Here is a 72,089-nt window from a genome sequence, read left to right on the forward strand (position 1 = left end):
TTTGGGCGCACGCCGTGACAGGCTGAAAAAAAACTATTGTACTCAAAAATGTAACAGATGTAACTCTGATTAATGTGCAAAAACTATATAATAAAACTATATAAGACTACATGCCTTTATAAGACTCAACTTTTATTTAAGCGCACTCACAATAACGAAAAAACGTGATTTTATAAATGTTTGAAAGCAAATAAGTTGCACTGTTCTGTATTGTTTTTGGTGAACTTAAGCGCGTCAGAAAATGAACGCAAACGTTTTTATAAATGGTCAGAGTCAGTCTGCTTGCTGTTTTTCCAACGCGTTAATAATCATTAGTCTACGTCTGCTGGTGCGCTCTGGAAAACTTTATGCATGCGGCTGAGCGCTGATTAAAACTATGGAGTAAATTAAAGAGGAGAATCACGATGCCGAATCGAAGTCCTGAGCCCAAACCTCATTTTAATTAAATTAACAAATACTATAAGTAAAAAAAAACAATAGCCCACGTTTAGAAACCGTTTATAAATTCTTTTCGACATGAGTTGGTCCGGTGTTATGCGCAGAGCGCCGGGAGATTTCCTGAAGCTCTAAAATCACTGGGGCATTTTTTCTAAATAGATGCTATTGTTAATAACTGATGGAGGTTTGGGGCTGTATACACACACACATTTTTGAGGGGTTTAAAACGATTTAGTCCGAGCAGACCTACATGAAAGGTGAGAAGTGAGTAACTGCGCGCGCTGTCGCGGTGTATATACTGTACAACACGCGTTTATCAACCTTTTGAAAAAACGCTGCCTTTTGTAAAGTGAAAGTACTTTACAAAAGATAAACTGCTTTATTTCAGTCATGAATTCACAATCACATCACATTCCAGCTATTATTTCCAGCCTTGGTTAAATAATGTATGAAATAATTATTAAATGCTGGACACAAACAGCAAATATGATGATTATTATAAAAAGCCTGAAGAAGTGCGTGGTCATAAAATAATATTTACTTAATAATATAATATATATAGTTCATTCATGTCTTCTGATGATGTCGACACATTTTTTACGTTTTAAATAAGATATGTTGGCATATTCACGAATCAGGACATTCGCATAGTTCAGATAGCCTACTATCAGGAAATTAAATTAATTTCAACACCATGTAAACCGAGACATTGCCATGTCTTTCACTGTTTTGTCCCTGTTAAAACATTACAAAAAATATATAAGAAACTTATTAAGAATTTTAAAGCACGAATTTGGGCATCTCATTTCATCATTATGAAAAAAATATGAAGCACATATACACACATTTATCATGAAAGATCTGTTGTAAAGCAAAATAAAATTCATGTTTGCTTCAGCATTGGGAACAATATTGTTTTAGACTAAGTAATTATACACAATTCTTCCTTGTACAGTACTTGGTCCGGCGTTTAAATAAAGTCCTTCCATGCGCCATCTGGGGGATATTCATTGAAGCACAACACATTTATTTAAATTCCCGAACGTTGCTTACGGCAAGTCGCGGCGCGCTGCGCGCTAAATTGAGGCATCCCGCGGGAAAACACGCGCAGTCTTAATGGCCACATCTGTAGAATGTCTTGAAACATAATGCAGTAACTCTTCATTTATTTGAACACGGTAAATATGTTAATGTTTCGTACATTCCTTTATTCGTCCTTTCTGTTTGTGTTTAGGTTTCACTGTTTTCCATAAACAAAAAGGAAATAAGGAAAATACACAATTTTGTTTCAATACAGTTTTATTAAATATAGAATATAGCAAATAGTATATGGCAAATGGTTACTGGAATAGCTGAAATGTGATTGTGAATTCATGACTAAAATAAAGCTGTTCATCAGCGTGCGTGAACCCGTAGCTCGTACTTTCACTTTACAAAAGGCAGCGTTTTTATCAAAAGGCTGTGATTTATCGATAAAATGCAGAAATATTACACCAGAAAGTCATCGCCTTTCGCATAAATGCAGATCAAACATAATACACCTGTCCATAAAAAAGGAATATTTAAGCATATTTCCTTTTTGTGTAAATTAAATTAAATTAAATTAAATTAAATTTTATTTATATAGCGCTTTTAACAATGGTCAGTGTCTCAGAGCAGCTTCACAAAAATTAAAGAATTTTTTTTTTTTTTTAGAAAAGAAAAAAAAAGAAAATATTTGGAAGTGTGTATGTGTAAGAAAAATGTGCCTAGATAATAATTAGATGAATGAATGATGAATGAAATGTCTCTGATGAGCAAGCCAAGGTTGACGGCGACGGTGGCAAGGAAAAACTCCCTGAGATGGCAATAGGAAGAAACCTTGAGAGGAACCAGACTCAATCAGGGAACCCATCCTCATCTGGGTGATAACAGATAGAAATAACATCATGTGTGTTGTGCAGGTGAAAGTTCAATATAACAGAAGTTGTGTAGATTAACATGAAGTCCAGTTCAGCACAGAGAGTCAGTAGGTGCAAAGGGCAGATGGGGTCTGGGTCACTGGAAGCACAGGAGCAGGATGTGTAGCTCCAGCCATCATAAAGCAGAATCCAGCTGGAGCTGGTCCTTCTCTGGATGCCTCAGAAACCTCGCAGGGTGGGCCTTTGTCTACTAAAGCTGGCACAATCTCCAGATGCCTCAGGATGGGTAGAATAATACAGAAAAGATGGAGAGAATTGCCAATTAGGATAGGTGTACTGGAGTATGAGGTTATGGGATGAGTTACGCTTAAAGAGATGCGTCTTAAGTCTACTTTTGCATTGGGAAACCGTGTCTGCTCCCCGAACACTGTCTGGAAGGCTATTCCAAAGTTTTGGAGCTAAATATGAAAATGCCCTGCCCCCTTTTGTAGATTTTAAAATTCTGGAAATTACCAGAAGTCCAGAGTTTTGTGATCTTAGGGAGCGTGGTGGATTATAGCGTATCAGAAGACTGGTTGGGTATGTGGGAGCTAAACCATTTAAAGCCTTGTATGTAAGTAGTACTATTTTGTAATTAATTCTAAACTGAACAGGTAGCCAGTGCAGGGATGATAATAGAGGTGTTATATGATCATATTTTCTGGATCTAGTGAGAACCCTGGCGGCTGCATTTTGGACTAACTGTAGCTTGTTTATTGAGGATGCAGGACAACCACCTAGTAATGCATTACAATATTCCAGTCTGGAGGTCATAAATGCATGAACATTGCATTCTTGAGCAAGGCCCTTAACTCTCAACTGCTCATATGTGTAAGTCGCTCTGGATAAGAGCGTCTGCCCAATGCCTAAATGTAATGTAAATGTAAATAACAGATGCGCACTGAATACTAAACCTAAACCAGGCACAGAGATTAATAAACCAATATAGCCCCCATACCCGTTAAAAAAAAAAAAATACTAAAGAATATTATCCCCAAGTTCTCCCACACCACCCCACTCCTCTGCTCCCTGCACTGGCTTCCTGTAGCTGCCCGCATCAAATTCAAAACACTGATGCTTGCCTACAAAGATAAAAATGGCCTAGCACCCACTAACCTCTCTGCGCTAATTACACCACGCACTGCACTAAGTTCTCTCCGATCCTCCAGCACTGCTCGCCTCATCCCACCATCTCTCAGGGATCGAGGGTGGCATTCATCCAGGCTCTTTTCTGTTCTGGCACCTAGGTGGTGGAATGATCTTCCTCTAGATGTCCGTACATCAGAGACTTTGACTATCTTTAAACAACGACTCAAGACTCATCTGTTTCTCCAGTACTTGGACTAACCTCCCCCGAAAAAAAAAAAAAAAAAAACCCTCTTCTTAGTTGTGTTGGACTAATGGCACTTAGTTATTTACCTAGTTAACCCAGTGTAAGTATGTATCCAATTATGTAAACATTAAAGCACTTTTTGTAAGTCGCTCTGGATAAGAGCGTCTGCCAAATGCCTAAATGTCTGCCAAATGCCTAAATGTAAATGAACTAGCTTTTCCGCATCAGATACGGATGGGATACTCCTAAGTTTGGCAATATTTCTAAGATGTCTAATATTACGCCCAGGTCTTTTACTGTTAAACTAGTAGTAACAGTACATCCTTCTAAACGCAGGCTAAATTGTGAAAGCTGTTGTGTGCTGGTTTTTGGGCCGATAAGTAATATCTCTGTCTCATCTGAATTTGGTAAAAGAAAGTTATTGGTCATCCAATCTTTTATGTCCTGGACACACTCGGTTAATCTAGACAACTTGGGTATTTCATCTGGTTTTGTTGAGATATATAATTGGGTATCATCAGCATAACAATGGAAACTAATCCCATGCCTTCTAATGATGTTTCCCAAGGAAAGCATGTATATTGAGAACAGCAGAGGTCCTAAAACTGACCCTTGTGGGACCCCATATTTCACTGGCATTACATCAGACAGTACTTTATTTAGATCTACAAAATGGTATCGATCAGACAGGTATGATCTAAACCATTTTAATGCCTGCCCCTGAATACCTATGTGATTTTGTAGGCGATCTATGAGAATATTATGATCTATGGTGTCGAATGCAGCACTAGGATCAAGTAAGACTAGTATTGAGATGCAGCCTTGGTCTGAAGCTAAAAACAAGTCGTTCGCAATCTTAACTAGCACAGTTTCTGTACCATGATGGGGCCTGAAACCTGACTGAAATTCTTCTAGGATGTTTTCCTGCAAGAATGTGCATATTTGAGCTGATACTACTTTTTCTAATATTTTGGATATGAACGGAAGGTTTGAAATCGGTCTGTAATTTATTATTTCATTCGCGTCCAAATTAGATTTTTTAAGAAGCGGCTTAATAACTGCCAACTTGAAAGGTTTAGGGACGTGACCTAGACATTATGAATAATTAATAATGTTTAGAAGTGGCTCTCCAACCATAAGCATCACTTCTTTTTAAAAACCTGGTTGGTATTGGGTCTAACAGGCACGTTGTTGATTTAGCTGAGGTGATAAGTTTATACAGCTCTTCCTGTCCTATACCTGTAAAGCACTGAAAATCTAAATGTAAAGCTATAGGCTGAACTTGATAGTGAGATACTATTAGAGGTTGAACCTCCGTTATTTTCTTTCTGATACTATTAATTTTTTTTCATTAAAGAAGTCCATAAAGTTTTCACTTCTAAACTGTGATATTCCACTTAAACATTACAAATTAAAACAAGGAAAGTACAGTAGACGTGCTGAACTTTAGTTCATTGTGATGCGGACAAAAGGTCTAGAAAGGAAACAAGTTTTGTTATTTTACAAAATCTGAATATATTCAGCAAATTTATAAAGTATACTCAAAGTATCAAATCCAACTATGAAGTCTGATTTGACTGGTACCATTAAACATTTTATTTCTATTTAAGTTTATGTTTCTATTTATGTTTGTTTTGCTGGCTAAATAAATTTTAAGCAGAGATGTCTGCTCGGTCTTGTTAATTCGTTTTAAACCCCCCATCTGCGAATTCCCTCATCAGCGAAACTGGTTTGATAACCTCACACCTATCGTGAATGAAAGGTGAGAAGGGGGATTACAGTAACAGGTCTGCGGGTGTTAACCTCGGAGCGTGCTGTCGCATTGTATTCAGCAAATAGACTAAAACAAAATCATGTTTGCTTCAGCATTGGAAACAATATTGTATTAGGCTAACTTTATTAAAGATTATACACTTGTATTCTTTGTTGTACTTCGTCTTTTTGCAGACACACGCGGGCATCTTTAAATTTAAACAGAAAATAATAGTAGGCTGGTAGGAACGTTATATATTTTATATAACCTAAATGGCTGAATGAAGTAAAATATACACAATAAATTAATAGTTGTGTTTGCTTTACATTTGAGCACTTATGTCTAAATAGCTTTTTCATTGTATATACTACCATATCATATATTTGTGTTAAATACTGTTTTATTCATATTTTACATAACATGCCGTTTGTAATTTATTTGCAATTGTACTTTTAAAATGTAACCTACGTATCTACAGTATAGGCATATTTAACTACTTTAGCAGTAAATAAGAAATTTAGTCAGGCTTTTAGATAAAGTCTTACCTCATAATTTTATTATTTAGTTAATAATCTTATTATTCTCTATATTTCTGTCGAGTACAGTCCTTCAGAGCAAGCATTGTGTCAGAGGATTCTGTGAAATCTCTTCTCTTTTATTCACGATAGGTGAGAATTTATCAAACTGTGTGCACTGCTGTGTGCATTATGAGTAACACAGTTTGCGAGTGTTCTACAATACGAGCTAAGATTTTTTATAAATTTTGACTTGAAAAACTAGCATCGTCTTGGTTCCTGTCATGTCTTTCATGGTGTAGAGATGGCAGATGCAGATGCAAGGTAGATTTATTTAGAATACAAACACAACGAAAACACAGAAAACACCGGCTATGGCGCTACCCTTTTAGTGTTTGAGACTCCTCCGGCTGGGTCTGTAGGCAGGCTCCAAACACACAGGTAACTTATCATAAAAAAACTTAGTTGCTCTCTGAACTGGGCAACTCACAGTCCTTTAGTCCTTGCAATGATGCCTTTCACTCCTGGGGGGAAACAGAGTCATAAGCAACACACATACAATAAACAAACACGCTGGTGCATGACAGTGAACCGACAAAGGGCTACGGGCTCGGCTGGTATATATAGAGACACACAGGGGTAGACACAGGTGAACTTGGTTTCGTAATAATAAAGATAAGTTAAGATGAACCTTTATTAGTCCCACAAGTGGGAAATTTGTTTTGCCACGGCAGCAAGTGGACAGTACAAAGTTAAAAACTAAGAAATAACAGAATAAAGTAAAATAAAATAAAAATAGGGGAAAAAAACTAAAATAAAAAATACTAACAGTATAAATGTATACTATACAATCTGGCTATAAAATATAGACATCTGTGTAGTAAAAAATATTTACATAAATATATATTTAGACTACAAGTAAACACAGCCCTGAGATCTCACGTACTGTGGTCGGTTAGTGAGGTAGTCCAGTATCCATGTTGTGAGGTGATAGTTCACTCCTGTGTATCCCTCAAGATTGTTGGAAGGATGGTGTTGAAGGCACTGGAGAAATCAAAGATCATGACTCTCACAGTGCTACCAGCAGTCTCCAGGTGAGAGTGGGAGTGATGCAGTAAGTGAATGACGGCATCCTCTACTCCAGTGCCAGGCTGGTAAGCAAACTGAAGTGTGTCCAGTGATGAGCTCACCAGGGGCCGAAGCTGAGCCAGGACCAATAGCTCCAGGGTCTTCATTAAGTGGGATGTCAGAGCCACCGGCCTATAGCTGTTTAGGTCCTTGGGATGTGAAGTCTTCGGCACTGGTACCACACAAGACGTTTTTCAGAGCTTTGGAACTCTCCCCAGCTTAAGGCTCATGTTGAAAATGAGCTCCATCACCCCACACAGTTGATCTGCACAGGACCTGACAACTCTTGAGCTGATGCCGTCTGGACCTGCAGCCTTCCTGGCTTTGATCCTCCTCAAGTTCCCTTCTGACCTGAATGTTTGAGAGAGACAGACTGGAGCTGTGTACTGGACGTGTGTGGTTGGGGGTGGGGAAAAGTGACCAGGATGTGTAGAGGAGGTGTAAAGTGATTCTTGGGTCAGAGGTGGAACAGCAACAGTGGGGGTGGGAGTGTCTGCAGCCAATGTTAAAGACCTCCTAAAAGAATCAAACCTGTTAAAGAAGTGATTAAGTTAATTTGCCCACCCCACATCCCCCATGGACAGAGAGTTTTGATCTTTGTGGCCTGAAATAGTTCTGAGGCCTCTCCAGACTTCGCTAATATTGTTCCTCTGAAGCTGGTTTTCCATCTTCTGCCTATAGCTGTCTTTCCCATACCTGATCAGTCCTTTCAGCTCCTCCTTGTTTCCAGATTTGAAGGCCCTCCTCATTTGCTTAAGGACAGCTTTTATTTCTGGTGTAATCCATGGTTTGTTGTTTGAGAAGCACCGCACAGTCCTGGTGGGTATGGTGTTATCCACACAGAAGTTAATGTAGTCCGTCACGCAGGTGACAAGGCTATCAATGTCCTCTCCGTGGTCGTCACAAAGCACCTCCCACACAGTAGACTCAAAACAGTCCTTTAGAGCCTCCTCGCTCTGCTCCGACCATCTCTGCACTGTGTGAGTGACTCGTGGCTCCCTGCATACTAGGGGGTCGTACACAGGAGCAAGGTGCACCAGGTTGTGATCAGATCTTCCCAGGGGAGGGAGAGGTGATGAACTGTATGCTACCTTTGTATTGGCATACAGTAAGTCCAATGTTTTATTGTCTCTGGTGGTGCATGTCACATACTGGGTGAAGGTGGGCAGTGTGGAGTCCAGTGATACATGATTGATGTCCCCAGGTATTAAAAAAAGGTTCCTGGCGATTGCGTTTGCAGTCTGCTAACTACAGAGTGGAGAAAGTCACAGGTAAGAATTCCTGTGGAGAATAGTAAGGATGCATGCTAATGGCTAATAGCTCAATGTCTCTGCTGCAGAGTTGTTCTTTCACAAACACTGCCAGCCCCCCTCCTTTTCTCTTACCGCTCTCCCTTGTCCTGTCCGCTTGCAGCAGTTGGAAACCAGGCAGCGCCACGTTTGTGTCTGGTGTTAGCGGTGTAAGCCAGGACTCCGTTAGCATCATGATGCTACACTGCCGGTACCCCCTCTAAGATCGGGTCAGCACTGTTAGCTCATTCATCTTATTTCCGAGAGACCTCACATTTCCTCACGCTCCCTACCGGGTCGACACCCCCGTCTCTTTCTCCTCACCTTGCTGGGGGTATCGGGTATATTCGCCAGCAGCAACGCTGGGCGCAGAGCTAACAGCTGATCCCGAGTGTAAACAAAGGAAACTCGCTGGATCTCCAAACACAGGTGAAAAAAGTAGTAAAGACCACAGAAAAAATGCCCAAACTCTAACGAAACGGTAGTGCATGGTGTCAGAATAAAGATAGCTAAAAACTTAAATATAAATAGGAAAATAAGAAAGAAGCTCGGAAACGAGCAGAGCTGCCGTTGCAGGCTGCCACACAGGGGGGCGCCAGAAATAGATATGAAAGATACTGGGGAACAAGTACACATGTAGACACACTGGGGGGAGACAAAGCGGCGGCTCAGTAATCCGGTAAAACAAATCTTTTTCCCCCGGAATGGGGTGGCACAGATGTTACAGTAAGCCCCCGTCCCCCCCAGGACCGGCTTTCCGAGGGGGTGCGAGCGCTCACTCCGCTTGACCGGAAGGAGTAGGGACCTACCGGCAGTGGTCGCGGTGCCGGGCGATCAGGCCGAGCTTGATGGAAATCTGTTAGGAGTTGTTTCCTTACAATGTTTCGGGCCGGGACCCAGCTCCGTTCCTCCGGGCTGTAACCCTCCCAGTCCACCAAGTACTGGAGGGAGCCCTTTCTCCTCCGGGAGTCTAGTAATTGTCTCTCGCTGAATTGCGGGGGGCGCCCGCTATCTCCACAACCCCGGGATCGAAGGCTCTGTGACGCCTCCATCTAGTGGTCCCTGAATCACTGGCCTGAGAAGGGAAATATGAAAGACAGGATGAATTTTCATATGGCGCGGGAGCTGTAACTTAAATGTGTTTTCGTGAAAAGAAAGCACAGGGGTGGAGTTTTTCTGGGTGGCCGTGGTGTTGTAACAGCACCGCTCCTAGCCCTACCTCAACTAAGAATGGCTTCTCAGGGTCGGTTAATTTTAAGATACTTGCAGAAGTATACTAAGATATCATCCAAGTATACAATAATATAACGGTTTAACATATGGCGACATACGTCATTCATGAACCCCTGAAACACCGCAGGTGCGTTTACCAGTCCATACGCCATTACATTGTTTTGATAATGCCTGGATGTCATGCTAAACGCAGTCTTCCATTCATTGCCCTTACGAACACAAACGAGATTGTAAGTTCTGCAGAAATCGAGTTTAGTAAAAATGGAAGTGCCTCGAAGTTGGTCGATAGCGGCCGGTACCAGGGCCAGTGAGTGCTTGTTTTTTGTATGGCCTAAGTCCCCCGCCTTTTTTTTTTTTTAATAAACGGATTTCCACCATAAACAATGAATAAATGCGCGAGCAGGGCGGTGTTTTCCCCAGCAAGAGCTCAATTGCGCAGTCCCATGGACGGTGGTGGGGAAGGGGGAGTCATGCTGCTGCCCTAACGCTAAATGCAACTTGAAATGTCTGGTACTTAGATGGCACTGTGATTGATATTTGGGCGCTTGGACTCTCAATTGTTGTTGTTTGGACCATCAAAGCCGATGGTGTACAGAATTTAGCGCATCTAGGAGCCCAGGATGTGATGTCTGATTGCACCCAATCGTAATTAGGATTGTGATAGCTGAGCCATTGGAGAACCAGCACCACGGACTGGTCTACCTGAGACAACATATAACTGTATACATTAGGTACTCAATCGGAATAATGCTTTTACCGCTGTGCCTCACGGGCTTTGCTGCACAAACTCAGCATTTGAGTTTGTGCATTTGCTGGCCTTTACCGCTGAGTAGTGCTATATAACTATAGACTGACGCCTCAGACCTTAGTTCATTCTCTCAAGCATTAATGAGACGCAGCTCATTTTAGCAGACAAATTTAGAATAAAAAAAATCACTCATTTATCAATGGATTATTAAAATCATCAGAGTCAGTCTCCTTGCTGTTTTTCCCGACGAGTTCATAATTATTAGTCTACTTCTGCCGGTGCACTTTGGAGAACGTTATGCGTGCAGTTGAGCACTGATTAGACTACGCAGAAAATTAAAGAGGAGGATCACGGCTCAACATCCTGAGCCCAAACCTTATATTTTAAGTAAACAACAATAGTCCATGTTCAGAAAAGCATTTTTATTTAGATTATAAAAATAATCCCGCATCTATTTTTAGGTGTGCTAGCTGCCACTGTTCTTATACGACTCTTTGTCAGGGTAAATCATTCAGTGACAAGCCTGTAACTTTCAATGTAAAACAGGTCCACCTGTTTGAAAAATTGTTTAAATGTATTTATAATGAGCTATTGGTCAGTGATTTATAGAAACGACTCTGTTCAGATGTAAGTAAATGCTCATTGCTGCATTGCAGTAAAACAGAGGCGCTGGTGAAAAAAGAAAGGCACATCAGTCACTTTACCCCAAATAAAATGTCTTTCTGAGTGTTATAATATAGTTGTAACATAACAGATATACAAATCGAACAAGCGGTGCACACTGAATACTAAACCTAAACTGGGTGCGAGGATTTTAAAAAACTGATCTGAGGATTAACAAACCGAGATGCGTGTTTTTTAACCCCACCCCCGTGAAAACGGCGTATTAAGAGAAAGGCTTGCCCGATAGAGGTTGTGTGCGCAACACTGAGCTTCTGCGGTAAAATGTTACTGTTTTTTAATCACTGGAATGAAAGAGATGGAAAGTTTCCATATCATAACATCATCTCCATTTCCTCCATTCCAGTGATTAAAAACAGTAACAATGTCAATTTTAGAATCTAGAATCCAGAAGATTTGAAATTTACGTAAATTTCAGTAGGAAAAGGCCTGAAGCACTGCAGGTCTTCAGAAAGGCCACAGATCCAAGAGGGTTTTAAAGTGGGGAGGGGTGCTAATTTAGTATAAATGTATAGGTGAGAACAGCTAATTCACACGTGGGGAGGGGTGAATTATTTGCATTTAAATGTTGTCTGACATTGTAAAGCACACATGGTAACACTAAAACAACAACCACTTAAAATTAATAGGAATAGGAGGCCCTGATAATACTGCATAAAAAATAATTTGCTACAACAAAATTTTTTCCGCATTCTGGAAAACTTTATTAGTCTATGTAGGAAAATAAAGAGGGGGATCATGATACTGGTTCAACATCCTGAGCCCAAACCTCATTTAAATTAAATTAACAAATAGCCCATGTTTAAAAAAGTCTTTTTTATTTAAAATATAAAAAAATAATCCCTCTTTTAGGCGTACCAGCTGCCACTGTTCTTATACGGCTTTTTACCACGGTAAATTGTAATTGTAAATTTATATGTAAAACAGGTACATCTGTATCAATAAATTGTTTAAATGTGTCTTGTCTGTACACAGAAGAGGCGAACACAGATGCAGGGTTAAACACCAATGAATTTAATGGTTTTAAATGTCCAAAACAAAAGAAACAAGACTCTGGTTGACTCCCCAGGCTGGGTCTGCAGGCGGGCTAGTAGAAACAAAAAAGGAAACACAAAGGAAATGACTACTTCAACCTCGAGACGAACACAGAGAGCTGATACTGTCTCAGCCTCGACCTTTAAAAACAGAACGTGCCCGTGCCTGCAGATACTGTTCAGTCCTGGGGGGAGAATATACACAAACACACAAGATTAGAATCACAAACAGGTGTGAGGGTGCACAACGGTGAACAGATGGAGTGGAACGGTATCGACTGGAATAAATAGGGAGACACACAGGGTAGACACAGGTGAACTTGATTTGGTGCTAGAAGAAATTAACGGAGAACAATTACACACGTAGACACACTAGGGGGAGACAAAGCGGCGGCTCAGCAATCCGGTAAGCCAGTTCTTATTCCCCAGGGCTGAGGTGGCTCAGGTGTGACAAAATGTATGTATCATGAGCTATTGTTAATTTATTTATGTAAACGACTCTGTTCAGATGTAAGAAAATGCTCAATGCTGCATCTATTTATTTTGGCGTTTCAGCTGCCACTTTTAATTTAGAAATTTTCAATACAAATCTTATAATGACCAGATGACATCAAACGTTCCCCATCTTACTATTTTAACTATTTATTTTAACTATTTAAACCATTAAACTATTTTACTACTTTACCCATTACTATTTCATTTACTTCAAAATAACATTAAGAACAAATTTCTATGCTCACAGAGGACCACAGTCAAACAGACGTTTAAACTAATAAATTTTGTTTTTGCTCCATTTAATTTTATTTGTTTGTTTCTAACACTTTATTTTTACATAGTTCATATGTATGTAAAACATTTGATTATAATTTTTTATTTTGACAGTTTGTTTTTTTTTCCTTTTAGCTATTTCTATATTTAAAATGTGATGCCTTTAACTGTAACAAATTTAATTATTGTCGAAATAATCAATATGTTTTTTACAAACCCTTGTGATGTTGTTTGTGCTGTTATTTTTTAATAATAACAATAAACAGATACAAACAGAGTCTGTCTAAACAATATTGAACCAATGTTTTTTAACTCATCATTATGTGGATATGGTTTTCCATGTTTTTTGGATAAAGTACTCGGATGTGGAGTATTTCTTTGATACAACATATTATCATCACTTTATGACTTGAGCTCTACTTACAGTTAAATAAAATGCCTTAATCGCAGCTGTTTCACAAAATGACCCTTTGCGCTACCTGGCAATCATTTCACAAATTACATTAAAATGCGACTGATTTATTTTCAACGGAAAGTTTTGCCGCGGCGGTAATAGGCATTCCGATTGAGTACCTACTGTAAATTGTATTCAGTTTAATCAAATTAACCTGAATTGTTAAAGATTCGATTCACCTCTAATCCGGAGTTCAAATTCAAATTTTTATTTGTCACATACACAGTCATACACAGTACGAAATGTAGTGAAATGCTTACACGATTGCCAGTGACCTTAAAAAGAAAATAAATGCTTATAATAGTAATAAATATGAATAAAAGAAATACGATAGAAAAAAAAAATAAAAAAAATAAAAAATAAAATAAAATTTAACTAGGAAAAATAGAACTAAAAATAGAAACTGAAAATAGAAATGTACTGTACAAATAGAAATATAATGGTGTGCAAAAATGCATAGAAAAAGTGACTTTGTGCAAAGGTTAATAAAGTGTCTTTGTGCAATGGTCCAGAATGTAAACGTAAACATGTAGTGTAGATGTGCGTGGAGTTGTCCATAGTGTCCATGGATGTATAAAGATTGATTGATTGATTGTGAAAATTGTGAAAATATTGTGTAAATTCACAATAGTGGTGTGGTTGAGAGACCTTATCGCCTGCGAAAAGAAGCTCCTCCTCAGTCTCTCTGTGTTGGCCCTCAGGGAGCGGAATCGCTTCCCAGACCGCAACAGAGTGAACAGTCCATTGTTGGGGTGGCTGAGGTCCTTCACGACCTTCCTGGCCTTGGTCCAGCATCGCTTGGAGTAGATTGAGTGCAGGTCAGGGAGCTCGGTGCGGATAATGCGCTCAGCTGATCGCACCATCCTCTGTAGAGCTCGTCTGTCCTGCATGGTGCTGTTCCCGAACCAGGTCGTGATGTTTCCCATCAGGATGCTCTCTATGGTGCAGGAGTAGAAATTCCTGAGCACCTTGGAGGGCAGTCTAAAGTCTCTCAAGCGTCTGAGGTGGTACAGACGCTGCCGGGCCTTTTTTACCACGGTGTTGATGTGACAGGACCATGCCAGGTCCTGCGTGATGTAAACACTGAGGTATCTGAAGCTGTCCACTCTCTCCACTGGGCTCCATTAGTAGCAGCATTAACTTGTGCTAGTTATTATGATGGTGGTCAATATTAATTGAAATAATGTTTCTCAGCATTATTTCGTGTTAATATTGACTACCCTAATAATTAAAATAAGTAACTAGTTTACTAGCGTGAGCTACTGCTGCTACCGATTTTATTTCAGCTTACCTGTTCAGTTTTATTGCCATTCCTTTTAAAATATTGTCTTTATAGATTTATATGTTGTTTGTCTTGATGTTCTTTTTTTTTCGTTTCTTTGACCCAATATATGTTCAGTGATACTTTAAATAACATGTTTAAATAGCATTGATTTCTGTATTGTGTTATATTTTTATACTAGTAACTGGTGTTAAAAATGTATCTCTACATTAATGAGCCAATGTATTATGGTGTGGGCTGCTGTGGGCCAGGAAGTCCAGGGACACTTTTTGGTCCCAGTCCGCCCCTGTAATAACGAATGGAGAAAGCGCAGTCGAAGCCGAGGATTCTGCGTTCCGCGAGGGTCAGTCGTGAATAGCTGACACTTAGTAACAGCCAATGAAATTGAAGCATTTTTGCCGCTTTCCACGTGGTGTGGCGTTGCTTAAATAATATCCGTATAATATCCGTATATCCTATAAAATCGTCTAGACCCTGGTTCGAATCCCGCTCTGGGTGAAAATGTAATAAATGTGAATCCTTTGTTTTACACTTTTTGCTTATGATAATCATTAAATTACAGCAACTGTGAGGTGAGTGCTAATGTGTTTCATAGCTTAAGAAAAAAAAAATCTCAATTGCAAACATGCATTTAGTACTGAAGCATAACTTGATAATGTAATGGCTATATCATGGTATTTTAGCGAATAGCACCGGAATTTTGAGCACTGGCTGGGAATCGAACCCGGGTCTCCCGCATGACGGGCGAATCACCTACCACTGACAATAATACAATAATAATAATAATAATAAATTTGGAGAACTACTACTACTACTAATAATAATTCTGAATGAAAATGAAGAATAAATACATATCAGTTTGAGCTTGACACGTTTATGAGCTCTGTCGCTTGCCGTCAATGGGCACCTAAGAGACATAACATTTTTCGGCTTCAGTAGACACACAATACTTTAGACTGAAACACGACTGCCCCCTACAGGTATTGAAGGGCATTTTCACAGCTTGCCGCGCCCACTCGCGGCAAGTCGTGGGATCCCTTTTCCGAAAACGTGCGTTTTTAAAGGCCAGATCTGTACATATTGTAGCGTTTTTCACCGCTAAGAATGAACTTGGAGAGGCGAGTGAGCTTCCTTGCTGCCCAATGCAAATGGCTGGGAGTATTTTATTCAGCTGGGTACATAAACGGCACATTCAACAAGTCAAACAAGCAACAAGACACACTTCTAACTCACACAGACACAACCTGGCCGAAGCCACTAACCCAAACACCTTTCCCCAACAGGGTGAACATAACAACCCCTCCCGCAAAGCATGATGGTTCCTAATCGAAACCCCGCCCACGCCACAATATACAAGATTAAGAGCATGCACTGCATATGCATGAATAAGGACTGGTTTTAACTTATTTTTACGTAAAAGTAAACACAAATAAAATAATACGGTTACAATTTACACAATATAACAGACAACAGCAAAATCTTGCAAATCAAGACACTAAATGATACTGTTACATAATGTCACACAACATGACAAAGATATTAAGTGTCATACCTAAAGTATGAGCTATACAGGAGTTATACAAAGGCCCCAGCATTGTGAAAATCTTTTCTCATCTCTTTATCCTTTCACTTTTCTGTTCACTTTTTTTTCACTTTCCTTTTTTCTTTCTCTTTTTCTTTTACCAGAGCAATGCTCTCATACCTGGTGCTATTTAATGTTCGCACATAGTGTGCTGGTTTTCGGGGGGCTTACAGTGCACATATTTTATGTCACAGCCTTATTCTAAAATGGATTCAATTAATTTTTTCCTCAGAATTCTACACACAACACCCTATAATGACAACATTAAAAAAGTTTACTTATTAAATTGAGTTGATGTACATAAGTATTCACAGCCTTTGCCATGAAGCTCAAAATTGAGCTCAGGCGCATCCTGTTTTCCCTGATCATCCTTGAGATGTTTCTGCAGCTTAATTGGAGTTCACCTGTGGTAAATTCATCTGATTGGACATGATTTGGAAAGGCACACACCTGTCTATATAAGGTCTCACAGTTGATAGTTCATGTCAGAGCACAAACCAAGCATGAAGTCAAAGGAATTGTCTGTAGACCTCCAAGACAGGATTGTCTCGAGGCACAAATGCTTTGAAGGTCCCAATGAGCACATAAGCCACCATCATCTCTAAGTGAAAGAAGTTTGAAACCACTAGGTCTGTTCCTAGATCTGGTCTGCCATCTAAACTGAGCAATCGGGGGAGAAGGGCCTTAGTCAGGAAGGTGACAAAGAACCCGATGGTCACTCTGTCAGAGCTCCAAATTCAAATTCAAATTTTATTTGTCACATACACAGTCATACACAGTACGATATGCAGTGAAATGCTTAGACAACTGCTCGTGACCTAAAAATAAAAGAATATGAAAAGGAAAGGAAATAAATATGAAAAATAAAATAAAGGTTAAATTTAACTAGGAAAGAATAAAATACAGTAAAATATACAAATAAAAATTAAAATTTAAATAACTGTACAACAAAAATACACAATATAGAAAATATATGGAGAATATATAAAGAAATGTAAAACAATAAGAGCAGCTGAATAAATGGTAATAAAAGAATGGTAATGTCCATGGTTGTGCAATCCACATATTTAAAGTGACTTGTGCAGTGCAAATATGCTTAAAGTGATATATTTACAGTGACTTGTGATGGAGTGATTTGATGACCCTGAAGTGTAGTTGTGCAGTGGCCACTAGTGTAAACAAATGAGAGGTCCTCTGTGGAGAGAGGACCTGTCCTCCAGAGGTCCTCTGTGGAGAGAGGACAGCCTTTCAGAAGGACAACCATCTTTGCAGCAATCCACCAATAAGGCCTATATGGCAGAGTGGTCAGAGAGTCTCGTCAGACCTGAGAATTTTGTTTCTCATGGCCTGAGAGTCCTTCAGGTGCCTTTTGGCAAACTCCAGGTGGGCTGCCATGTGCCTTTTACTAAGGAGTGGCTTCTGTCTGGCCACTCTACCAAATAGGCCTGATTGGTGGATTGCTGCAGAGATGGTTGTCCATTTGGAAGGCTCTCCTCTCTCCTGGAAGGTGCTTTCTCAATTTTTTGTTTATTTTTTAATAAATTTGCAAAAATCTCAAGTAAACTTTTTTATGTTGTCATTATGAGGTGTTGTGTGTAAAATTCTGAGGGAAAAATTAATTTAATCCATTTTAGAATAAGGCTGTGACATGACAAAATGTGGAAAAAGTGATGCGCAAGAAAAAGAGTATTTAATATAACTACCATTACATCTAGTATGTTACCGTTGAAATACAATAAGCACTAAATATCTGAAATATGTACTAATTAAAGCAGTGTATACAGGTCCTTCTCAAAAAATTAGCATATTCTGATAAAGTTAATTATTTTCTGAAATGTACTGATAAACATTAGACTTTCATATATTTTAGATTCATTACACACAACTGAAGTAGGTCAAGCCTTTTAATTGTTTTAATATTGATAATTTTGGCATACAGCTCATAAAAACCCAAAATTCCTATCTAAAAAAAATAGCATATTTCATCCGACCAATAAAAGAAAAGTGTTTTTAATACAAACAAAGTCAACCTTCAAATAAATATGTGACTGCAGAAGTGACTGCTTCAATGCGGTGTGGCATGGAGGCAATCAGCCTGTGGCACTGCTGAGGTGTTATGGAGGCCCAGGATGCTTCGATAGTAGCCTTAAGCTCATCCAGAGTGTTGGGTCTTACGTCTCTCAACTTTCTATTTACATTATCCCACAGATTCTTTATGGGGTTCAGGTCAGGAGAGTTGGCAGGCCAATTGAGCACAGTAATACCATGGTCAGTAAACCATTTACCAGTGGTTTTGGCACTATGAGCAGGTGCCAGGTCGTGCTGAAAAATGAAATCTTCATCTCCATAAAGCTTTTCAGCAGATGGAAGCATGAAGTGCTCCAAAATCTCCTGATAGCTAGCTGCATTGACCCTGCCCTTGATAAAACACAGTGGACCAACACCAGCAGCTGACATGGCACCCCAGACCATCACTGACTGTGGGTACTTGACACTGGACTTCAGGCATTTTGGCATTTCCCTCTCTCCAGTCTTCCTCCAGACTCTGGCACCTTGATTTCCAAATGACATGCAAAATTTACTTTCATCCAAAAAAAAGTACTTTGGACCACTGAGCAAAAGTCCAGTGCTGCTTCTCTGTAGCCCAGGTCAGGCGCTTCTGCCGCTGTTTCTGGTTCAAAAATGGCTTGACCTGGGGAATGCGGCACCTGTAGCCCATTTCCTGCACACGCCTGTACACGGTGGCTCTGGATGTTTCTACTCCAGACTCAGTCCACTGCTTCCGCAGGTCCCCCAAGGTCTGGAATCGGTCCTTCTCCACAATCTTCCTCAGGGTCAGGTCACCTCTTCTCGTTGTGCAGCGTTTTCTGCCGCACTTTTTCCTTCCCACAGACTTCCCACTGAGGTGCCTTGATACAGCACTCTGGGAACAGCCTATTCGTTCAGAAATTCCTTTCTGTGTCTTACCCTCTTGCTTGAGGGTGTTAATGATGGCCTTCTGGACAGCAGTCTGGTCGGCAGTCTTACCCATGATTGCGGTTTTGAGTAATGAACCAGGCTGGGAGTTTTTAAAAGCCTCAGGAATCTTTTGCAGGTGTTTAGAGTTAATTAGTTGATTCAGATGATTAGGTTAATAGCTCGTTTAGAGAACCTTTTTATGATATGCTAATTTTTTGAGATAGGAATTTTGGGTTTTCATGAGCTGTATGCCAAAATCATCAATATTAAAATAAATAAAAGGCTTGAACTACTTCAGTTGTGTGTAATGAATCTAAAATATATGAAAGTCTAATGTTTATCAGTACATTACAGAAAATAATGAACTTTATCACAATATGCAAATTTTTTGAGAAGGACCTGTACATTTTCTTGTATGTCCATGACAACATTACACTCCTTCACTAAGCACTACGCTATGTTGCCCTAAAAAGGCAGAATAGAATGTAACACAAAGTAACTTTGCATAGGTTAGGATTTTTAAGATATTAGCAAATGCATCTTATCTCTGGAATTTCTCACAGTCTACCTGAGCTTCCAGGAACAAACTGGACTTTAATCAAACACATCTCCTCTTATACTGAACTTTCAGTCTCGCATATTATTATGCACATCAATCCCTGCTATCTGTTATTACCTAGATGAGGACGGGTTCCCTGTTGAGTCTGGTTCCTCTCAAGGTTTCTTCCTATTACCATCTCAGGGAGTTTTTCCTTGCCACTGTCGCTGTCGTCCTAGGCTTGCTCATCAGGGACAATCATATAATTTTGATTCATACATATTCACATTTTATACAAACTTAATTCTTTTGATTGTGTAAAGCTGCTTTGTGATGATGTAAATCGTTAAAAGCGCTATACAAATAAATTTGAATTGAATTGAATCTCTGCATTTCTGTCATTAAAATTATTTTCCAAATCTGTATCATATCATGAGGATAACGTATGGTCATTATTTAAAATGTGTTGCATCTAGATTTGAATTATAGATTGGATAATTGTAAAGAACAATTCGAAATGCAGAACTACAGTAGTTGTCATTCTGCTTTTCAAATCTTATGTAAAATTTCTTATTCACAAATTTGTTGTTGATGTAAAATTTGACTGTTGGAATGTTTGACCACGTAGTCATTAGCAAAATGTATAATCTGTGTTAAAGCATCCAGCATTAGACAGTTTATATCCTCATTCACATGGGTTTCCTCGTGATAGTTCGAACCAGGGAAGATGCAGTTTACAGGTATGCCCAGGATATTACTGCATTTACGCATCTGGATAAAAACAGATATAAAAATTGTAGTTTTAAAATAGCAGTTGTGATTGTCTATATTAAGGCCCATGCAAAGTACTTACATTATCTCTGATCTTTTTACTTTTGTAGATTTTTTGCAAATTCCTCTTTGTCATTGAACATGCACGATCTACTCTTGTCATGAAAACCACTTGAGGGATTCCTGTGGCATGGGTAGGCAGCACACAGATGAAAAAGGGTTGTTTGTCATGAAGTAAAAAGGTAAAATATACATTTCATTCACATATAAATTTCACTCAGATTGGCCTGCAATTAAGTCACTTTTTCCAAATTAAGTGTACACATGATTTTTTTATGCAAGTAAAGATATTAGTTGGTTATGGAACAGATTGCTTTGTTATTAGCCAATGTTTAAACTGAGGTAAATAATGTTGAATTGTAGTATACATGTTTGTACAATTACAGTAGAAGTATAGAAAATAATCACCCTGCTATAAAATAATCGTATTTGTGTGATTATTTTCATAACACAACTGACAGACAGAGTTTGTTTGTTTTCTAGTTGTATTTACTTTTAACATCCAAGAAAATAATATATGAAAGTTATAAAAATAGAATTTAATTTGGGAAACCCCTTTCCCAAAAATGACTTGTAAACTCAATCAGGGGAAGTTAATCACCTTCTTAATGGCACACAAAGCTGTAGTAATTTTAATTATCTCACTATGAAATTAGCTCTCATGGGGCATTTCCTTCAGTGGTACTGCAATTAAAGCAAAGCACTGGCTTTGCTATGGGTGGCAAGGTACTGTGGAAGGTATTTGGTACAACACAGACCCTCCCTGGATCAGGATGATGTTGAAACTGGATGAAAAAAACAAGAAAAACAAAAAAATGGTCAGAGAAGCCACCAAGAGGTCTACAACAACTTTAAAGCAGTTGCAGGAATTTAGGACATGGTGTGGTAATTGTGTGCATGTGACAACAATATCACAACTCCTACACAAATGTAGCTTGTATGGGAGTGTTGCAGGTAAAAAGCCACTTCTCAAGAAAAGGTGCAAAAAAGTTTTCCATCCAACATGACAATGATCCAAAACACACAGCAAAGCTGACCACACAGTGATTGAAGGAAAAAAAGGGTGAATGAGCCCAGACTTAAACCTCATTGAAAATCTGTAGATTGATTTGAAGACTGCAGTCCACAAACAGTCTCCATCAACTTTAACTCAACTTTCTGCTCAACGTTCTTCAAAGAAGAGTGGGCAAATATTTCAAAGTCTAGATGTGCAATGTTAGTAAAGGCATATCCCAAAAGACTAAAGATTGTATTTAGAGCAGTAATTTTTTAACGTCGTTAAAAAAATAATGACAAAACTTTTCAATTACCCCTCCCCTCCTTTTCCTTTTTTTTGGACATGGTGTTATATCTTTTACTTGGATGGTAAAAGGTGCACTGAGTAAATACAGTTGAATAGAACAATTATTTTAGGCTGCAGATTAACAAAATGTGATTATTTATTTTTATACTTGTGTATACCCACTGTATATACAGTAATTGTGCTGTAGGAATATATCCTGACACCAGGCCACTGCAGTTTGGACTGGCATTCTCTCCATTGTGTATTTTTACCACACACACACACACATATACATGATAAGCTCATTCAAATTTACTGTGATGCAGAAGAAATTAAAACAGTTACTGAAAAGGAATTGCTATATGTTGTAATATGTACTGTAGCAATACAACCAATCTAATCATCTAAATAAAAAATAAATAATTAATTAAGTTTGCACAGTGCTATTTCCTTCTGAGAACTTTCACACGTACTCCTTTTCTCATGCATGCAAAAACCAACAGTCTGAAAAGTGATTCATAGTAAGTTGCTTTTTTTTCTGTCTTACAGATATTTTCCTGTAACGTTTTATTTATTGCTCAAATACTAAAGTTTCAAATCAGTTTATTTGTACCACCTTAATAATTAAGTCAATAAGGGGCAGTGGTAGCTGACTGATCGGAAGATTGGCGGTTCGATCCCCAGCTCCACCAGGTTGCCACTGTTGGGCCCTTGAGCAATGCCCTTAACCCTAAATGCTCCAGGGGTGCTGTATCATGGCTGACCCTGCACTCTGACCCCAGTTATGCTAGGATATGTGAAGAAGGAATATTACTGTGCACTGTATACATTATACGTGGCCAAAAGTTTTGCGAATAACACAAATATTAGTTTTCACAAAGTTTTCTGCTAAACAGCTTTTAGATCTTTTAGTTGTTTCTGTGATGTACTAAAACATAATTACAAGCACTTTATACGTTTCAAAGGCTTTTATCGACAATTACATGACATTTATGCAAAGAGTCAGTATTTGCAGTGTTGGCCCTTCTTTTTCAGGACCTCTGCAATTCGACTGGGCATGCTCTCAATCAACTTCTGGGCCAAATCCTGACTGATAGCAACCCATTCTTTCATAATCACTTCTTGGAGTTTGTCAGAATTAGTGGGTTTTTGTTTGTCCACCCGCCTCTTGAGGATTGACCACAAGTTCTCAATGGGATTAAGATCTGGGGAGTTTCCAGGCCATGGACCCAAAATTTCAACGTTTTGGTCCCCGAGCCACTTAGTTATCACTTTTGCCTTATGGCACGGTGCTCCATCGTGCTGGAAAATGCATTGTTCTTCACCAAACTGTTGTTGGATTGTTGGAAGAAGTTGCTGTTGAAGGGTGTTTTGGTACCAATCTTTATTCATGGCTGTGTTTTTGGGCAAAATTGTGAGTGAGCCCACTCCCTTGGATGAGAAGTAACCCCACACATGAATGGTCTCAGGATGTTTTACTGTTGCCATGACACAGGACTGATGGTAGCGCTCACCTTTTTTTCTCCAGGCAAGCCTTTTTCCAGACGCCCCAAACAATCGGAAAGAGGCTTCATCTGAGAATATGACTTTGCCCCAGTCCTCAGCAGTCCATTCATCATACTTTTTGCAGAAGATCAATCTGTCTCTGATGGGTTTTTTTTGGAGAGAAGTGGCTTCTTTGCTGCCCTTCTTGTCACCAGGCCATCTTCCAAAAGTCTTACCTTTACCGTGCGTGCGTGCGGGTGCGCTCACACCTGCCTGCTGCCATTCCTGAGCAAGCTCTGCACTGGTGGCACCCCGATCCCGCAGCTAAATCCTCTTTAGGAGACAATTCTGGCGCTTGCTGGACTTTCTTGGGCGCCCTGAAGCCTTCTTAACAAGAATTGAACCTCTTTCCCTGAAGTTCTTAATGATCCTATAAATTGTTGATTTAGGTGGAATCTTAGTAGCCACAATATCCTTGCCTTGGTTAACAATGGAAGAACAATGATTTTAAGCATCACCCTCCTTTTAACATGTCAAGTCTGCCATTCTAACCCAATCAGCCTGACATAATGATCTCCAGCCTTGTGCTCGTCAACATTCTCACCTGAGTTAACAAGAGGATTACTGAAATGATCTCAGCAGGTCCTTTAATGACAGCAATAAAATGCAGTGGAAAGGTTTTTTGGGATTAAGTTAATTTTCATGGCAAAGAAGGACTATGCAATTTATCCCTCACTCTTCATAACATTCTGAAGTAAAAACATAATAAAAACTTAAGCAGCAACTTTTCCAATTTCCAATATTTATGTAATTCTCAAAACTTTTGGCCACAACTGTATATGTGACAAATAAGACAAAAAACATGTGTCCTAATTTTTAACTTAATTTGGAATGAAAAAATGTCATTTATACACACACAGTATACAGTATACATAGTATATATATAAACATTTTTTGTATTTCTCCAGAAAGGACCATTCAGTTGATAAGCTTACTCACCCATTATGCTTGCTGGTTCTCTGACACTCTTAAATTTTTAAATCCAATCATTCCTCGTCATAAAAATCATTTTCCAAAAAAATGATCCCATCAGTGAAATCTTGTCAGCTGGTACAACATACACCAGGCAGTGCATCTTATCATTCAGACTGGGGTTTTGATTGTAATACCGGTTGCTTTCAGACAATGGAAATTCAGAGTTGAACTGTAGAAAACAAAAAAATGTTTCAAACAATTTACACACAACTAGCTTCGATCAGAGTCTAGATACACATGTTAGGTTTTTATAATGAAATTTGTTTAGTACTAATTAACACATGTGGTGATTAGGATCACCAACCAAAGAAATGGGCACTGAATTTACGTGTTACCTTACTATGTAACCCTCTTTTATATGACCTTTTAAATCACTGATGACATCATGAGTGTGCACCCCTTGCTCATCTGCTTCTGCACCCATTATATCGTAGAAGGTGAATGGAAATGATTCTTCTTCATTTGCAAATCTAAAACTTTCATACTTTAAAAAAAGATTTTTTAGGGTTTTATTTTTATTTACCTAGTTTTTTATGCAATGCATACAAAGTATATCGCAGTCATATGCTGAGGAATACATAATATAGACTCACACATAGAGTGTGACTCTCAGTAGAGTCTGCAGCAGCCAGACAGTTTACAAACTGACGTCCTTCAAAAAGGGTTCTGATGGTGTTTATGGTGCTGGACTTTCCTGCTCCAACAGGTCCATATAGAAGGAAGCAGAGTTCTTGGACTTTATTACATATTTTAAATGCCTTAAGAGAACTTAACATTCTGTCTTGTCTAAAGAAAGAAATTGTACAAGTCCATTAGATTAAACAGTGTTTCATTATTATGAATTATCATCTACTATCATCTATTATAAAGTATCAATATAATTCTTTTAGTAAAAACTAACTACTCTGTGCCATCTCATAACCCATAAATACATTTTGAAAGATATTGATACTTTAAATAATATATGACAATTATTGTGAACTTACGTCCATTGAACTTTTCTCCATTCCTTAATTTCTGAAAAGAATAAATGACATGCTATGAATACAACACATGTACAATATTTTAGCCAATTTTTTCCTGAGAGTGCACATTATCAGTGTTAAGTATTCTAATATAAATAGAATTTATAAAAAAGTTTACTTTTTTGTGCATGATTAGTGCAACTTTGCTAATTTGTATGATACGATATTGTTAATTGATATTATTTTAAGTAATAATTTATTGTTACTTGCCGACTCTGACAAGGGCAGAGCATGAAGCTGAACCTGAGCTGTTGCTCAGGGTTAGAGTGTAATTCCCTTCATCACTTTCCTGAGCGTTCGAAATTTCCAAGACACATGTTGTACCGGTTTTCCTCACAGTGTGCTTGCCCTCTACACAAGATAGTGTATGGCTGTCCTTCTCCCATGATAGGGTTGCATCTTCTGTGTTTGCCTGACATTGAAGAACAATACGATCTCCAATTCTGACATGTATTTCAGCCAGAACTGTAACAAATTCTGTTAAAGAGACAGGAATAAAAAATTATTAATTTTTATACTGTGTGTGTATATATACAGTAGCAGCGGTAGCCCAGTAGTTAAGGCCTTGGACTAATGATTGGAAGGTCCCGGGTTCAACAGGGTCCCACAGTTGAACCCAAAGTTTTTTACATTTTTTTATTGTCACATGTTAATTGTGTTTAAATGTTACATACATTAATTTTAATATAACACAAAGATAACCTAAGTCTTTACATTATTTCATTTATTTGAGGAAAAAGCTGCCCATACCTACCTGGCCCTATGTGTAAAAAGTAATTCCCTCTTGCCATCATGAATAAAATGGGGTAGTATTGGCTCAGTGTGTTAAGGCTCTGAGAGCACTTGGGTTATGCAGCAGTGACCCAAAAACATACCAGCAAGTCCAGGTTCAAATAGCTCAAAAAAAAAAAAAAAAAATTTGCCTTTGGAGTGGCCTAGTCAAAGTCTGGACTTAAATGCAACTGAGATCCTTAAACAGGGGGTTCCTGCTTAAAAAACCCTCCAATGTGGCTGAATTAAAACAATTACCACAAAAACCTACACAGTGATATATAAATGACTTATTGCTAGTTATTGCAAATGCTTGATGGCAGTTGTTGGTGGCAAGTGTGGCACAACCAGTTATTAGATTTATACAGTAATTAATTTTTCTAATTGACCCAGGTAGGTTTGCATAGTATTTTTTCCCTAATAAATAAAAAAATCATTTAAAACTAATTTTGTAATGACTAAATAAAGTTTGTATTTACTAGAATTATCTTTGCTTAGTTTTAAAATTTGTTTGAGAATCTATATATATATATATTTTTTTTTTTTAAGTCATTGAAATTGCAGCAAAATATGAAGGTATGTACAGTATATATTTTTTTTCTTTTAACCAGCCAAAATCAAAGTTTTGAAGTTGTACTATATAAATAAATAGAATAACATATGCAATATTAAGGGAATATGCTATTTGCAGAGTGCAAAATCCAAATATATGAGTTTAAAGAGACTTTATATACATTGTTCTTTGAATAAGTGTGCATTTTGTTTCACATTCAGACCTATACACTTGGAGCAATATTGCAAGAGAACACCAGGGTGTGCATAGATCACTCATAGATGTGCATAGATGTGCGTTTTTTTTTATTTTACCAAAAGAATGTGTGCATTTTGAAATAGCTTCCCCGTGTTTTCCTAAATTTCCACTTCCTGTCACTTTCAAAATCTAACTTCCTGTCAGAAGAACATGAAGTGCATTGTAGCATATCCCATAAAAATATTATTTTCTTATTTGTTTTTATATATATATAAAATATATATATATATATATATATATATATATATATATATATATATATATATAAAACATTTGTTATACAAAATGTTATATATAATATATATATATATATATATATATATATATATATATATATAACATTTTAGGAGCATTTTTCAATTTATTTAGAATAGTAAAGGAAATGCATTTAATAAGGAAAACAAGGAAAATATACAATAATAAAAAATAGCATATTACAATTGTATAATAAAATAGCTGAAATGTGTATTGATTATAGCAGTGTGTACAGTGCAACTCAATGTCAACATTACACTGTTAACCAGAATTTTTAATTGTTAAATCTTTACTGCAAGCCCAGTGGAAGAGACAAATCGCTGGATAGTGTCTATAGAGGGCCATGTAGTAACTGAAGGAGAGTAATTTCTATTGGGTCTTGCCACACTGTTCGCCAGATTTTATAACTTCAACCTACAGTATCAGAACGAGGCATGCTGCACAAAAAAAAAAAAAAGCTTTGACACCTCTTTGATACTGAAGAGGAATAAAAACCTGTGGTAACAAACATTCAGTGACTGACATGATGGTTCCTCACCTACAATACAATACAATGCATTAAGCAACATGGGAAGTGATATTAACATACCTCTGAATAAACTCCAGTGTGCAGCATGCCTCGTTCTGATACTGTAGGTATCTGTATAGGGAGCTGTAACACATGTTTTGCTTCTTATCAGAATTGAAATAAACAAGTAAGGCCAATGAGACTTTAAATGCTCAAGGGAGTGTGCTGGCATTCTATTTATCATCTTGCGTTGTAGGTAGTATGTTTCTGCCATGAGATGTTGTACTTCTGTTTTATCAATTCCAGACAAGCTTTCACGTGAGTAGAACTCCATGACTCTCTGCTTTTTCATCTCCAACGTAGTTTCTGTCTCTTCAGGTGGGATGTCTGGCTGCCACCGTGTACAGCCATAGCTGTCTTCAGGACCTGTCTTTTGCTTTGCCCCAGTACTACATTTATTAGATCGCAGTCGTGCTAGTGTGTTGTTTCTGTTAAGATGTTTTACCCGAACTTTGATTTGAGTCAGAAGTGAGGAATATCCTCCCCGATTATTCGATCTTCTATCATATCAGCAAAGGATTATGGAAATTGCCTGACTACCCTTTCAGCAATTATAAGACACTGTGACTTCATTGGGTTGGCTTCAAACTTCCTCATCTCATCAACAAGGACACGAACCATTTGCCTTCTATCTGCTGGTGAAGGCCTCTTCCCACTGACTGTAGCAGCAGTAATTCCAGGAGGCATTTTGTCCCATGGGATCACAAAGGTTGCAGGCCAGTTCTTCTTTACTGTTGGACTTGATGAACATAAGGGAGAAGACGAGGAGCTACTGGAATTTGAACTTGGGAGAGGTAAACTGCATACTGAGGACTGAGGTGCAGAGCAAATTTCTGTCCCTGGCAAAACAAAAAAATATAGTCAATTACAACTTTTGCATACATTTACAAGCACTTGGTAATAAAATTCAGACTAATACCATGCGCACTCCATGCTTTTAGAAGTTTTCTACACTGTATCGGCCGAATTAATTCCGCAACGTCCTCTTCTTTCACATACTGCAAGTCTTCTTTGGTTTCCACTCCCTGATTTAACACCTTTTCTACAAGCAAATTAAGTGTATCCTCTGGTAAACTTGGCAGGACAGAAGTTATCTCCTCCTTGATGCATCTGGTTATATCAGACATCATTCTAGGGAAGAAAATGAGTGGTAAAGGGCAATTATCAGCTTTCCCTAAAACAACACACATCTCTTTCTTGTAGCTCATACCTTTAACTGTGACTTCATGTACAGCAATAGTCTTGTGTGTGTGGAAGCCCAGGTGAGCAACAGCATGTTTAATGCTTTCGCTATAGTCATCTGAATAGAAATCTGTACCGTTTTCAACAACAATATTTGGTGGAAAGATATCACCAGCAATAAAATTTATTTTCATCAGCTTTTACAAGCATAGAGGTATGCTTGTAAAAGCTGATGTCTCTCTGCTAGTGTGACAGTTATGTTCACACTGCATAAGTGTGCTTGCTTTCAAACCTAAGTGTCCATAAGCGAATAAGAGGACCAAAGCAGAGAATTAGTTTTGGATAATGACACAAGTAATGATGTTTAGGCTTTAGTTGATTAAAAGCTGGAAAAGCTTCATGTCGACCTTGTATGTACTCCTCAATAAGGACATTCAAGTAGGTTGGCTAGATGCAATGACAGAAGCACAGATTAATTCAACAATTTGCCTCAGCTGCAGCACAAGTTGCCAAATCTTGTTCTGCACTGAATTTTTTATTTTGTCTCCAATTAAAATAGGAAGGAGCCTAAAGAAACACCAGTTCTGGACAGAATGCCCACTTAGCTTTTCACTGACAGGATTAACAGTTTTCGGTTTGTGACAAAATCTTCAATGGACAAAGCTAGGTCACATGCAACGACACCCTCAAAAAGGTCATGGCCCAAACAGGGAGGCAGACCTGGTTTGCACACATGAAAGTGGGAGAGCTCATTAAACTTTAAGTTGTATTTAATTCCCACTGATAAATCAGAACCACTTACAGCAATGTGTTCTACATATTTGCTATGAGATTCTACAGTTCTCTTTTCACCTCTTGTAAAGAGAGAGGACAGAAATGTTGCACGACCTATAGTACAAAATCGGCAAAAGTACTTGCACTTACCGAAGTTTTTATTAAAGCCCCCTATATTGTGTGAGCCAAGATTATCCCCGGCAATAGCACACAATGTGGCTCGGGGTATGTGTCCATCTGGTAAAGGTATGCCAGCTACTTCTAGGTCCTTCAAGTCAGTGATAAGTGACCCAAAGACTGTCTCTGATCCAAAATATTTATAATCTTGTTCTCGATAAAGCATTACCAGCTGCATTTGATCCAGACTTGATCTGTTATGAGGTGGTATGTCTGCTAGAGTTAAGTAAACAGCCAGCACTTTATGTTTTTTCCTTCCAGATCCCAGTGGATTTACCACTTCAAATGCATCCTGATACAAAACAAGAGCCAATGTGTCATCTGACTGAAAAATTGCATTTGATGCAATGTTGCTCCCATCCCATATGTCTTCCAAAATGTCTTTTGGCCTAGATGAGGAGTTCATTAGTTGTTTATAGCAACATGACTGTTGCATGACCAACTGACTTTGAAAGAGTGACTTAAGTGTCTCTTTCACTAGAATACTGAAGAAAACATGCTTTTCCTGATTCATTCTGTCCAAGAAAAATAGGAACTGGCTCAACATATCTAAACTGACTTTTAAAGACAGTTTTTCGTCTCTGGTCGGTTTTTAAAGTGCCAGTGTTGCAAGCATGAAACAAGTCATTTGATTTTAGAACATCCTAAACATTCTTTCTCTCATCATCCGAGACACCCAACAGCTTTTCAGCTTTTCAGCTTTTCGTCCAGTCTATGAAGTAAAGGAGACTGAGGGCTAAATGTTTTAAGAAAAGTGACTCATCAACTCTCTCTGGTAAAACTTCTGCCAGATCTTCCTCCTGCATGGGCACATTCTTAGCTATTTTATTTAATTCTGTCCCTGCCACTGCCATCACATGTATTTTAAGCGAAGACACTGCACATCCTTTGTGTCTTCTTGACAAATGAGAAGTAAATGAGGATATAACTGTAAAACTTTTACAACACTGCTGAAAAGGACAAGAAACCACCTTACCCTCTCTGATATGTAATTTCAAATGAGCTACTTAGTAAGATAAATCATTGCATCTAACACTGCAGAGCTCTACATTACATGGCACAGACTCAGAAGAAAATCCCTGCTTCCTACGTCTGTCTCGAGGGTGATCCCTGTACATGTGCCATTTTAAGGCCGTTATTTTTCTGAAAGAACGACTGCAGTCAGAAAAAGCACATCTAAACAAAACATTTGGGAGGCTCGGATGTATTTTTACATGTCTGACGAACGCTAGTTGGGTTAAGGAAACATGCTCACAATACTGGCACCGGAACATGCTTACTTACAGCGTAATGCTCGGGTCAAATCAATTCAAAGTCATAATTAGTCCAGTAACGGCAGCTGAATTAATTATTATAGCACTGTTATAGCACTGTTGGTGTTAGGTTTGGTTGTTAGCTGTACTAATAAAATTGCGACAGAACGGTTTTAAAATGCGTGAGTAATTGTTTTTAAAAATGTGTTGATTATCTAATTTACATCTGAAAAAGGTGAATGCTGCATAAATAGAATGTTTACAATACCTGATGATTGTGGATTTCACAAAAAATAGATGATGAACAAAACAGCATAGCATTCCATATCCTAAGTAAAAAATATCAAAAGCCTTTGCGATTTACAGTTAAATACTGTATACTGTAGTGTATTAAACTGTAAATACAATATTTACAGTTAAATTTTGTAAATCACAGTAATGCTGTTTCTTTTACAGTAATGTGAAGTATTTCGTAAAAACAGTCGGAAACTGTAAAAAAAAAAAAAAATCCTGTAAATTTACATCAATTTGTTACAATGTGGACATGATTTAAGCAGGGGGACACGTCTGACACTGCAGGTTTGATGGTAGCCTTTGTTACTTTGGTCCCAGCTCTCTGCAGGTCATTCACTAGGTCCCCCCGTGTGGTTCTGGGATTTTGCTCACAGTTCTTGTGATCATTTTGAGATCTTGCATGGAGCCCCAGATCGAGAGAGATTATCAGTGGTCTTGTACAGTATGTCTTCCATTTTCTAATAATTGTTCCCACAGTTGATTTCTTCACACCAAGCTGCTTACCTATTGCAGATTCAGTCTTCCCAGCCTGGTGCAGGTCTACAATTTTGTTTCTGGTGTCATTTGACAGCTCTTTGGTCTTGGCCATAGTGAAGTTTGGAGTGTGACTATTTGAGATTGTGGACAGGTGTCTTTTATACTGATAACAGATGTCATTAATACAGGTAACGAGTGGAGGACAGACGAGCCTCTTAAAGAAGAAGTTACAGGTCTGTGAGAGACAGAAATCTTGCTTGTTTGTAGGTGAGCAAATACTTATTTTTCACCATAATTTGCAACTAAATTCTTTAAAAATCCTACTATGTGATTTTCTAGATTTTATTTCTTATTTTGTTTCTTATAGTTGAGGTATACCTATGATGAAAATTACAGTTTTAAGTGGGAGAACATGCACAATTGGTGGCTAACTAAATACTTTTTTGCCCCACTGTATACAGGGTAGCTTAGATAGTTTTATTATATAGTTTTCACACTTTAATCTGATTATAAATGTAGCACCCACATTTTCCAGACCAGAGTCTGTTTTATAGTGTCACACTTGATAAAATCTAAAGGCTTACTGTGTTCACGTTTACATTGCTTAAGCTCGATGCAAATAAAAAACACCTACATTTAATTTAAATTTTAAATTTGTACTGTAATTTTAGTACTGTGATTATGAATTTGTTTCATTACAATGTTTTACTAAAATGTATTTGCTCTCAACGAGCTGCGGCTCATTATTAATTTTTTAATTAATGATGCAATTCCTCTTCTTTTGCTGTACAGTATATTGCAGGTTTCATTTTCTCGCTGGTTACTAAAGTGCATTGTTCAAGAAAAGTGCAGTCCTGCAAAGGAGTGTCAATATTCATTTGACCTTGGCTAAAATTAAACTAACAACAATGTGCTGTTCAAATACATTGTATTGCATCGGTTTCCATTCCTTTGTGGTTACCATGTCATTTTCAGCTTGCATTTACTTTTTAATGTTCCCGTGCATATAGTTTCTGTGTATAGAGTTGAAAAAAACAATACAACTCATGCTATGATAAGGAAAATCTACATTTATTCCATTCCAAGAATTAAAAATGGTAACAATGTCAATTTTAGAATGTAGAATCCAGAAAATTTCAAATTTACACAAATTTAAGAAGAGGCTTGAACCACTACAGGTCTTCTGAAAGGCCTCAGCTCTAAGAGGCAAGTAATCCTTGTCCCAGGAGCTGACTAGCTGACTTGTTATCTTTAAGTGGGGAGGGATGCATTTCAATTTATCTGAATGTATAGGTGAGAACAGCTGAGACAAGTTCACACCTGGGGAAGTGGGCAAGCGTGAATTATTTGCATTTGAATGTTGTTTAACAATGTAAAGCACACACAGTAACACTAAAACAACACTCACTCACTCATCGTCTATCGACACATACAACAACCTAAAATAAACAAACAACAACCTAGAATACATAGGAATAAGAGGCCCTGATTATAAATATTATTTAATACAACAAAATTCCCAGAAAAATTCCTATGACACATAGACACAAATAATAACAATAAACAGATACAAACACAGTTACAGTAGGATATATAAAAGGTTATATATATATTCTATTTTTTTTGTGTAAAATTGTTAGCTAGTGAACTTGATCATCTGTCTAAACAACATTTAAATGAGTGTGTTATTGTACAATAAATGTCAATAGCTCTGGTTCTGATTTTTCATGTTTGTTGTATAAAGTACTCGGACGTTAAAATTCCCATCACTGTAGTATTTCTTCGATACAACATATTGTTATGACTTTTTTATGACATAAGCTCTAATTAAATTTAAAAACGATGATGACTAAAAATGTCACATTTCGCCACTTGGCGGTTATTTCATGAATGACTTTAAAATCCAACTGGTTTATTTTGACCGCTGGTGTTTGGCAACGGTGGTAAGCATGGCGGTAATAGGCATTCCTGTCGACTACCTACTGTAAGTATTATGTTAAGTTGTACTATTTTCTGATTCTCCCTTATGCAAAGCAACCATTTTATATTTATATCTGTAGAATTAATAGATAGATTCCTTTTTAAAAGTGGGATCTTAACAATAATATACTGTAAGTTTTATATTTTAAAATGTGTTGCTTTATCAGATTGATTTAGATTGAGGATTGGGTGAATTTAAATAACAATTAGCTTTTAGAAATTAAGAAATTATTTTTGTCATTCTCCCTTTCATATCTTGTGAATTTTTTTCTTTTTTTATTCACAATGTGGTTGTTGATGTGAAATTTGTCCCTTAGAGAATTTGACCACATAGTCATTAGCAAAATGTATAATTTGTGTTAAGGCATCCAGCATCAGGCAGTTTATATCCTCATTTACATGGGTCTCCTCATGATAGTTCAAGACAGGGAAGATACAGTTCACAGGCACACCCAGGGCATTACTGTATTTTCTCATCTGAGTATAGACACAGAAATACACATAATGTCATTAATTTGTTAATTTAAAAATTGTATTAGGAAATCTCTTTAGTGATATAGGTGAACTCTAGCAAAAGTACATACGTTCTCTCTGATCTTTTTGCTTTTGTAGACGTTGTGCAGATTCTCCTTTGTCATTTGACATGCACGGTCTACTCCTGTCATGAAAACCACTTGAGGGATTCCTGTAGTATGATCAGGCAACACACCGAGAAACGTTTGTTATTTCATTTAAATGATAGCAGGGTACAGGGATTAAATTATAGGGTTGATGATAAATAAGTCTTCCATGCATGAAAATAAAATAGACATCACTATGTGCTTAACCTTATATATGGGCCATATTGTGTAATTCCATGCCATTTTCATGACCATCTCAATGCATAAACTGATCTGATGAACAGTAAACATTTGTAATTATAAAAAAAAACTTATTCTTTTTATAAGATGTACAAAGATGCATACTTTAGGCCTTGTGATTCCGCTATAAGGATGATTTCAACAGTTTTGTTTATCATACAGTGGAACCTTGGATTAAAAGCATAATTCGTTCCGGGAGGGTGCTCGTATATATATCTAAACATTCGTAAATCAAAGCAAATTTTCCCATAAGAAAGAATGAAAGCTCAGATTATTTATTCCACAACCACCAAAAACAAAACAAATTAACCTGCAGTTTACCTTTGAAAAAAGTAAAAATAAATCCCAACAGATAAGTGTTTCCATTAGAGTTTGTGTTTACATGCGCTGTGTATGTGTGTGTGTGTGTGTGTGTGTGTGTGTGTGTGTGTGTTAGAGAGGTTAAAAATCTATTCTCTCTCTCCCTCTCTCTCTCTCTCTCTCTCACACACACACACACACACACACACACACACACAGTGTATGTGCACGCGCAACATTGGACACTGGGCCCCTTCTCTCCTCCTCTTATCTTCACACACAGCCCTCCTCTTCTCATCTTTACAAACAAACACACACACACATACTTTAACGGAAAGAAGGCTCTGTCGCAATTCTTTTTAAAGGTAAACGGTTAATTTGTTTTATTTTTACTTTACATAAGTATTTCCGCTGTGTATGCCCAAGTGAAAAAAAATACACTTCAGTGTATTACAAATATATTCAAATCCTCAATAATACGTTGCAAATATACTAACAAAAAGTTGTACCATCAGTTAATATATAAAAAGTATACTAACATTTACCAAATTTTAGAATTAAACTTTAAATATACTTTAAAATAATTGTATTATGGTACACTTTCCAAAAATGTATAACTGGAAAATATACTTTAAGTGTTAGTCTAATTTCCAAAGTATACTTATTTAAACTTGTTTTTTAATAAATTTTTGGTATTTGCTCAAAATAATCATTGTATAAATGTACAAAAAGTATAATTAGAATAAAATTTTTAATATACGGTAGTCTCAGTATATTATTAGGAAAATTTAAATGTACAGTACTTATTCATATGTTCTTATATTTAGTGCACTACTCTCTTGTGCGTGTGCGCTTTTAGATTTGGTTTTGCACGCCGAATCTCTCTCTCACGCGCGCGCGCTCTCTCACACGTGTTTTTTGTGCGCTGAAAATAATTTTTTGCTCGTTTTAGATCATTTATGTTTGCACTCTTAGTAGCTATTGGCCTGTTTTCAGTCTCTGTGTAACAGCTAGAATCAACACACCAGGCTTAATTTAATACTGTACCTGTATATTCTAATATTAATGTTTGTCTGTGTTCAGAAAATAGTTCAAATTTAAGTTTGTGTGTTTCTGAACACGTTTTGTTGAACACAAATAAACTATAAAAGTGCTTTTTTGTAACCTTGTGCAAATTAAATCTGTTGAACTCATGAATAAAATCTGCCTCATAATTACTGTACTAATGTAATGTGTTTCAAAAACATGTTATAGTGTAGAAAATGCATTTAGCATTTGTAAATTATCCTAAACACCTTTAGTGTACTGGTAATACATTTGCAATACTGTAGTATAGAAGGTTATGTGTACTGTATGATACAATAAAGTTCAATATGATACAATTTGTATTAACCACAAAGTGTACTTATTTAGTATTTGTAATTGTCCAGAAGTATAACATCATGCTACTGCTTCAATAAGAATATACTCCTAGTATATTAATCATGTATTTGTAACACGGTAAAAATAGCTGTAATGTACTTATAATACATTAAATATATACTTAAATTGTATTAATTAATGTCAGGTATGTACGTTAGTACACACACAGCCATATACTTTAAGTGTACTAAGTACAGTTAAAGTTGTTTCACTTTAACACACAAAAGTATACTTAATACACTTAAAATTGTGCTTTTGTAAAATTTAATTACAACTTAAATACACTTAGTACAAAATAAGTTGTTCCAAAATTGCAAACTTCAAGTATACTAGTCATTAGTCTGCTGCAAACATACTTGGAATCCGAGGTTTTACTGTACTATGTTGTTCAACCACACCTATTCTTACATAACCGTATTCATTCTTAGCCCTAATAATATGTTACCTTTAAAGCGCCTTTTAAAATAAATATTTTAATGTAATGTAGTAATAATAATAATAATAATAATAATAATAAAAATAATCTCACCCATTCTGCTTGCTGTTTTTCTGACACTCTCCAATTTTTTGAGAAAGTCTGGTTTCATCATTGAAACCTTGTCAGCTGGTACAACATACACCAGGCAGTGCATCTGATCACTTAGGCTGGGATTTTGATTGTAATAAAGGTTGCTTTCAGACAATGGAGTGTTAGGGTTGAACTAAAGAAAAGAACATCATAAAGTTTTTGTGCTGTCATCCAAAACTGGCTTGAATGATATTTCAGATATTCCACTGTCCACACTGGCAGAATTTTACTTAATGACATTTGTTTTATACTAATTTACATATGGTGTGACTGGGATAACCAACCACAGAAATCTGTTCACACTGAAGTTTAAGTGTTATCTTACCGTATACCCCTCTTTTATGTGACCTTTTAAAGCACTGATGACATCTTGAGTTTGCACCCCGTCTTCTTCTGCCTCTGCACCCATTATATCGTAGAAGATAAAGGGAAATGATTCTTCTTCATTTGCAAATCTGTAACTTTCAAACTGGAAGTACAGTAGTACAGAAAAAGTGCATTTCAATATTTATCTAGTTACCTGTGTCATGCATTTAAAATATAAAGGGATCACACACGTAAGACTAAATAATATAGACTTACACATAGAGTGTGAGTCTTAGTAGATTCTGCAGCAGCCAGACAGTTTACAAATTGACGTCCTTCAAAAATGGATCTGATTGTGTTTATGGTGCTGGACTTTCCTGCTCCAACTGGTCCATACACAAGGTAGCGGAGCTCTTTGACTTCATTACAAATCTTAAATGACTTGAGAGTCTTTAACATTGAATCTTTTTTGCTGAAAGAAAATGTACAATATTATCAGCTTTTACAGTATATTAGTTTCTATGTCAGTTATAACAATTCCATTAGTACTGTAACTAGCAACTCACTGTACATATGCCTTGTTAGAAATTAAAATTGAAGGATAATGATACCTTACATGTGGCCGAACTTACCTCCATTGCACTTCTCTCCAGTTTTTAATTTCTGTAAAAAAAAAACATGACAACTAAACACAATATAACTGAGTACTAGGGTAAATATTGCACTATGTTAGAATATAATGCAAAAGGTAATTTATTTCGGTAATGAAACTTAAAAGGTGAAACTAATATTGAGATAGACTCATTACATGCAAAGCAAGTCTATCAAGCCGTGGTCTGTCAAAATTGAAATGATTATGGCTTACAGCTCAAATTCAAATTTTTAAATTCAAATTTGATTTGTCACATACAAAGTCATACACAGTAGGATATGCAGTGAAATGCTTCTACGACCACCCATGACCATAAAAAATTAAAGTTTATAGATAATAAATAAATATGAATAAAAAGAAATACAATAGAAAATAAATGTAAGTAGAATAAAAATACAAATATTCTGTACAAATAAGGACATTACACAATATAGCAAAATAAGGAAAAATATAGAAAAAAATAGAAATTTAGTGTAAATAAAGAAAATAAAATGAAGTAAAAATTACTGGGAAGTGTGCAAATATGCATAAAAAGTGTCTTATCAAAGTTTCAGGTCCAAAAATGAAAATATAAATTTGTAAGTGTGCATAAATGTGTCTATAAGTGTCCATGAATGTTCAGTCAATTTTGGTATCAGTCTGTGTGGTGTTATGGTTGAGAAGCTCCTCCTCAGTCTCTCTGTGTTGGCCTTCAGGGAGCGGAATCGCTTTCCAGACCGCAACAGAAAGAGCAGTCCATTGCTGCAGTGACTGAGGCCCTTCACGATCTTCCTGGCCTTGGTCCAGCACCGCTTGCTGTAGATCGAGTACAAGTCAGGGAGCTCTGTCCCTCTGTTAGGCTCGTCTGTCCTGCATGGTGCTGTTTCCAAACCAGGTTGTGATGTTTTCCTTCAGATCAGGATGCCTTAGCTGCAGCCTCGAAGCGAGCATAGAATGTGTGCAGCTTGTCTGCCAGAGTCACGTCCGCGTTCGTCATACCGGATGTTGGTGCTTTATAGTCCGCTATTGTTCTTAGTCCCTGCCACAGGCTCCTAGAGTCACTCTGTTGGAGCTGTGACTCTAGTTTCCTTCCGTAGAACTGCTTGCCTTTTTTCACTGTTGTATGATGCAGCCTTGTACAAGTTCATGTTCCCCGACGCAAGTCCTGCATTATAGGCAGCGGTGCGAGATCTCAGAGCGTCGCGGATGGTTTTATCCACCAAAGAAAAAGGGGTCGGAGCAGTCATGACGGCAGCTGGCCTCACCGGCGCCATCATAATTTTTATAAAGCTCATGAAAACCCCAAATCCACAATCTCAGAAATTTAGAATATTTTGAAAAGGTTCAATATTCTAGGTTCAAAGTGTCCCACTCTAATCAGCTAATTAAGCCATAACACCTGCAAAGAGTTCTGAGCCTTTAAATGGCCTCTCAGTCTAGTGAAGTAGGAAGCACAATCTTAGGAAAGACTGCTGACCTGACAGTTGTGCAGAAAACCATCATTGACATCCTCCATAAGGAGGGAAAGCCTTAAAAGGTAATTGCAAAAGAAGTTGGATGTTCCCAAAGTTCTGTATCAAAACACATTAATAGATAGTTTTGTAGAAGGGAAAAGTGTGGAAGGAAAAGGAGGAAAGGGATGACTGCAGCCTGGAGAGGATTGTCAGGAAAAGGCCATTCAAAAGTGTTGGGGACTTTCACAAGGAGTGGACTGAGGCTGAAGTCAGAGCATTAAGAGCCACCACACAAAGACAGGTTCCTGGACTTGGGCTTCAAACGTTGTATTCCTCTTGTCAAGCCACTCCTGGCAAACAACAAACGATGTCAGAAGCGTCTAACCTAAGCTTAAGAAAAAAAAGAACTAGTCTGTTGTTCAGTGGTCCAAAGTCCTCTTTTCTGATGAGAGCAACTTTTGCAACTCATTTGTTAACACAACACCCAAAGTCTGGAGAAAGAATGGATAGGCACACACTGCAAGATGCTTGAAATCCAGTGTAAAGTTTCCACAGTCTATGTTGATTTGTCATCTGCTGGTGTTGGTCCACTGTGCTTCATTAAGTTCAGGGTCAACACAGCCATGTACCAGGAGATTTTGGAGCACTTCATGCTTCCTTTGGCAGGACTTGGCACCTGCCGACACTGCCAAAAGCACCAAAACCATAGGATTACTGTGCTTGATTGGCCAGGAAACTGTGAACAGAATCTATGTGCATTGCCAAAAGAAAGATGAGAGACATGAGACCGAACAATGCAGAAGAGCTTAAGGCATTCTGGTACATATGTACATATGCATACTTATACTTTTACATGCATATGCATACTTATACTTTTCAGAGGTCTGATATGTACTATGTGCAATCCTTGTTTTATTGATTGCATGTAATATTCTAATTTTCTAAGATTGTGGATTTGGGGTTTTCATGAGCTGTATGCCATAATCATCTCAATTATGGCAAATCATGGCTTGAACTATTTTGCTTTGCATGTAATGAGTCTATCTCATATATTAGTTTTACCTTTTAAGTTGCATTACTGAAATACATGAACTTTTGCATGATATTCTAATTTTTCGAGTTTCACCAGTATATATGTATTTTTTTTAAATTATTTTCTCCCTAATTTAGTCGTAGTCAATTTCCATCCGGTCGTTAGGGCACTCTCCCATCAAGGTCACTGCACCACCCAGGAAACAAACTAGCGATCTCATGATAATACGGCAAGCACTTTACCACTACGCCATTCAGAGGTCCTGAACTTTATATTTAAAAATAAAAACATCTTTTATGTTTGTGCAGTTAGGAAAGGTTATTATTAGCATTTATATTGATATTATTTCAAGTAAAGGATTATTGTTACTTGCCGACTCTGACAAGGGCAGAGCATGAGGCTGAACCTGAACTGTTGCTCAGGGTTATTTTGTAATTTCCTTCATCACTTTCCTGGGCATTTAAAATTTCCAAGACAAATCTTGTACCAATTTTCTTCACAGTGTGCTTGCCCTCTACACAAGACAGTGTATGGCTGTCCTTCTCCCATGATGCAGTTACGTCTTCTGTGTTTGCCTGACACTGAAGAATAATATTATCTCCACTTGTAACATGTTTGTCAGCCAAGACTGTAACAAATTCTGTTAGACAGATAGGAAAAAGAAATATATTATATGGTCAGGCATGAAGTGATTCATATCACGTTTAGGTGAATTGCACATATCAACCCACTCTCACAGTCTTTAATATACAGGATTAACAGACTTAGTGTATATATACATATTAGAGGGAACAATATCATATGCAGGGACCATTGTCCCAATATCTATGTTTAAATAATTTCATAAATGCCGTTGTTCTTCCTTTTTCTTTTTAAATTACTAGAAGCTGCATATTCAATTAGACACATTCGAAACACACTATTACTGGAGTATTTCAATAAGTTGGGTTGTTTTACATACCAGGTTTAGTTGGAGCAGATCCCATGTTTGACAATATACTGAAAAATATAAACAGTATAAAAGCACTGAATCACTTACATTACTAGTGCTTGATACTGTCGCTATAGAGAAGTTGCCGTGGCAAAACTAAACAGAAAGTAAAAGTGTTGGATAGCATAGCACCATGTTTTTTCTTCAAAAGTGACACTTTTAAATAAATCATATTAAAATTGAGTTATTCCAAAATAAATAAAATAATGTAATTTAAAGGTATTTAATAGAATTATGCACATGTATGTTTTGTGCATTTTTGTGTACATAAGCGGAACGAGAGAGAGAGAGAGAGAGAGAGAGAGAAATATAGTTGTTATTATCGTTCTAAATGAGGAGCACTTACCGTGTGTAAATTTCAAAGTGAAATGAAAAGCCTGTGTGTCTCTGTCTGCTGTTCTAGCTGTGTACTGCTGCTTGTTTTCCTAAGAGTGCTCACTCTTCTTTCACTTTTGCTGCTGTGTGTCTGTATGCAGGGGGGAGGAGTTTTTCTATGAAATCAAAAGTAAAACAGTGTAGCGAATAACAGGGCTCCCATAGAGAGAACAGTCAATGGATCACATTCCTGAACACCCTCTTCCAGCATGCATGGCACCATCCTGATAACCTTATCTGGTTTGCTATCTTAAGGGGGACGTCTGTAAAACTAAGAAACTCCACAAGGCCAGATGCTTTGAAGTAGACCCCGAAACTGAGGGTGTAAATCGGCGATCCGGTAAACAAAGAAGACAGTTTTACAGCTCCACCCCAAGCTGGGGAGGAAGAGGCCTCATCACACCTGGACAGTCTCTTGACCTCTGGAAGACATGCCTTTCCATGAACAAAGGCATACGGCATGGACACTATTTTAAACATCTTTAAAGTGTGCCAGTAGGGCAAAACGTATTTACATATATTTACTTAGTTCCTTTTATTCCTGTGTACATGTTTGATTAATCTGCATAACGTTCAAGGTGTAATCAGCATTTACAAACCTTTTTATTAGATAAAGGAAGGAATGAGTGGGTAAGATATGTAATGTTTGGTGTCAATCTCAAGCTGGCTTTATTTCAAGAATGTTGGTGAACATGGGTAATTGGTAGCATGAACAGAGCTCATGCAAAATTACTTTTTATAAAGTATTAAAAACTCCAACCGGATGGGTCACACGTGACTGCCGAAACACCTGGCTAATTTATGCACAGAAGGAGGAACCACGTGAGGTGTGGCTAAGCCCTGCAATCACATCCGATTGGATGAATCACCTGTGGGACGACCTGACCCCCAAGGGACAAAAACCCTCAGGAAGTCCACAAGAAAGAAGAAGAGAAGTTATCATCACAACTGCAACCTACAACATCTTCCAAGCAGCTCGGGCTTCCGCCCTTGCGGGCGCTGAGCCGCCGCTGCTGGCGTCATCCGCTCTTCAAGAACTCTCAACGAGACTTCGTGCCAGAACTCCAAAGCCCAGCAACGAAGGAAACCTCAGAAGAAGTTCCAGAGCGCAGCCATCGGTAACCAGGCAACCAACGCCTCACCGAAGGGCTTTTCCGACTGACGTCATCTCTACAACAGCGCACCAACCAATCAGCAACGCCGTGATTCCCTTCGCTGGAGGCGAACCAAAGGATGAGAACGAAACGTAACGCAAGTAAACAAACAATGCTGCATACCTTGCTGAAGTTGGTGCTCGTTTCATAACTAAACCGTAAGATTGAACCCAAGACTCTGCTCTTGTGACTTTCGTTGATCTAGTAACCAGTACTAGAATAACTTCATTCATTTTCACTTGCCAAATTGTTTGTGTGAATGTGTGTGTGTGTGTGCGCGTGCGTTCAAGTAGTGTAGTTTCATGTATCGTAGATTAGTCAAATAAATTCTCGTTTCTTTATAAAGTACTGTTGTCTTGGTCATGTATTTTAAAGTCTAAACATTTGCCCAGATCGTGTTACCTTGCTCATAAATTGCTTAATACTAGATTTTGTGTTATAGCTGTTGGCCATGTGATAACCAGAACTAGTAAGATACACTAAATTGTGCTAAACGCTGGACGGGTAGTCAATATAGTGTACGTAATAAATTTTGATTCAATTAATCAAATTAAAACGAATCGTTAAAGATTCGATACAACTCTGACCCAGAGCTAAAAATTACTTATTAATGATGAAGGATGCGTTGGCATTGTGTTCACATTAAAATGTCTATATTTATTGGTGGACAATGCAACCGTCATTCGTTGTCTTGATTATGTAAACCCTACGTATTAATGATGAAGAATGCCGGAAACTATTCATGGTCATTATTCTGTTAAAACTCTACCTATACACAGTATTATGGTGGAGAATGCCGGCAGCTTTTCATTGTCATTATAACGTTAAACGCTACATATATAATGGTGGAGAATGAAAGCGGGCATTGTTTGGCTTAAAAATTCATAAAACCAAGACCGATTACTGTATCTCTTCTATTGTCCAAAAATAGATTAGAGGCAGAGAAACAGAGTTTTGCGATACTGTATACGTACTTGTTTTGCGACACACCACTGTGTGAATGAATGAAATGCAACGCGAACTTACTCTTTTGATTGAATGGTTTAAAACCACCTTCAGTATTGTACGTTAACAGCCGCTATTTGCATAACATTTAGTCACGGTTAATGGTTAAAGTAAACTGCAGTTTATAATATTAAACTTGTGCGCTAAAGACGAAGCAACCTCTTCGCTGTACATTTTAATAGTATCAACATCGCTTGTTGGAACGAAGAAATCTTCCTTCATTGCGATAAATATTGATTGGAGCGATGTTCCTCTAATCTTTTAAAGGCCTTCATAGCGAGCGGGAAATGCGTATTCCATTTTCAAGCTCAGCTATACGTTAAAGTAAACTGCAGTTCATGCTTAAACTAGTGAACTAAACGCGGTGCTCTGAGAGAGTGGCAAATGCGTTGCATGGGAGAATGTTAATCTCGTTAAAGTAAAATGTGCGGTCAAAAGACACGTTTGTTCATGTGTTTAATGTCGGTATGTTTGTCTGACAAAGGGCTGAGATCCGCCGAGATCTCAGCAACATTGTTGTGTTAAATGTAGTAACAACTAAGTTGTGTGCCCCACTCTAACGAGTGGAGTTGACGTCGTTCAGCTATAAAGAGCTAACTAGGGTTGTTCGGGTTGTTCATTGTTAAATGCGCTGCCATTTTTACTGACCACCCATAACTGTTGAACTAGCACGCTCGTTTAAGTGTACGTAACTATAGCGACGACTGTGACCCGGAAACTCTAAACAACCTCTTCCGCGATAACTTTTAAGTGCGCAAGCACAGTCCGCCCGCTCTATCTAATACCAGTTGTAAACAAAGCCTAGCATGAGCTACGTCAGTTAGCAAACCTAGTGCGTTTACATTGTAGCCTGTGTGCATGTAGCATCTGTGCTAGTAGCATTTAAGGCTAGCGGTTAGCACGTAGCATCTTTCTGGGTCTTTTTCCTTTTTCTCTTTTGACCCCCTCTTGATTACTTTACCTATACTTAAGGGATTAAGCAAAATTACTTTCATTGATTTTGATGACATACTGGAATGTTGATCATTGTCTAATTGTTTTCATCTAAAACTTAAATTCAATTTCATAAATTATTACAGTTTCGGTGTTCATCATACACTGTAACTGTAACTACTTACTGTATATGATTTTGATGATAAACATCTTTCAAAATTGATCATCAACTATCATTATTAGTTTGAAATTTTTCAAAATTAAGTAATAAATTAGAAGTCGGGTCCCTAATTTAATGATAGACAATCAATGGAGTTAATAACAAATTGCTTCTACCAATTCTAGTGCTAATTAATGCTCAATAATTAGCTATAATTCATAATTTAAACTTCAAATTTGAAAGGTTTCACATTATCCACCAGGTCTTTTGTCACCCAGTTTTAACTAACTTGGTCAACCCTGTTAAGTGTCCTCACATTAGAAGGAAACCCCACACTTTCTTTTTCTCTTTAACTCAGTTTTTCTCCTGGTTTGACTACTGCTGCTATTCTAGGATTGTATCTGTGAAAGTCACAAAAGCAGAGAACGGTAGAAACGTTACATATTGTTGAAGCGTGAATTCTTAGGTTCAAATGCGCCCGACTCTCACCGTACCTTCCCTTTTCGTGCTGGGATCCTACCTAGCCAAGGTTAGAGCAGGTCAACTAGGAAACCGTCCATAAAATTTTGAAGACGCGTTTAAAAGTGTTTCAATCTGTGTATGGTTGTCAGCCCTAATGCTGAGTTAACCAATACTGTCATTGTTATTGTTTCTTTCGCCTAGAGGAAATCTTAAATAACAATCACATACTGAGAAATCCCCATCTTAAACCCCTTTACTTAGGAGCACCCTTCCAAATCAAAATTAATAAAACAAAAGGGGGAATGAAAAACAAAATTTGGTATTGAACTTATTCTGCCACAGAAATGCGGTTTCTGTTGTTTTTCCTCAGCTTAACATTAGCTCTAACCTTTCCTTACACAAAAAAGAAACCTCCTCTTATAGGAAAGTAGAAAATTACCATGACTACTCTATCCCTTGCTCTGTGTTGTTGTTCTTTTCTGCATCGGTTCTCTAGCCATGCTAACTGTGTGTTCACTAGCTCTTCCCACAGAAACTCCCAGTTAGTAGCATGCCCACCAGAGGACCACAGTCACAAAGAACCACACTCGGCAGTAGCCCACACTTACACATCTGTTTGCTGTGTTTGTTGTTTTTTTTTTCTCTCTTGCTTTTTGTTTTGTTTCTTTCTCTCACATCTGTGTCAGTCGTGGTTCTAGAACCCCATCAAAACATGTCTCGCACCACAGACCTGTCAGTCGCTGAAAAGATCTGAAGACATGGACAAGTGTTGCAACGACAGCTTCCTACCTAAGGCTGCCGAAACACTAAAGTACCAGACGCCAGACCAGCTAGATGACAACTTAACGAGCCGTATGAGACAAGACCCAAGTCAGTGCTATAGTCCCAATGAACTGTCCAACATCACCGGCTCCTTATGTCACACACTCATTGTCGCATTAATGCTGCGCAACAGGCACGCCGCCTATCTACAGCAGGAGCTGGCGTGTGCAACAACGCATCAAGCAACTGAAACTGGAAGCTCAGGAGCGACAGAAAGGGGGTGACGAGGTAGAGCAGGACAAAGTGGAAATCACTGTGCTGCAAGCAATTCTGGCAACTACTACACGTGAGAGTGAACAAGGCAAGGCAAACTACGCTGATCTCTCCGACAGGCTGCAGTATGCAAAAGAGCTACTAGAAAAGGCCACGTCTGACCCCAGGGAGAAAAATGGCAGAATTAAAGCCCTCAAAACTCACCTGGACAAGCAAGGAACGAGCTCAGCTACCTCATGCGACAGATGGACCATAGCAAAGAAGAGTCCTACAGCGTCACCGAGGAACTCAAGCCCGCCTGTGAATGGTGCCACGATCCGTCAAGGTAACGACATGCATGCATCTTAACCCTGTTGAGCAGGACCAGGTCCCCTGTTCTTGGACCGATACGTAGTGGAAGAAGCGACGGGCGGGGCGACGCATCCCCCAGCCCCCTTCAAAGAACCCTACCTCATGGCAGAACACCGGGAACCTGCTCCCTCCAGCCACAGAGCATCGCATGGCGCAGAACTTGACCAACTCGCCAGGCACCTTGATAAATTTATGCCACGTCTGCCAGGCAGCCAAGATTTCCAGACTTATGTATGAAAAGTGATCTCCATCTAGAAAAGAGACTCCACATCACTGACCAAGGTAAACTCTGGCTTTGAACAACATACAGCCCAAAAGTGTGCAGCTACCTAAAGTGTGCAGCTCACCCAAAGACTGACTACCATCTGCTCCGGGAAGCTCTCAACAAAGATTTCTGACCTTGAATCAGAACAATGATTCAACAAAGAAACTAGTCAAAAGTCTAAGCTAATCCAGCTCAAGCCCAAGCCACAAATGAGCTGAAGACATCACCAATGTCAAGACTTTTAAGAACTGATGAGAAGGATGATTAAAGAGTTGTTCCAAACTGGAAAGGGGGGGAAAAACAGACCACTGACACAGATCAACTGTCTTATACCTTTCACCACAGTAACATACTTTGGTCCTTCTAGGAAGGTACATACAGATATTTTATTCACTTTTGTAAACAAACACCTAATCACCCTCCTCTGTCTGCACTGCTAGGCCCAACCTCTGGTAGAAAGGAGTTGCTCCACACATGTGACACTAGTTTAGTTTCCTCAACCTATTTGTGTCCTTGTGGCCCTTTCTCTTTGTGTTGTCTATTTTTTTATTTTTTTATTTCCCTGTGTTTTCGCTTTCTTTGATCAGGGAATTATCCTAACCAAGCTTGAGTACAGCTGCCAAAAATTAGATTGACTCTTTCTTCCCAAAGTGAAAGTAAAATCATTGTCAGTCAATTTAAACAACCCGATTCGGGATAAAGCCTAGCCAAAAGCACCCCTATGTCGTTTTAAGTGTTCGTAACCAGACCATACGAGGTAACTAGGTTATGCACCATGATTCAGTTGGTTATGGAGGTGTTGTTTGTGTCTTGTGTGTGCCTGTTCTCTCTCTCTATGTTTCTACTTCCAGTGCCCGCTGATGTTCGCGAATGGAACTTCACCGAGCAAAAAGGGGGATATGTAGCGAATAACAGGGCTCCCATAGAGAGAACAGTCAATGGATCACATTCCTGAACACCCTCTTCCAGCATGCATGGCACCATTCTGATAACCTTATCTGGTTTGCTATCTTAAGGGGGACGTCTGTAAAACTAAGAAACTCCACAAGGCCAGATGCTTTGAAGTAGACCCCGAAACTGAGGGTGTAAATCGGCGATCCGGTAAACAAAGAAGACAGTTTTACAGCTCCACCCCAAGCTGGGGAGGAAGAGGCCTCATCACACCTGGACAGTCTCTTGACCTCTGGAAGACATGCCTTTCCATGAACAAAGGCATACGGCATGGACACTATTTTAAACATCTTTAAAGTGTGCCAGTAGGGCAAAACGTATTTACATATATTTACTTAGTTCCTTTTATTCCTGTGTACATGTTTGATTAATCTGCATAACGTTCAAGGTGTAATCAGCATTTACAAACCTTTTTATTAGATAAAGGAAGGAATGAGTGGGTAAGATATGTAATGTTTGGTGTCAATCTCAAGCTGGCTTTATTTCAAGAATGTTGGTGAACATGGGTAATTGGTAGCATGAACAGAGCTCATGCAAAATTACTTTTTATAAAGTATTAAAAACTCCAACCGGATGGGTCACACGTGACTGCCGAAACACCTGGCTAATTTATGCACAGAAGGAGGAACCACGTGAGGTGTGGCTAAGCCCTGCAATCACATCCGATTGGATGAATCACCTGTGGGACGACCTGACCCCCAAGGGACAAAAACCCTCAGGAAGTCCACAAGAAAGAAGAAGAGAAGTTATCATCACAACTGCAACCTACAACATCTTCCAAGCAGCTCGGGCTTCCGCCCTTGCGGGCGCTGCGCCGCCGCTGCTGGCGTCATCCGCTCTTCAAGAACTCTCAACGAGACTTCGTGCCAGAACTCCAAAGCCCAGCAACGAAGGAAACCTCAGAAAAAGTTCCAGAGCGCAGCCATCGGTAACCAGGCAACCAACGCCTCACCGAAGGGCTTTTCCGACTGACGTCATCTCTACAACAGCGCACCAACCAATCAGCAACGCCGTGATTCCCTTCGCTGGAGGCGAACCAAAGGATGAGAACGAAACGTAACGCAAGTAAACAAACAATGCTGCATACCTTGCTGAAGTTGGTGCTCGTTTCATAACTAAACCGTAAGATTGAACCCAAGACTCTGCTCTTGTGACTTTCGTTGATCTAGTAACCAGTACTAGAATAACTTCATTCATTTTCACTTGCCAAATTGTTTGTGTGAATGTGTGTGTGTGTGTGCGCGTGCGTTCAAGTAGTGTAGTTTCATGTATCGTAGATTAGTCAAATAAATTCTCGTTTCTTTATAAAGTACTGTTGTCTTGGTCATGTATTTTAAAGTCTAAACATTTGCCCAGATCGTGTTACCTTGCTCATAAATTGCTTAATACTAGATTTTGTGTTATAGCTGTTGGCCATGTGATAACCAGAACTAGTAAGATACACTAAATTGTGCTAAACGCTGGACGGGTAGTCAATATAGTGTACGTAATAAATTTTGATTCAATTAATCAAATTAAAACGAATCGTTAAAGATTCGATACAACTCTGACCCAGAGCTAAAAATTACTTATTAATGATGAAGGATGCGTTGGCATTGTGTTCACATTAAAATGTCTATATTTATTGGTGGACAATGCAACCGTCATTCGTTGTCTTGATTATGTAAACCCTACGTATTAATGATGAAGAATGCCGGAAACTATTCATGGTCATTATTCTGTTAAAACTCTACCTATACACAGTATTATGGTGGAGAATGCCGGCAGCTTTTCATTGTCATTATAACGTTAAACGCTACAACAGCTTGTTTTTAGAGATAGATAGACAGACAGACACTTTGTTGATTCCAAAGGACATTTCCGATATGCAGCAGCAGTACACACAGTAACACTAAGACAGGTTGTAGATGTGATTGCACACTGTATATTTTACATATAATCAGTTTGCACAGCATAATGTGAGAACTGAGCAGTATAATGGCAACAACAAAAAACTGCAAGATATATAAGATGCATATAAATTAAGCACAAAATGACAAGAAAAAAAAAGAGAGACTAATAGGCGAAATGAAGTTAATTGCAGAGCAAGCCTGATGTGCAATTTTATTCATGGTTAAGTGACAACAGTGCAAATAGTATTAATTGTGCAAAAACAGCATGAAAGTGAGCAAAAAAACCTGAGTTTGTTAGTAATGGCAAAATATGTAAGAGTGAGAGTAACTGAGCAGACGATAATGCTAACAGATAAAAGAGTTTTATTAAGTTATAAGTTATAATTTATATATAGCTTAGCTGATGATTTTTAGAGTGTGCTAGAACATTCTTGATTCCTCTTTTGTTCCCAAATGAAATCTCTACACTCTGTCCTTGGGGGTGGAGTTAAAGAGCGTGGCCAGATTTGGCAAAACTCTGTGTCTGAATTTTATTTTAACGAGAAAAATATTATAAATAAATTAACATATTTCAAAGTCCAAATTGTTACACATTTAACTAGTCATTTTTTATGAAATCCTTTCCAGGTTATTGTTGGTTGTTATTATCGCTTCCCCTTTTCTCATCAGGTTATGTAAATCACACCTACTGTTGAAGGTGCATCTAGAACCATTTAAATGAGCTGCTAGACTAAAGCCTAGTCCAAAAATACCTGTGTACTTTTAAATATTTATGCATTTTGTCTTTTTGTGCACATGGAAACTGGTGCACATAGTTTTAGGTCACTTTTAGTTTGAAGATATTTATGACATGTGTAGACTGGTGACACATTTGTATGCCTTCAGAGTGTGAGACAATAACTCCCTTGTTTATAAGCTGATTTCGTTTAACGGCAAAAACTAATGACGCCAAACGTATCGTGTAATTAACATTGCCACCCAGATGTTTTGGATACTGTCACATGCAAACACACTTACTATTTTCAGAATGTACAACCCTCTCGCAATACAGATCCTGCAACCGACACAACAGGTTTAGTACAAGAATCCAGTTGGAATTCTAATTGGTGGGCTAAGTTTTAATACAAAGTAAATCATGCATTGCAAAATATATAATCAGCATATCATATCAGTATGAAAACTGCTGTTGTTTCAGAGTCGCTTGCATGAAAAGAGACAACTGTGAGATTGCCTAACAGTGTCAAAAAGTTGGCTGCACACACTGCTATTTAGGACAAGGAAAGATGGCAAACACATTTGGATTTAAAAATAGTAAGGCAAATACTGTATGTGAAGCACTTAGAGTCCACTTGGGCTCTGTGTACAGTATGTACAGTAACCTGACACTTAGTTCACAGTATGTATCCTTGCTGTGGGTGGGTCTCATTTCAAAATAAAGGAGTCTTTATTATTATTATTATTATTATTATTATTATTATTATTATTATTATTATCATCATTATTATTATTTTACATTTTATTTTTATTTTATTTTTTATTGGGGGCACAGAATACCCTTTGCTTCCCTGCCTAATGAAGGAGTACACCAATGGAAGAGACACTTTTCAATAACAATACTTCAGACTGCCCTTGTGTGAGCTAGAATGACTACTGAATGAACTTTTCAGAGACAGAAAGTATTGTCAGCATGTCAAGGAAAACCAGCTAGGCATACAGACTTACAGTATTTCAGGGGCAATAATAGAGATGGAAGAGGGTTAGGAAAGTCCTTATTATACTCCTTAATTGAAGACTGCTTTTTTTTTATGTGTTTTAAATACCAGTAGTTGTAGATCGTCAATGGTTTTAGAATCACAGAACTAGTTCATCTAATCCACCACAATTTTTAAAAAACTTTTAAAACTATTTGTTTGCGCACCTTGAAAATGAAATTCTAGAATTGGTCCGATCAATACCCCTTCATCACAATAATAAAGTTAAAGCATTTTGAATTAATAAATAATTTTACCACATAAAGGAATAAGAATTGGTCATAAGCATTAATGCATTAATCTACTCAGTAGAATGTAATGTATTCAGAATGCGGCCCACCTTTACCTGTTACCAGATATACCATTAATAATTAACATGTTTTTGTCACACTTAAATGATTGAGATCATCAAAAAAAAAAAAATTATATTACATATCGATTACTGAAGTGAATACCTGGCCCTCAAAAGTAATGAAGCAATAGTAAGTAAGTGTTTGCAATAACCGTCAATGAGTCTTTCACATCGCTGTGGAGAAATATTGGCCCATTCTTCTTTGCAAAATTGTTTTAATTTAGGAACATTGGGGGGTTCACAGGCATGTGAACATGGCCTGTTTAAGGAACTTAATTGGAATTAAGTCCTGACTTCGACAAGGCCGCTCCAAAACATTAATTTTGTTTTTTTTTAAACAATTAGAGGTGGACATGCTTGTGTGTTTAGATCATTGTCCTGCTGCATACCCCAAGTGCACTTCAGCTTGAGGTCACTAATAATGACCAGACATTCTACTACAGGATTTTCTGGTAGAACGCAGCATTCATAGTTCCATGGAAAGCTGTCCAGGTCCTGAAGCTGGTCCTCAGACCATCATAAACATCACCATGTTTCACTTTTGGTATGCCTTTTTTTTTTTATGAAATGCTTTGTTAGTTTTACACCAGAAGTAATTGAATGCACACAAAATAAGTCCAGCTTTTGTCCCATCAGTCTACAGTATATTTGCCCAAAAGTCTTGGAGATATCCAAGATTTTTCTAATAAAAACCCTTCCCGTTGCACCTTGGAACTCTTCCTTTAATGTCATTTTTGTTCTGTCACTTTCTTATTGTTAAATCATGAACACTGACCTTAACTGAGGCAAGTAAAGTCTGCAGTTCTTTAGATTTTGTTCTGGGTTCTTTTATAAGCTTCTGTGGCCAGCCACACCTGGGAAGGTTCACCACTGTTTCAAGGTTTCTCCATTTTTTAATAGTTACTCTCACCATAATTTGATGGATTTGCATTTTGTATTTGTTCAGGGTATCTTTGTGTAATATTATTAAAAATTTGTTTGATTATCTTAATCATTCAAGAAAAGAAAAAAATCAGAAAGGGGGCAAATACTTTTTCTCAGCATTGTATTATTATGCAAACGCCATTTTGCATTTTTCCTTTTGATACTTTTATTATATTTTGATGCTAATTGGTTAAGGTAAAAGACTTGTGTAAAAAAAAAGGGGCATATAGGGTAGTCTACACTCTACCTTTATAAAGAAAAGCACTTCCTAACAATCAGCACTAAGCGCTTACATACCCGAAGTATCTCTTTGTTTCTTTACTATACAGAAAGCCAATGTTTATATTAAAAGGATAAAAAATCCTAACCACAATCTATCATTTCTATACCAGATGTATTGATGGCCATTGCTGAAGAGCACCCTATATCTGGTCATATTGTTTAAACTAGATAATCCACTCTGTTGTGACTGGTTTTACGATCTGCATCTACTTACTACTTGTTATTTTACTTTAATTAGCTCGTAATTGTTATTTTTAAATGACTTTTTGTGTTTTTAGTTTGGTCCTCTGTTTTTGTAATTGTATGTGCCTCTGCAGCTGTATACTTATTTACTTTGTTGTGTTTTTTGTTTTCCTTTGTTCATGGCTGTTTGTATTCATCCATTTATTCATTCATTCATTCATTCATTCATTCATTCATTAATGCTATCATTTATTAATTTACACAAAAAGAGTAGCCACAACAGCAGACACAATTAATAAGTAATCTTTTTATAGTAGTTACATTATGATGGTGTGCCTTTGGTTCCTGATCCATTAAGCAACATAATCAACTTTAAGCTGTGTGGAAGTGAGTCCTCAGAGTAGCACATTTTAGCAGATATCGTATTAAAAGTCTAGTCGTATTATCACATCATACAGTATTTATGGAGCATAAAATTATCACACAGACAACATAAATAAAAAGGGGATTAAGTGTATATTTTGCAATTTTCTAATTTTATGTGATTAAAATTACTATTATTCTTATTTTATTTATTTATTTTTGGGTGGTAATCCAAACTACATGGAGAGATATTTTAACCATTTCTCTTTCTACCTTGTGTGTGTTGTGGCCATTCTGGCTGTTAGTTTTGCAGATAAATGTCCAATATGGTCATTTGTGTCCATCCCAGGCAAGCAAAAAATAGAGTTTGTGTAAAAAATCAACAGCTTTTAGGCTACTCATTTTTTTCAGTTATTTAGTAATGTTATTTAGGTTCATTGTTTAATTTTGTTTCAAAAGCTTCTGTAGGTTATTTTTTCTAAAAGTATATCAGTTATTTTATAGTTGTAATAAATAATTTATTAATAATACATGAGGCATTTCATAAAAGCATTATCTATTTATTTTTATGTACTCTAGTCTCTTAGCTGCAATTAGCTAAAATTGGTTTATTTTTACGGGCTACAAGGATTAAATTATAGAGCTGCTAATAAAAAGGTCATACATGCATAAAAATAAAGCAGACATCACTTTGTGCTGAATTTCATGCTATTTTCATGACCATCTACATATTTACATTTAGGCATTTGGCAGATGCTCTTATCCAGAGCGACTTACATTTTTCTTTTTATCTTATTACACATCTGAGCAGTTGAGGGTTAAGGGCCTTGCTTAAGGGCCCAACAGTGGCAACTTGGTGGTTGTGGGGTTTGAACCTGGGATCTTTCGAACCGTAGTCCAATGCCTTAACCACTGAGCTACCCCTGACCCCCATTTTCCACATTAATGGAAAGACTGTTTTATTGGAAAAATTAACAAGGGTGACATTAACTCCAATGACACTCACGTATACTAAAAGAATCACCGCTGTAAAGTAAAAATAAAACAAATTAACCTGCACTTTACCTTTGAAAAGAATTGTGACAGAGCAGTTTTTCCATTAGAGAGAGAGTGAGAGAGAGAGAGTGAGAGAGAGAGAGAGAGAGAGTGTGTGTGTGTGTGTGTGTGTGTGTGTGTGTGTGTGTGAGAGAGAGTGTGTGTAAGAGAGTGTGTGTGAGTGAAGGGGAGCGGTGTGTGTGTAGGGGTATAGTGTCCAATGACGTGCGTGCACACAAAGTGCAAGCTGATGCAGGGAGAGAGAGAGAGAAAATGGATCTTTAACCTCTCTAATGACACTTTATTTTGGTTTACATGCAAACAAACGTGTTATAATAAACAGTACATGCATGCTGTACATACACACATACAAACACAAAATAAAAGATGTTTTACGCGCACACACGTGGTCATGGCATTATAGTAAACAGTACACGCATGCATGGATGTTGATTATTCGTAAACCAAGACTTATTTATTTTCCAAGTCAAAATTTATTAAAAATCTTTGCTTGTCTTGCGGAACACTCGCAAACGGCATTACTCACAATCTGAGGTTCCACTGTAGTACTCTAAGTAAGCCAATGTCCAGTTTAAAGTAAGTTTAATGTCAAATACCCAGAAGGCTTTTTAAACCATATGAGAGATGAACAACCACTGACACTCAATTTGGGGAAGTAGAAAATACACAGGCAGGAGGCAGAGAAGTAGAAAAACCGTAGAAAACTTAGAGGGTGACCAAGGAGCATGACCGAAGGATGACCCGATGACACAAAGAGCAAGAAATAAGAACATTTAATGCTGACAAAGTGTAATGGCAATTTAAAATAACTTTCAGTTCCGTTTGTTGCCGGATACAGAGCATAGGTGACCAGACGTCCCTTTTTAACAGCTAAGAACAAACGAAAACCAAACAAAGGGATCAATCTCCTTCAGAGAGCTGGATGAACATGATCTAACACGGTTAAGGTTGTCGGTTACTGGGTTACTGATCGGAAGGTCGGGGGTTCGAGCCCCAGCATCACCAAGTTGCCACTGTTGAGCTCTTGAGCAAGGCCCTATCTGCTCCAGGTGCGCTGTAAACTGGCTGACCCTGCACTCTGACCCCAGTTTCCTAATTGGGATATGCAAAGAAGACATTTCGCTGTAAAGTACATGTGACAAATAATTGAATATTCTTCTTTATAATAAAAATCTTTTCGTGTATTTTTTTTTACCACAAACTATATTTATTAAGTGTAATTTGTGATAATTTGTTATTTTTACATTGACAAACCCCTGCAAAATAAATGTGCCATAAAATAATCATTTTGGGGGATTTGTATTAATCGTCTTGACGGCTGTCACGTGCCTAGGGTTAATTATAATAGTAATAGTACATTTGATTATAATTAACCTATTAATGTATGTCCTAATATAATATTTGAAAGAGATTATGTAGGGGGGCAATCCGTGGCAGGGGGGCATTTAAGAGCATAACAATACTTTTGAAGTGTTTGGGGAAAATGCCAAGCCGAGTGTTAATGTCAGTGATTAAAAGGAATATCATCTCATTTAGACCATTAAACATTGATGTAAACCATCAGCTCCATTGCATCTCTGTAATATACATTCACATTTGGATTTATAAGCAAGTTAATATCACTATGCTAAATGCTAGTGCTTAGCACGGGGAAACTAGCTTGTTCATTAATATATATTAATTTAATTGTGTATTTGGACACACGTGATATAAACAGTTAGCTCCACTGTTTCTGTAAAATGCTTGTCCAAATATGAATCTACACTTACCTAAAGGATTATTAGGAACACCTGTTTAATTTCTCATTAATGCAATTATCCAATCAACCAATCACATGGCAGTTGCTTCAATGCATTTAGGTGTGTGGTCTTGGTCAAGACAATCTCCTGAACTCCAAACTGAATGTCAGAATGGGATAGAAAGGTGATTTAAACAATTTTGAGCGTGGCATGGTTGTTGGTGCGAGACGGGCCGGTCTGAGTATTTTACAATCTGCTCAGTTACTGGGTTTTTTCACACACAACCATTTCTAGGGTTTATAAAGGACGGTGTGAAAAGGGAAAAACATCCAGTCCTGTGGGCGAAAATGCAGAAGACCCCACCAGGTACCACTCATCTCCACAACAAATAGGAAAAAGAGGCTACAATTTGCACAAGCTCCTCAAAATTGGACAGTTGAAGACTGAAAAAATGTTGCCTGGTCTGATGAGTCTCGATTTCTGTTGAGACATTCAAATGGTAGAGTCAGAATTTGGTGTAAACAGAATGAGAACATAGATCCATCATGCCTTGTTACCACTGTGCAGGCTGGTGGTGGTGGTGTAATGCTGGGACAGTGTTTTCTTGGCACACTTTAGGCCGCTTAGTGCCAATTGGGCATCGTTTAAATGCCACGGGCTACCTGCGCATTGTTTCTGACCATGTCCATCCCTTTATGACCACCATGTACCCATCCTCTGATGGCTAATTCCAGCAGGATAATGCATCATGTCACAAAGCTCGAATCATTTCAAATTGGTTTCTTAAACATGACAAGGAGTTCACTGTACTAAAATGGCCCCCACAGTCACCAGATCTCAACCCAATAGAGCATCTTTGGGATGTGGTGGAACGGGAGCTTCGTGCCCTGGATGTGCATCCCACAAATCTCCATCAACTGCAAGATGCTATCCTATCAATATGGGCCAACATTTCTTAAGAATGCTTTCAGCACCTTGTTGAATCAATGCCACGTAGAATTAAGGCAGTTCTGAAGGCGAAAGGGGGTCAAACACCGTATTAGTATGGTGTTCCTAATAATCCTTTAGGTGAGTGTATAAGCAAGTTAATATTATGCTAAGCACTAGCTTACTAAAAGAGCTAAGATAGCAGAATGTCAGCCCTTACCTATCAACTATTGCTAATTATCCCTGAGCTAATTCTTAGCTGCTCCTGTTATGGGTTAAATGTTACAGATGGTTAATGAATTGTTGTATGCAGTTTATTGGAGTTCCTGAGTGCCATATAATGTTTCCTGCATTATGTAGTGATAGTATCATAGTTAGAGATCTTCTGAGTAGTTAGCTATTTGCTTACACGATTTATGTAACAGTCAAGAAAAGGGACTTTTGTTCGGGTTCTATCTATTCTATTATAAAGTCATTAAATTTGTGTTTATATTGCGAATAATATGTACTATTGTGTTTTTTCCTTTTTACAGTAAACTGTGTGTAAATCATCAACTGCCTGTGTATCAGCTGATTTCTACACCAGCTTTACATCCTGAGCAGAAGGTAAGTGCTCAAAAGTATTTACCTCTCTTTTCAAGAACACCACTGAGCACATCGTAATCAGGGGACAGGGACACATTTCTCTTTATGGACATGTTAATAAATGATGTAGATAGGGCCAAATGTTGCAGCAATCCTTAATAGCAAAACCAAATAATTGTACACAGCATTACTAAAAGCTTGCATTTTTTTACATTTTGTGTGCGTGCCTGCCTGCCTGCATTCGTGCGTGTGTGTGCGTGTGTGTGTGTGTGTGTGTGTGTCAAACTGCATAGTAACATCATGAAGTCTTTTTACTAGATACTTATATGAACATGTCTTTATTTCTCCCCTGTTGTAGATTATCATGAAGAGGACGGACCCTTGATGCTCTGCCTTCTTGCATTACCAATATATACATGTATTTTATTAATTTGTAAATAAAGTCTTTAATGTAATTTATAGTTGAGTATTTATTTTCAGTTTGCTTATTCTTTAGCAAAACAGTTAAAGTGCATGTAAAGCATTGCTGCAAATGACATTAAATAGAATCAGATGTTACTTCACTCTGTGTGAGGTTACAGGCTTATATACAGTACAGTATACATTACTGCACCTTTTGTAAGGGGACAGGCTTATATACAGTATGTGATTTTAGCATCATTATGTTTTTCTGCTAACTGAAGCATGCTGCCTTGGAGATGATATTAGTGACATCTCTGTTTCAGTATGAACAACCGGTTTCATAATATTTATGAATACATTAATCCCATATGTTCAGCAGTTAAAACAGAGGTTCTTAAATATTTTAGCGGAGGACTCCTGCAACTGTAAAACAAACACCTCTGCATACATTTACTTATAGTGCACTTCCAAAAATTAATTATATTATTTAAAAAGTAAAACTTTTTGTTTTTATTTAAAGGGGTCATACAGGCCTACATGCACTTTTTTAAGCTGTTTGGACTGAACTGTGTGTTAGGAGAGTGCGTACACAACCACTCTACGATGATAAAGAGCCGCCCAGTGATTTTCTTTTCATTTATTACAATAACATGCCCCTTCTGAAATCAGGCCAATCGCAAATGCCTGTCGATGTGACGCCACACCACAAGAGGCCGCTCCTACACTAGTTGATTGACACTGGTGTTTTAGCAAAGACCCGCCCCGAGTGAGAAGAAGCTGTCGGCCATTGTTTTTCGCCGCTGGAGCAAAATGTCGCCTAAGCGAGTGTTGTGTACAGTTGTTGGGTGTAATAGCGAACACAGCAGTCGTCAAGCTAACGTCCCCGCCGATCTACCTAAATGCGTTCATATTTGCACTAATCATTTAACTTCGTGTTCCTGCTTCATCTTCACCAGGCTCAGTGAGTAATTTCTTTTTCTATGAATCTTTGCAGATTTTTGTTGAGTGTATATATATATATATTTCCCGTTCACATACCAGCAAATTTCGATTGATAAAGATACGTCGTCTACAGACGATCAAAATACGTCTATAAAAAAACGAACGCGATGTTTACCAGATGATACGATTTTTAGCAGACGTCTCCGCGACGTACCTGTGCTATCTGGGAATATACTTACAAGGAAAAAATTATATACTTACAAGGGAAAAATAATATAGTTACATGGGAAAAATAATGTACGTACACGGGAAAAATCACACATTTACAAGAGAAAAATTATACACTTACAAGGGAAAAATAATATATTTACATGGGAAAAATAATATACTTACATGGGAAAAATTATATATTTACAAAGGGAAAATAATATATGTACACGGGAAAAAGCACACATTTACAAGAGAAAAATAATATACTTACAAGGGAAAAATAATATACTTACAAGGAAAAAATAATATACTTAAATAGGAAAAATAATACACTTACATGGGAAAAATCATATACGTACACGGGAAAAAGCACACATTTACAAGAGAAAAATATTATCCTTACAAGGGAAACACTGCATGAAAAGAGCTGTATCCAGACAAATATGGTATGGAAAATCCCCGCTTAACTTTAAGTTTGCCAGATGTATTAGGCAGAGTGCTTGGAATGGTAGCATGCAAAGAATATTTTGTGAAACGACCAGATACCTCATGTATGTGGATGTATATGGGAATCTGTGAAATTTTCTAGGGATCCTCACAGCTATGTGTGTACATATAGTCACGGCCTGTATGTATGTTAATGACTAGCAGGAAGAGGTGCTGTCCTTCTTATCATAGCTGGGTGGGTGAGGATTAGCCATGGTGTGCCTTTGTCTCTTCAGCTTGAGTGTTTGAAGGAGAAGCAAGCTGCACACACTGCTCTTCTCAAAGAAACCTCTTGCGTCTTGATGCATTTGAGCCCAAGTTTGATGAGAAAAGACTAAAGGAAGAGTCAAGTATTAATGTATTAAAGTGGTCTTAATTCAACATTACAGGAAGCTGTAAGGAGCCTCCATAATTCAGAAAAAAAAAAAAAAACACATAAATACGATTTACAAACTGGGTAAGAATGTTGTTTCTTTACATACTATGTTCTGGGTTTTACATAATCATTTTAAATATACTTAATGATACTACTCTCTTTATACACAGAATAAGTTTACTTCGTGAACAGGCAGTGATGTCATATCTGCTGGAGGCATTAAAGATAACTTTTGCAGATGCAGACCCTGAGTGTATAAAGGGTAATCATAAATTGTTATTGTAATTATTTTCACATCCATTTATTTTTGTCTCTCTAATAATTTGAATTGGTTCTGTCACTTATCTGATTTTTTAAACATTTTTATCCAGCATGTTACAGGATTATGAGACGTTGTAGAGGAAATACTTTTTTTGAATGTCTCAGCTAAGGGACTCCATTAAGACAGGGGCTAAAAAACGACAAAGATAAGTAAGTGCACGAATTCATCTACGTATTAAATTCGGTACATCTCTGAGTGTTTTTAGGGGTTAACATATAGTGTGTTTTGCAGTTGCTGGAGTCCAGGTGTAGAGTCGTTCAAACAGATGCAGAGAGAGAACTGTGGCAGACTGCAATCCCGGACTGATGGCTGATGATGAGGATGCCATTGTGTGCCGTGCCGTCAGTGTGTAATATCTAATGCGACCTAGCTAGAAGGACATTTATTTTGGACATCTAACAAACACTGGTGCATGATTGTTTTAGTATTGATTTTTTTCCCTTATTCTTACTTTGCTTTGTATATTTATTAGTATTTTAATTACAAAGAAATTCTGAATCAATACTATTGTTATTTTTTAAAGGATGTGGGGGATATATAATATTATGGGGGTGGGGGGTTTGCATAGGGTCTATCTACATACCTGCCCAATAACCAATCAAGTCACTAATTTATGAGGGCTTGGGTTGGGCTAAATAAAAAATAGTTACTGGGTAATGTCCCAATAGATGTCAGGGTCTTGGGAGTGTTCTTTTTTTTAAAAACAACCAATCAATGTTGAGATAAGAAACCAATAGGGAAGAGTTGGGCAAAGGACTGAAATGCAAATGGAACTTGATGTGTGAATGTCTCCTGACAGAATCCTTGAGTGGATTATTTGCCATGCCAACAAATGGCTGTACCATGGAAGAATTCCTCAGCAGAATACATCCGAATTGGTATCAATCCGAAAGTATCCTAGCTTGGTGGAATTTGATGTATACACTCAGTGGTACTTGTAGATACCTCCGAAAATTAGTGGTGTATACAGGAGTTTCCTTGTACAGATACACCACAACACATGTACTGAAAAATAATATATTTACAAGGGAAAAATGATACTTCCCCGGGAAAAAGCATACATTTTTAAGGGAAAAATAATACAATCACAAGGGAAAAATAACATACCACAGGGGTAAAAAAAACATGCTCCAGAAAGGCAAAGCATCTCTCTAACTAACTTTCTCGTTTAAGTTGCAAGCTAAACGCTAAAGCTAATGAGCAAGGCACTATGGTAATTTTGAGGCCAACATGAACAGAATGAACACTCGGAATCAAACCAGGAATATGCGCTAAAATGCCCCCAATCCCCTGCCACGGATTTTTATATTGCTTATTTTAAATTAAATTCATTGGTTGTAATTTGTGATGTGTTTAGTTACGTTTTGGCCTCACTCCCATAGTCCTTTGCCCATTAGCTTTTAGCTTGCAAAATACAGTAGAAAGAGAGTTCTCACACAGGAAAAGGTAGTTGCGCACAAATGGGAAAAAGCACTTGTGCACAAATGGGAAAAAGGGGAAGGGGAAGAGCACACATTTACAAGGGGGAAAAAACACATTTATAAGGGAAAAAAAGCGCACATTTTCAAGGGGGAAAAACACACTTACAAGGGAAAAAACATACACATATACGGGAAAGATGATTTGCCCTTCTGGGCCACCGTGAGATGTAAACATTCCCAAGAGCCATCAAAATGCAAATGAGACATTCTTATAATATGTCAAAAAAGTTACATTTTATTTTCATCATTTACACTTTCAAAATAACTGAAAACCAGAAAATGGTGTCTGCAAAAGTTTGGGCACTCTAAAGAGTTAATACCTTGTAACCGCAAACCGCATTACTCGCAATCCGAGCTTCCACTGTAGTACTATAAGTAAGCCCATTTCCAGTTTAAAGTAAATTTAAGTCGGTAGACACAGAAATTACAGGCTATCTTAAGTAGGGTGTTCAGATGGATATTTTGAACAAATTCCCCAAGATCAAGAACATTTTTGCACGACTCAATACTCCAATACCATCCAGTCCTTACCTCCAAGAGGAACCAACTATCAGATGCACAATTTGAAAAACTAGAACCTAAACCAGACCTATGAATGGTTGGGTAAGTCTACATATTATAGACAAAAACATTTTATTGTTTGTGTTTTGAAAACCTAGTCCTATGTAGGCTATTTTGTTTCTAAGTTCTAAAAGTCTGTATATTAAAAGCATATGTAAAATATGCATTTTAAAAGCATAATAGAGAGTTATACTGTACATAGAGAGAATACAGAGTTATGTGCTTTAAAAGTATATGCACTTTAATTTAAGTAATTCATGTGTTTAAAAAGCCTATCGTTTAATTTGAAAGTAATGTACAGTATGTGCTTGTGTTTAGGTATGTGATTTAATTTAATTGAAGCCTCTGTGGAAATATGTACTAGGATACCCGCTTTCACATTTTCCTTATTGTATGGCTGTACAATAAAGAACTGTAGATGGGGCATTGTGTCTGTTATTCCTGCTGTTAGTAGTTAACAGATTATAGGCCAAACTACACTGAGTGATGATGGTAGAATAATTATAAAGGTCTTGACTAATTGAGGAAACATAAGGAATTACAAAAGAATTTTCATTTTGTGCAATGAAGAAATACTCTACATGGTTACTTTTATTAGAAAGTAATGCTTTAATGTAACTGATTCCTTTTTAATGACAGTAATTTTGTAATGTAATTAGTTACTTTAAAAAGTAACGTCCCCCAACACTGCTCAGCAGTAAGAGCACAAACCCAAATGCTGTTGCCATGAGACACGGCGGTAAAACCATTATTCCGTTTGAGTATGTTTGTCTTCAATAAACTTTTTTGCTTCTTCTCTACTTACAGGTGTTTGGTTTGTGTTTATAATTTGGTGAAATCTGAACAATTTGCTATGACACTCATGTCATACACACTCGACTGTCATGTCGTTCTGTGCATCGAACCGAGCGTAGAAGCTGTTCAGTGCATCTGAAAGGAAGCTGTCACTAACACAGGCAGGTGATGATATCCTGTAGTTGCACCCTGCCACATGTATCGTGTGTCATTGCTGTCTTTGAAGTGGCCATGGATACTCTGGGGGTGTGCGTGCTTCGCCTCTCTGATGTCCCAGAAACGTTTGGCCCTTGCTGTTTTTAGGGCACCCTTGTCCCCTGTTCTGAAGTCGGACTCCCGGGTATGTGCACGCACCTCCTCAGTAAGTCACCCTTTCTGGTTTCTTCTTGCCCTCTACACAAGAAATCTTTCTCCCATGATGCAGTTATATATTCTGTTTTTACCTAACACTGAAACATGTTTCTCAGCCAGAATGTACAGTAAGAAATTCTGTTAGACAGATAGAAATATATATATTGTAGCGTTTTTACGCCGTAAAGAATGCTGGAGAGACGAGTGAGCTTATTTGCTGCCCAATGCAATGGCTGGGAGTACTTTATTAGGCACACAGCAGGTACGGCATGAGCAGCACCTTCACTCAGGAGCCTACATCCAATTCAGCGTCAGCCTGAACTGGAGCACATTTCACACGTCACACCCCCACACACACAAACAGGGCCGAAGCCACTAACAAAAACACCTTTCCCCATCATGGTGAATACACCGACATCCCCGCAAGGCATGCTGGTCGTCAGCCGCCGCCCCGCCCACGCCACAATATATATATTATATGGTCATGTATTTTAAGGTAGTTCATATCAGATTGAGCTTATGTACATATCAACCCACTTTCCCAGTCCACAACAAACAGGATTCTAAACAAAGTAAAGGTGTTAGTGTAGCACCATGTTGAATACCAGCACTATGTCTGTATAAAATGGCACTCGTAAATAAGAATTTGTTTATTTCAAAATAACAACAGTGCGATTTTAGGATTAAAATAAGTTTATTTTGAATATTACACATGATTTTCCAAATGAGGAGCCCTTATCTTTTAACCAAGTTGAAAGATAAATTTAAATCCTGTGTTGTTGTACTGTACATTAATATATTATAGCAAGCTAATCCATCATACTCTATTACAGTAAATCCTCTGTCAACTGCTGCTCCTTGTCCTGTCAAGTGGTCACAAGTTCTTTTACTTTTTCCGATGTATATCAAAGTATGTAGTATGGAGAGATATTTCTAGGAAATCAAAAATAAACCAGATCTGCTTGTACATTCATACGATGGATTACAGCTTATTTGACTATTGTAGGGTGTGATGAAATTACTGATCTCTTTCATACTTTGTGGTAAATTGATTTTATTCAATATTGATTTCATTCATACTGAAATGCATCACTGTAAAATCAAGTCTTTCAGGAATTCTTAGGTTGCCTGGAGAAAAAAGTCTGCATACATAAACAAAATTAAGAGCATGCACTGCATATTCATGAACAAGGACAGTGATACAGTCTCTAGTTTTTTTTTGTTTTTTTTTGGTTTTCAATATAAAACTATGAAAACACTTAAGTAAAGCATATTTACTGACCCTGAAAGGTGCAGAAAATAAGTTTGTACCTGAACTGTTGCTAATGGGAGTTATTTTTACAGTGTGCTTGCCCTCCATACAATTCCTGGTCATCCTCTCTCATGATGTAGTTTAATCATCTGTGTTTGCTTTGCATTTAATAATAATATTATCATCAATTGTAACATGTTTCTCAGCAAGAATATGAACTATGACAGCATAACTAAAATGGAGAGCCAGAAAGAAACAGAGACATAAGGGCTTCCTGGGAAGTAAAGCAACCAGTCACTCTACCTCTGATGAACGTGCACCTAAATCTTATATTGCTCCCCGCTCACTCCAAAGCTCACTAGGCGGCCTCCTCTTTTTCTATACATATTAGTCTGGGGTTCGAAAGCACAGCAAAGAGTCATGCAGTTGATTTTTAGTAAGTGGCACACGAGCAGGGCGATGTAACATCCCCTTTGATCTCCGCCAGAAGAGAGCACGGAAAAGAGTTGTTTGAGCTCCCGTGGCACCTTCACTCCCGCCCACCTTCGCATCCCCACCACTGAAGAGGAAAAGGCCGCAAGGAGGACTGTGTTAGGGCCCCTGATCCCAGCTGGAAAAGCCGCCCAGCCAATGGATGTCCAGGAGAGAGGTCGCCATCATGGGGGCATGCAGGAGCACTGCCTCCGGTTGCTCCATTCTGCCACTCTGCCCACCGCCGCCTTTCTCCCGCTGTGTCCCGCGTGCTAACTGGGCACTGCCGAAGGACTAGCACATGCACACCTTTATTAATTTCTTCCCTTTTTCCCTTCCTCCCTCCTCTCTCTCTCTCTCTCTCTCTCTCTCTCTCTATATATATATATATATATATATATATATATATATATATATATATATATATATATATATATAAGAGGTGTGAGGAAACAACTGTTTAAAGAGGTGTGAGGAAACAACTGTTTACTCAAAAAAAAAAGAGAATTGTATACATTTTGTCATGGTGGTAACCATGAAAATCTGTTTAAACATTTCTCTTAATCAAAATGTCAGTGAACTAAATCTATTAAAATGGAATAATTTAGGTCATTGACAGGGTTATTTGATATAAACCATTTTTATTCATTAACATCACTTTCACAGCTTTTTACATTAGCTTAAGTCCCTTAATGCTATAGGTATATTAATTCTTGTAATATCCAGGAAATCTGAGCCATCTCATAAGCCAAAAAAGTTTTTTTTTGTTTTTTTTTTTTTACGTGTAATGATACTGTACATCATATTAAAAAATGGTTGTGAACTTTTCTCAAAGGACAACTTTTAATGGACATGAGGCGAGACGACAAAACTGGGGAATGTAATGTGCTTTAACCAGCTGCATAGTTGCAGGCAGCAGAAGCTTCATGGAGAATGCAACCACGGAAGGGCGCAACCCAGTGTCTTCTTGTGCCAGTCCCAAGTCTGGATAAATGCAGAGGGTTGTGTCAGGAAGGGCATCCGACGTAAAACATTTGCCAAATCAATGATGCGAATCAAGAATATAATTCCCATACCGGATCGGTCGTGGCCCGGGTTAACAACGATCGCCACTGGTGCTGTTGACCTACAGGGTGCTGGTGGAAATTGGGCTACTGTTGGTCGAAGAAGGAGAGGAGGAAGGCGTGTTCGTAAGCAGAGAGAGAACAGGAAAGGCAAGAGTTTAGGAGTGATAGTAGGGACTTTGAATGTTGGGACCATGACAGGGAAGGCAAGAGAGTTAGTTGATATGATGCAGAGAAGAAAGGTGGATATACTGTGTGTACAGGAGACCAGGTGGAAAGGTAGCAAGGCTAGAAGCTTAGGATCAGGGTTCAAATTGTTTTACCATGGTGTGGATAGGAAAAGAAATGGAGTAGGAGTTATCCTAAAAGAGGAGTTTGTAAGGAATGTTCTAGAGGTGAAGAGAGTATCAGATAGGGTGATGAGTCTGAAGCTGGAAATTGAAGTAAAATGTTCAATGTTGTTAGTGGTTATGCCCCACAGGTAGGATGTGAGTTAAAAGAGAAGGAGAAATTCTGGAGTGAGTTAGATGAAGTGATGCAGAGCATCCCCAGAGGTAAAAGAGTGGTGATTGGTGCAGACTTCAATGGACATGTTGGGGAAGGGAACAGAGGTGATGAAAATGTGATGGGCAGGTTTGGTCTTCAGGACAGAAATGTAGAAGGACAGATGGTGGTGGACTTTGCAAAGAGGATGGAAATGGCAGTGGTAAATACTTTCTTCCAGAAGAGGCAGGAACATAGGGTGACATATAAGAGTGGAGGCAGAAGCACTCAGGTCGACTACATCTTGTGTCGACGTTGTAACCTGAAAGAGATCAGTGACTGGTAGGGGAGAGTGTAGCCAGACAACACAGAATGGTTGTGTGTAAAATAACCCTGGTGGTGAGGAAGGCGAAGAGGACAAAGGCAGAGCAGAGGACAAAGTGGTGGAAGCTGAGAAAGTAAGAATGTTGTGAAGTCTTTAGGGAGGAGTTGAGACACGCTATGGGTGGTCAGGAGGTGCTTTCAGTTGACTGGTCAACTACAGCCAATGTGATCAGGGAGACAGGTAGGAGGGTACTTGGTGTATCATCAGGTAAGGGGAAAGTGGACAAGGAGACTTGGTGGTGGAATGAGGAAGTCCAGGAGTGTATACAGGGAAAGAGGCTAGCTAAGAAGAAGTGGGACACTGAGAGGACTGAAGAGAGTAGACAGGAGTACAGGGAGATGCAGAGTAAGGTGAAGGTAGAGGTGGCAGTAGAGTTTTTGACAAGTTTGTTTAACAAGATCTTGGAGAGTGAAAGGATTCCAGAGGAATGAAGGAGAAGTGTATTGGTGCCAATTTTTAAGAACAAGGGAGACGTGCAAAGCTGTGGCAATTATAGAGGTATAAAGCTAATGAGCCAGACAATGAAGCTGTGGGAAAGAGTAGTGGAAGCTAGGTTAAGGGCAGAGGTGAGCATTTGTGAGCAGCAATATGGTTTTATGCCTAGAAAGAGTACATCAGATGCAGTATTTGCTTTGAGGATGCTGGCGGAGAAGTACAGAGAAGGTAACAGGGAGTTGCATTGTGTCTTTTTAGATTTAGAGAAAGCGTATGACAGGGTGCCAAGAGAGGAGCTGTGGTATTGTATGAGGAAGTCTGGAGTGGCAGAGAAGTATGTTAGAGTGGTGCAGGACATGTATGAGAGCTGTAAGACAGTGGTAAGATGTGCTGTAGGTGTGACAGAAGAGTTTAAGGTGGAGGTGGGTCTGCATCAAGGATCGGCTCTAAGCCCCTTTTTGTTTGCTCTGGTGATGGACAGGATGACAGATGAGGTAAGACAGGAGTCCCCATGGACTATGATGTTTGCAGATGACATTGTGCTCTGTAGCGAGAGCAGGGAACAGGTGGAGGAAAATTTGGAGAGGTGGAGGTATGCTCTGGAAAGCAGAGGAATGAAGGTTAGCCGCAGCAAGACGGAATACATGTGTGTAAATGAGAGGGACCCAGGAGGATCGGTGAGGCTACAGGGAGCAGAGGTAAAGAAGGTGCAGGATTTTAAGTACTTGGGGTCAACGGTCCAGAGCAACGGAGAGTGTGGAAAGGAGGTGAAGAGGCGGGTACAGGCAGGTTGGAATGGGTGGAGAAAAGTGTCAGGTGTGTTGTGCGATAAAAGAGTATCAGCGAGAATGAAAGGAAAGGTGTACAGGACAGTGGTGAGACCAGCGATGCTCTACGGCTTAGAGACAGTGGCGCTGAAGAAAAAAAAGGAGGCAGAGTTGGAGGTAGCAGAGCTGAAGATGTTGAGGTTCTCTTTGTAGAAGGATGCTGAGGTTGGGAATGCCAGGCAGGAGGTCTAGAGGAAGACCAAAGAGGAGATTTATGGATGCAGTGAGAGAGGACATGAAGGTAGTTGGTGTGAGAGAAGAGGATGCAGAGGATAGGGTTAGATGGAGGCAGATGATTTGCTGTGGCGACCCCTAAAAGGGAACAGCCGAAAGACAAAGAAGAAGAAGAAGAAGAAGAAGAAGCTTCATGGAGCAGGGGTTAATGATCTTGATAATCATGAACGGACCAATGTACCAAGGAGAGAGTTTGAGGGAGATGGTTTTTAGAGGAATATCTCTGGTGGCGATCATGACTCTCTGTCTCACCCTGTGTTTCAGAGCCTGAGAACAGCTACAATCTACTTGTTTCTTGTAGGCTTTGCTAACTCGTCAGTGTCTTTCTGGCTTGTAGCCAGGTCTTCCTACAATGCCAGATAAAGGATTGAGCACATGGGTCATTGACCTGGGAAGGGAACAAGAATGGTTTATAACTCAAGCAGCACTGGAAGGGGGACAAACCAGTGGATGGTGAGACTAAGACCCAAGGCAAGAACGTTCTCCAAGAAGTGACATCCCAGGAGGCCATGCACCGCAGGGCAACCTCAAAACTTGACTGTGGGTGGAACCCCAAAGACAAACTGAGGATGGCTCCTATGAGCTTACAGAATGCCTTTCAGAACTGAGGAAAGGCATAGTGTTACTGGAGGGAGGAGGGATAGTGTTACTGGCGTTGGAGTCGTAGGTGAGCATGAACTGTATGGAGAAGCATCTGGTAGGTACTGGTAGGTGTGGTTCTCGTTGTATGTTGGAGTTTTCACCTTGAACAGGTGAGGGTTGGAGCTGTTGGAGCCAGAACAGACATCAGCGAGGGCTTGTTTGGTGCTAAGCAGCTCCTGCCTTGGCTCTTCAGCGCCAATCTCATGTGGTCAAACTCTGCTGGATTCATCACACCACATTATAAAAGTGAGGTGTGGAACTAATGGAAGGCTGTGCAGCGATGGCTGATTTTCACCTTGGATCTTTCCCATGAATGCCATCTTTGCCTGGTGTCTTTCTTATTGTTGAATCATGAACACTGATCTTATCTGGGGCAAGTGCAGGCCTGCAGTTCTTTAGATGTTTTTCTGCATTCTTTAATGAGCTTTTGAGAGAGTTGTCATTGTTTTTTTTTTAAGTAAACTTGTTAGGCTGGCCACACCTGGAAAAGTTTAACACTGTTTCAAAATTATTTGTGCATAATGGTTTGCTGGAGTTCCAAAGCCTTAGAAACGGCTTGGTAGAGTTTCTAAGAGTTTCTAAGTCTTTGAAATCCTAACTGATATAGAAACAATGATTTTGATTCTCATCTGTGACAACAAGATTGCAAATTCTACACAAATGTAGCTTGTATGGGAGGGTTGCAGGTAAAAAGCCACTCCTCTAGATGTGCAAAGTTAGTAAAGGCAAATCCCAAAAGACTAAAAGCTGTAATTAGATGTGGTTAAAAATATACTGACAATTCTTTTTTACCTGTGGTGCAGAAGGAGTTAAAACAGTTACTGGAAAGAAATTGCTATATGTTTTAATATGTACTGTAGCAATACAATCCATCTAAACATCTAATAAGAAAATAAAAAAAATAATGAAGTTTGCACAGTGCTATTTCCGTCTGAGAACTTTACAAGGAAGTGCAAGTCACACCTACTTTCTCATGCATGCAAAAACCAAACGTCTGAAAAGTGGTTCATACAGTAGTATGCTGCTTTCTTTTCTGTCCTACAGATATTTTCCTGTAAAGTTTAATTTATTGCTAAAATACTAAAGTTTAAAACAACTCCAGAATTCCAGAAACAAAATGAGTTTATTTGTACCACCTTAATAATAAAGTTCATAATAAAATAGTGTACTGTATATGTACAGTACCAGGCAAAAGTTTGTACGTACCTTTTGAGTCCTACCACTGTTGGGACTGTAAGCAAGGCCCTAAACTGCTCAGATGTCAAAAGAAATAAAAATGTGTCTGCCAAGTGCTTAAGTTTATATATATATATATATATATATACGCTTTTTTTGTTTTTTTTAATTATTATTATCACATGTAAGTGATTTAGATCATCAAATTAATTTTTATATTACACAAAGATAACCTGAGTCTTTACATTATGTTATTTATTTAAGCTGCCCATACTGTACCTACCTGGCCCTATGTGAAAAAGTAATTCTCTCTTGCCATCATAAATAAAATATGATGTTATTGGCTCAGTGTGTTAAGGCTCTAAGAGCACTTGGGTTATGCAGCAGAACAATAACCCAAAACATACCAGCAGGTCCAATTCTGAATTGCTCAAAAAAACAAATTAAGGCTTTGGAGTGACATAGTCAAAGTCTGGACTTAAATCCAATTGAGATCTTTAAACGGGGCGTTCCTGCTTGAAAATCTTCCAATGTGGCTAAATTAAAACAATTACCACAAAAACCTCCACAGCGTTATGAATGACTCACTGATAGTTATTACAAATGCTTGATGGCAGTTGTTAGTGGCAAATGTGGCACAACCAGTTATTAGATTTATGCAGTAATACATTTTTCACATAGGCTCAGGTAGGTTTGCACAGTGTTTTTCCTCTAATAAATAAAAAAATTATTTAAAAACTAAGTTTATACCGACTGGATTTAATAGCGTTATCTTTGCCTAATGGTTAAATTTGTTTAAGGATCTCAATTGTAAGAGCCATATTTCAAAAAGTCCTTTTTGTACCGAGTCATTAGCAAGGTGACTTGGAGGTTAGTGGTCTGGAAGAAAACACCTTTGTCGAACTTTCCAAAGAGTATAAGCTTCTAGAACCATGGCAGTAATTAACAGCAGGTACAAACAGCTGTATGCAGCAAAGACTGCTCTTGGATGACCTCTAAATGGACCTCTT

The 72,089-nt window shown here is 38.2% G+C and overlaps 2 protein-coding genes and 2 long non-coding RNA genes across 4 annotated transcripts; 1 reads left to right on the forward strand and 3 right to left on the reverse strand.

Annotated features, from left to right (window-relative positions):
* Nucleotides 1-19,744: 19,744 nt before the first annotated feature.
* On the reverse strand, nt 19,745-23,287 carry LOC128524254 (uncharacterized). The gene is made up of 3 exons (XR_008360503.1): nt 21,971-23,287; nt 20,528-20,628; nt 19,745-20,445 (listed from the first exon to the last, which is right to left on the reverse strand). It is a non-coding gene; the product is annotated as an uncharacterized LOC128524254 (long non-coding RNA).
* Nucleotides 23,288-24,665: 1,378 nt separating this feature from the next.
* Nucleotides 24,666-26,219, reverse strand: LOC128524253 (triple functional domain protein-like). The gene is made up of 5 exons (XM_053496737.1): nt 26,087-26,219; nt 25,543-25,809; nt 25,294-25,324; nt 24,901-25,093; nt 24,666-24,721 (listed from the first exon to the last, which is right to left on the reverse strand). Exons 1-5 carry the CDS (start codon nt 26,124-26,126, stop codon nt 24,674-24,676), a joined length of 579 nt encoding a protein of 192 aa, XP_053352712.1. The 5' UTR covers nt 26,127-26,219; the 3' UTR covers nt 24,666-24,673.
* A 6,730-nt stretch (nt 26,220-32,949) lies between these two features.
* Nucleotides 32,950-41,904, reverse strand: LOC128524172 (interferon-induced protein 44-like). The gene is made up of 9 exons (XM_053496577.1): nt 41,786-41,904; nt 41,410-41,447; nt 40,822-41,088; nt 37,963-37,993; nt 37,607-37,802; nt 37,350-37,493; nt 36,986-37,157; nt 34,459-34,559; nt 32,950-34,351 (listed from the first exon to the last, which is right to left on the reverse strand). The coding sequence occupies exons 2-9, from the start codon at nt 41,432-41,434 to the stop codon at nt 34,151-34,153; spliced, it is 1,137 nt and encodes a 378-aa protein (XP_053352552.1). The 5' UTR covers nt 41,435-41,447; nt 41,786-41,904; the 3' UTR covers nt 32,950-34,150.
* LOC128524173 (uncharacterized) lies at nt 35,194-58,601 on the forward strand. Its single transcript, XR_008360498.1, has 3 exons — nt 35,194-35,399; nt 58,133-58,205; nt 58,543-58,601. It is a non-coding gene; the product is annotated as an uncharacterized LOC128524173 (long non-coding RNA).
* The last annotated feature ends 13,488 nt before the right edge of the window (nt 58,602-72,089 follow it).

The sequence above is a fragment of the Clarias gariepinus genome, chromosome 5 (assembly GCF_024256425.1).
Source record: "Clarias gariepinus isolate MV-2021 ecotype Netherlands chromosome 5, CGAR_prim_01v2, whole genome shotgun sequence".
NCBI lineage: Eukaryota > Metazoa > Chordata > Actinopteri > Siluriformes > Clariidae > Clarias > Clarias gariepinus.

What these genes read in the sequence shown, in the direction of transcription:
- LOC128524253 (XM_053496737.1), bottom strand. Translation starts at nt 26,126, where the DNA reads ATGATGGCAAGAGGGAATTACTTTTTACACATAGGGCCAG. An exon ending in CTCTGCCCTTGTCAGAGTCG is followed by an intron (nt 25,325 to 25,542) that starts GCAAGTAACAAT and finishes TATTCTTTTCAG; the next exon opens with AAATTAAGGAATGGAGAAAA. An exon ending in TGGAGAAAAGTTCAATGGAC is followed by an intron (nt 25,094 to 25,293) that starts GTAAGTTCACAA and finishes TTCTTTCTTTAG; the next exon opens with ACAAGACAGAATGTTAAGTT.
- LOC128524172 (XM_053496577.1), bottom strand. Translation starts at nt 41,434, where the DNA reads ATGGGATCTGCTCCAACTAAACCTG. An exon ending in CTCTGCCCTTGTCAGAGTCG is followed by an intron (nt 37,994 to 40,821) that starts GCAAGTAACAAT and finishes TTTTTTTTACAG; the next exon opens with AAATTAAAAACTGGAGAGAA. An exon ending in TGGAGAGAAGTGCAATGGAG is followed by an intron (nt 37,803 to 37,962) that starts GTAAGTTCGGCC and finishes ATTTTCTTTCAG; the next exon opens with CAAAAAAGATTCAATGTTAA.